This window comes from Equus asinus, chromosome 3, assembly GCF_041296235.1.
Source record: "Equus asinus isolate D_3611 breed Donkey chromosome 3, EquAss-T2T_v2, whole genome shotgun sequence".
Classification (NCBI taxonomy): Eukaryota; Metazoa; Chordata; class Mammalia; order Perissodactyla; family Equidae; genus Equus; species Equus asinus.
This window is the reverse complement of record NC_091792.1, coordinates 120,522,583-120,593,315: the sequence shown is the minus strand read 5'-3', so window position 1 is coordinate 120,593,315 and position 70,733 is coordinate 120,522,583. Positions and strand designations below refer to the sequence as shown.

The following is a 70,733-nucleotide window of genomic DNA, read 5'->3' as shown; positions in this document are numbered from 1 at the left end:
GCAAATATGATGAAATATCAGATTTGACAGAGCTTGGGTAATTAACAGGTATATAAGTGTTTTTGATAGTATCCTCTGTGGTTTGCTTTTCAATCTATATGTGGTAAAGTTTTTTTCTTTTTAAATCTCCAATCCATCACAGCCTGATATCTTTGTAAATACAATAAAAATGAATATCTAGAAAAATAAAATAAAAAAACCAAAGACATATAAAATATAGGCCCCCTAATTTTTATTATTAGATTCGACAGACATAAGGTGACTCTGTGAACGTTTCTAAATGCATTCTCTCAATCTCTGCACCCTTCTCACTGCTGACCAGAACAACAGTTGTGTGCACCACCAGCCATTCCTGGACCACGGTTTGCGTAGCATCGCGGTCCAGACTTTTTCATGCTTGACATATGACATTAAAAAATAAAATTAGGGGCCGGCCCAGTGGCACAGCGGTTAAAGTTCACACATTCTGCTTCTCGGCAGCCCAGGGTTCGCTGGTTTGGATCCTGGGTGCAGACATGGCACTGCTTGGCACGCCATGCTGTGCTAGGCGTCCCACATATATGTGGAGGAAGATGGGCACAAACGTTAGCTCAGGGCCAGGCTTCCTCAGCAAAAAAGAGAAGAACTGGCAGTAGTTAGCTTAGGGCTAATCTTCCTCAAAAAAAATTTAAAAAAATAAAATAAAAAATGAGATTAACAAATATAATAAAACAAGGGGCCCAACTCCTACTTTGAACAGTCACAAGTGTGCTCTTGAATTTGTGGGGGTCTGGGTGAGGGCTTCACATTACCTTTGCAGGCATTCATTCCACTGTCAAAACATCTCCCCAAAATGATGGTGTTTGGGGGCCGGTAAGGCTGCTCTGAACTTGACTTCCCGGAATCTAGGGAGGAAAGGTGGAAAGGAGAGAGAAGGTCAGGAGAATGAAATGGCAGCATGGCGGCAGACAGAGCCATTAGAAAGTCTCTTAGAAAACTGGAGAACTTCTGCGTGGGGAGGAAGTGGGCAAGTACTTGTAAAGGGATTACATGAGAGAAACTGCATCTGTGTTTCTGGAGCTTTCCTAGACGTGGCTGTGTCCTTTCCAGTCGTGTTTCCAGTTCCTGAGTCTGAGTCACTGGGTGAGTGCCGGCGGCCACTCTGAAAACCCGCCTTTGGCTCCGAGGTCTGCAGGCAGGCCAGCTCCCTGGGAGTCTTGTCTCCTGTCATCCGTGTGGAGATTCAACAGTCCCTGTTGTTTCTGGGACCCTTGTAAACAAAATCCCTGTGGAAAAGGAAAGATAAGGAACAGATGTGATCATCACAATCTGAAAAACAAAACAGAGCAAAACGAAAATCCAAGGGGACTGCAGTGGATTTCTCCACTGGCCAACGTGGATAGGACTCAAGTCAGGTTTCTGCCGAGTTGGACTTCTTGGCACAGGCACTCTGCGTGGGCAGTGAGCGGCCCCGGCTCAGGAGGAATGGGGCTCTCTTCAGCGTTTCCTTTGAAGGTATATGTTTTTAGAGCAGCCATTTCGATTTGAAAATGTGTCTGGTTAATGCCCTCTCCCCAGAGCCTCAAGCACCATTTCTTTGAGTGTGAGTTTCCCAGCAAAACATTTACTAGATTTTTTTTGTTTTTGAGTACATTTAACTTAGAATTTTCTATAATGGTTGCAAGTGTTTTGTTTTTTTTTTTTTAAATGAACTCTTTAGGGCAACCATGTGGAAAATATTATTTTTCATATTGCCTCTGCTAGAAGAGTTCAGATTGCATTTTTCTTCAGGCAAATGGTGTTAGCCTGCTACGGGGGCTGACAAGCCACCTTGAGAGGTGGCCCTGAGAATTTCCTGGAGGCCAGGGTGAACCCTGGACACAACTGCCAGGTGGTCTGAGAACAGGGTGTTCAGAAGCCAACTCTCAGCATGCTGCGTCTGGAATGGTTTCTCAACCCATTCCTCAGAGCAATGCTGCTTGTTCTACGAGACTGTTTTCTTTCCAATGTATGAACTGGGATTTTTGGCTGCATGTGCTCATTAAGAAAACCCATGTCACTTGTCACAAGTGTAAAAAGAACGTTTCAAATGTTCCTGGAAAACTTTCAGCTGGTTCACATCCATGCCTAGGTCCTTCCTACAATTTTCCCTATTGCTCCCCTCCCAAGATGTCGAGCAGAGTTATTTCTGAAGCAGAATGATTGCAATGTTTCAGCCAGGCCGACTGGCTGTGCGTAGGTAATGGATGAAGTCATTGAGGTGGATGACTAACCGACATTGTAAAGTTCTTTAGGGATGGGGCGGTGGGGGGGGGGGGGGGGGTTCCTGGGCTGAGTTTCTGTTAGTGTGGCCAGGAAATAAGATTTATAACAACCCATCAAGGATTTAATACCCTTTTGTGGACATGCTCCCAATGGAGCTTATTAAATACAGAGGCTTATTCTAAAGCAAAGAAACTTGGTGGGTGTAAAAGGAGAGGGGGAAAAAACCTAGCCTTTGTTTCCAAACATTTATTCAGGACAAGATTTTTCTTAATGAAACTCCATTCAGATGTTATTTTTTTCTGATGCTGTTTGAGCCTATTTACTCTAATTTCTAATTACAACAGAAAATGTCTGATGAGCTCCTTCTGCATTTGTAGCCAACAAGGCTACGAACACCCACAACTGAGGACTTTGAAACTGTTCCATGGTCTTTAGGATGTTTTTATCTGTTTTTGTCTCTTCCTTCTGTATTTATTTTGTGAAAGAAGCTTAGCACTGGTACTAAGGCAATGGCACAGAGGATACTAACCTGAGGGGATCAAGATGTATTAACTTGCATTAAAAATAACAGGACTCTGGGCCATCCCCGTGGCATAGTGATTATGTTTATGAGGTCCGCTTCGGTGGCCCAGGGTTTGCAGGTTTGGATCCTGGGTGCAGACTTACACACTGCTCATCAAGCTGTGCCATGGCAGTGTCCCACGTACAAAATATAGGAAGATTAGCAGAGAGCTCAGGGCCAATCTTCCTCACCAAAAAAAAAATAACATGACTCTTAAAAGAATGAAAAGACAAGCCACAGACTACGAGAAATCCTTTGCAAAACACATATTTCATAAAGGATTTGTATCCAAAATACACAAAGAAATTTTAAAACTTAGCAATAAAGAAACACATAATCCAATTTAAAAATGGGCACAAGATCTGAACAGACACCCACCAAGGAGGATAAGCAGATGAAATAAGCACATGAAAAGGTGCTTAACGTGGGGGCTGGCCCAGTGGTGCAGTGGTTAAGTTTGTGGACTTCTCTGGTTCAGATCCTGAGCACAGACCTACCCACTGCTTATCAAGCCATGCTGTGGTAGGCATCCCACATATAAAGAGAGGAAGATGGGCACAGATGTTAGCTCAGGGCCAATCTTCCTCAAAAAAAAAAAAAGAAAAGAAAAGAAAAGAAAGGAAGAAAAGAAAAGGTGCTCAACATCTATGCCATTAGGGAGTTGAAAATTAAAACAACAACAAGATACCACTATAAGCTTCTTGGAATGGTGAAAATCTAAAACACTGACAACACCAAATGCTAGTGAGGATGTGGAGCAACAGAAACTCTCCCTCACTGCTGGTGGGAACGAAAAATGGTGCAGCCACTTCGGAAGACCATTTGGCAGCTTCTTGTAAAACTAAACATGGTCTTACCATACGGTCCAGCAAACATGCTCCCGGGCGTTTACCCAAATGAAAACTTACATCCACACAGAAACCTGCACACAGATATTTATAGCAGCTTCATTCATAATTGCCCAAAATTGGAAACAACCAAGATATCTTTTGAGAGGCGAATGGATAAACAAACTGTGGTATATCACACAATGAAATATTATTCAGTGGTGAAAAGAAATGAGCTATCAACTCATGAAAAGACATGGGGGAAGCTTGAGAGTATATTTCTAAGTGAAAGTAGTCGGTCTATAAAGGCTACATACTTTATGATTTCAACTACTATATGACAGTCTGGTAAAGGGAAACTATGGAAACAGTAAAAAGATCAGTAGTTGCCAGGGGGTGGAGGAAGAAGGGAGAGATGAGTAGATGAAGCACAGAGGATTTTTAGGGCAGCGAAACTGTTCTGTATGACACCAAAATGGTGGATGCATGACAGCGTACATTTGCCAAAACTCGTAGCACTGTGTGACACAAAGAGTGAATCCTAATAAAAACTGTGGCCTTTATTAATAATAATATATCAATATTGGTTCATCAGTTATAACAAATGTACAACATTAATGCAAAATGTTAATGATAGGACAATCTTGTGCATATGTGGGAGGATTGCATGGGAGGTCTCTGTATTATCTGCTCAATTTTTCGGTAAAACCTAAAGCTGTTCTGAAAAGTAAAGTCTATTAATTAAAAAACAACAACAATAGGAGTCAAAACGGTCAGTTTTCATCACAAAGGAAAACTCTGTTCTGCTACATCTCATTTCCATGCTCATTCCTTGAGGGCCCTTGTCCATCTTGTTCACGACTATCCCCATGGCGCATAGTAGGTGCCCAATAAAGACAGCTGAATGAATACACTCACCAAGGTTTAGCCAATAAAACTCTCCTCCATCGTCTTTGTGTTCTGTTTGAACAGATAAACCTTGACCAAATGCAAACCACTGCAATAACAGTCAATAAGAATGGAATGTTCACTGTGTGTCAGGCATTTTTCTAGAGACTTGACATGCAGTAATTCATTTATTCCTCACAACAGCCTTATGAAATAGGTACTTGTCCTACAGGATGAGGAAACTGGGCCACAAAGAGTTTAAGTAATTGGCTCCAGGTTGTTGAACCAATAAATGATAGAGCCAGGATTTGAACCCAGCAAGTCTAGCTCCAGAGGTCACACTCTTTTGACAGCTCTGTTAAGATAGGAGCTGTGGGAATAAGGGGATGTATCAACAAATAATCTCCTCCCTTAAGGAGATTTCAATGCATGAGGACAGCTAGTCACGAAGACTGTAAACGATAATAGAGGCTGACCTCTCTCCTTTGGAATGTGCAGGCGGGCCCGGCCCTAACTGGCACACGTCAGGCTGAAGGTTTGTTCATCTATGTCCTGGGCTCAGTTTTCCCATTACACATCTTCACAGTCACATTCAAGAGCTACTGGCCATTCGACATTCAACAGTAAGCTACGGCCATTACCTACTAACGGCGTCTGCTGTGTTTGTCTCCTCCCGGTTAGACTCAGGCCTCTTGAGGTCAGGGATAACTTCTTTTACTTCTCTCTGTACCTGCATGGTAGATGGTTAATCAATACATTTGGATTCATTAACTGTTGGAAGAAGAAGCAGCAAGAGGATAAATTTAAGTCTAGTTTTCAATAAAAATTGAGCTCAAAAGTTATTGTGCATGTTTGCTTGTTTTTAAGGACTTTTGGTAGCAAATTTCCTCTTCATTTACATCTGATTAACTGTGATAGTCATCCTGTGTGATGTTAGCCATGTCTCTGATGACCTATTAGAGGGCAAATTGCTGAAGTAAACCATTAACATACAGGCAGAGAGGAGCTCATCTTTGGATCCCAGAGTTTATAGGTCAAGGGTCAGAAGTCACCAGACCTAGGGAGGGGGTCAGTCTTTAGGGAATTGGAAATCTGTGTTTTAACCTGATATGGTCACAGACTGTGTGACTGGGACAGATAATTTAACTTCTCTGAGCCTCAATTTCCCATCCATCACATGAAGCTAATTCTGCCCGTCCTGCCTACTGCACAGGGTTTTTCTAGCCACCGAGGTGCTGGTGAGTGAAAGATCAGGATATTATATAACCTGAAAAAGGGAAGGTGGTGGGAAATGATAGTGATGAAATATTTTGTGAATCATTTTATTATATTCTGCATCAGAGGCTTATTTTTCGAAACAGGGCAGCATAAAAACCCTTTTGTTTGCTGTTTTAGAATATGTAAGAGCTTCTAGAAGAGAGTTTTGATCATCTAGGTCAAGGACTGCTGACGGATGCTAAGTGAATGCTCTCTTTTCTCTCTTAATAAATTGCCCTCTGATGGGCTTGAAATATTCGCAATCATTCCACTGTTGTGGACTTGTACCGTTGTAGTGAGAACCGAGGGCACGCTTGCTCCTAACGGCAATGATTTTAATAGTATGTCTCCCACTGGGGGAAAATGTTTAAACAAGGACAGAATCAGCATCCCATAACTTTCCAACCAGTTGATCCGAGGCCAAAAAAATACCAACAGCAAATAAGTCTTGATAAATCACCCATTTCTATTTCATATTTGTTGACAGCCATTAGAGCAGTTTACCGTCACTGGCACGCAACAGAAACAACTACTAGATTACCCAAAACAATTTTTTCTCCAAGGAGGCTCAATGCATCTCTAACAGAATTTTAAAGATACACTTTGATGCCATCCTGACTGCTCTTACCTCTGGAACCAGAAATCAGCATATAAGGGAAAGCTTTGAGAGCTAGAGCAAGGATAAATCAGGAGGCATGAGAATGGGTGAAGCGAAGATAAGAGCCCCTTGCCAACTCATGCTTTCCACCATTACCTCCCATGGATACTGCTACTGGATCCTACCTGAAGGTATGAGGGCAACGGGGCAGAGAGCTCATCTATGAGCTCAACCATTACCATTCCCGCTTCCCATCCCCAGGGAAGAAGGAAGCAGAACACCCTTGACAGAAGCACCATAGGCAAGATCCACCAGCAGGTAGACTGCTGAGAACTGTCAGTCTCAAGGGACACTAGATCGGTCCTTTCCCCACTGCCTCCTCAGCAAGGAGGGGTGGCACCAAAGGTCACCAGAGAAGGAAGCCTTACAAGTAAGAAGTATTCCAATGTTGACAAATGCCCACTGTCACGAAATGAGCAGAAGCCCAGGTGGAGGTTGAGCTTACGTGTGTGTATGTGTGTTTCCAGTTTAAGCAGCGAGGCTTCAGAAAACCACTTTTCAGTTCTGAGGAGACACTTCAGCCCTTGGAAGACAGTTTGTCAGAGACAATTTAATTGTCTGAGCATGTGGACTCAGTGAGATGGGAGGGTAGGAAGTGACAGATGTTTTGGGGGAAGGAGGCGTTTCTGTGAGGTTGCAACTGCCTGACACCAAGCTCTGGGATCATTCTGCAGCCAGGACTATAGAGAGAGGGAAGAACTGCAGTGGGGACAGTGCCCAGGGCAGCAGCTGGAATAGGGGACCTGTCCAGGACCAAGTTCTGGGGGCCCTGACCCAGGCAAGACACCATTGCAGAATGGGCCACCATTCATCTTTGAGCCTTCGATTAGTTCCTTCAAGGCAGCCCAGACCCATGCTGGGCACTTGTGGCCTCAGAGACATTTAACGAGAAGGGGCAGGGGGCTGGAGAGGGTGGCAGCTGTTTGAGACCAGGTTACTCAATCTTTCCAGGTCTCATCTTCATCATTTGTAAAATAAAATAATAATAATTTCTACCTAATAACCTGTTGGGTAGGGGAAAGGTGAAATAAACAGCATGTGTAAAGCATTTAGCACGGTGTCTCACACACAGTAAGAGTTCCATAAAGGCTGGTTATTATTGTTTCACATGAGACTTATTCGCATATATGCAAGTCACTCCCATTTAATTCTAAGTCCCTTGGGGGCAGAGTCTGAGTTTATTCATCTTTGTCTTTTTTTAGGAACTGAGAGCTCCTTTAAGGTAGGGACCTTTTCCTATTCTTCTAGATTTTTCTTCCTAGCAAAGGGCTTGGCCCCTGGTAAACAATGTAGAAACTATGTTTGATGAATGAATGAATGAGTGAATGAACGAATGAAAACCATACTAAAGTGAAGAGAATGGAAACCTGAGAAAGGGGTGTGATTCTGGTGCCTGTTATTTTTGTTTGAAATTAATTCTCAGGTCTTCTTTGCTGAGATCTTGGCTGACATACATTTGCTGGGGTTGACTGGATTATATAATTGCTGTTTTCTGCCTCTAACTACTGTGATTATGACTCAAGTAGTGGATACATTTACGGTGCTATGTAAATAATAATTATTTTAATTATGGTTTGACCTGTACAATATATTCTAACAACATGGCTGACTGTGCATTTGTGTGTGTGCATTCTCGAGAGTGGTGGAGAAATCTCCTATTATGAAGGTACAAAGGAATCTCCCCTCAATGCACATGGTAATTTTAGAATTATAACGTGGAGAAGTACAATACCACTGTAATTATAGCAAGTTTGCAGAAAGAAATGGCTTTAAAGTAGTATAGAATCTAAGTGTATTATATTTAGATAATATAAAATGTAACTTTTTGACAATATTTTATTTTTGCCGGGAAAATGGGTAATGGTAATTTTTCAGGCTTCCTATAAGAGTATGAAAGTGCCTTGGAGAGTTAAGTGTGACTTAAGCAATAAAATTTGTGTAACATGCTTAGCCAAGTGCCTACCATGTAGTGAGTGCTCAGCAAGCATTCGGTGTCATCGCGCAGCAACAGCGTGTGTCTAAGTAAGCATCTGACGTAAAGGATGCACTCTATGCATTTTTAAAGTGACCTGCATGAGGAATTCAAATTTGGTCCACCTGGCACCTGGGTGACCCTTATCCATGACAGCAAATGTTATTTTTTGTACTTGAAATACACAAGGGACCATTTTAGACACTGGAGGGGGTGGGGAATAGTTGGAGCCTATGGGTAGGACACAAAGATGAACACCACGGAACCCGCTCCTAAGGAACTTACCATGAAGTGCAAGAGATAAGACACTCACAGAGCAATAATAGAACCCTCGCTGAGCTCTGACTACGTGCCAGCACTGTCCTAAGAGCTTTACTCACGCTAACTCATTTAGTCTTCATACAGAAGAGGAAACTGAGACACATGATGGTTAAGTAAGGTGTCACAGATAGTAAGCAGTAGATGAGATTCCAATCCTGGCTATGCGAGCCCAGAGTCGACACTCCTGACCTCTATGTTAAACTGCGCCTCTAAAGGTGTGCAAATAGCAGTAACACAAGTACAACCTGTAGGAAGGAGTACGAAAGCCCCTGTGGGAACATTCCAGGCAAGAGGTTAGGAAGGCTTCTCTGAAGACTGTCATTTGAGTTGAATTTTAAAAGACTGGGGGAAAGAATGCCAACCAAGAGAGAAGAGCTTCCTAGAGCCTTTGACTGACAGCACCTCCCCACCCCCGCAATCCAGTCTGGAGTAAACTCCTCCCCTGGGCTCCTACATCAACTAAAGCCCCCTATTGTAGCCCTTAGCACATTTGACTGCAATTGCCTGTTTACCTGGTTTTTTTCCCCCATTAAACATAAGCTCTTTGAGGCCAGAGCCCAGCCTGGACATCTTTGTATCCTGAGCACCCAGGAGACCCTCAAGGCTTTACTGATAGGATCTACCAGCAATTATTTTTTCCTGAAGTTAGATACTTTACCCAATAAAATGTCTACATTAAATTTCAAATACCACATGCTCTACGGAAATGCAGGTTTATATGGTGCTAAGATACATTGAACACACAGCTCATTATTTGAAACATACTTTTGTGGCTAAATCAGTAGGATTATTGGAACCAAAGTAAACCTTTTAAATGCACACGCCATGGAGGATGAATGCCTCCCAATTATCTGGAAAGTTAATATGGCATTTCAAATGAAAATGGCAATAAATCCGGCTCTTGTTCTCATTTGAATACTTGGTACTTTTCTATTCTGCTCACACACGGAGGATGCTTCCCCTCTCTAGTCCAGTAGGAAAGATATAGTAACGGTTGTCAGATGGGTGCTATTTGATGGAATAGACAATAGAAGGAAATCAGGTCAGCACAAGAGAGGCTGAACATATTTAAGAAAAGAACAAAATTACCAACTTACAATTAATGTATTCTCAAATTTCTTGCCAAGAACACTATTTCTCACATTATCAAATTCTGTCCCTATTGTTACTGAAATGTGAGAATATTTGAAGCATATTCTTTCTCACACTGAATTTACTGGCTTTAGGATCTGAGCTGATCCTTACCAATCTAAATAATGAGGTAAACTGAGGCAAGCCCAAATGACCAGAAATTGAGTTCATTCAGGAATAGCAGAAGAATTGCAGTTCCAGAAATGCACACTCTAGTAAGCTATAGGCGAGTCTGTAGGGGGTTTGGAGTGAGCTATATTTATGGGTAAAGAGTGCAAAGTCCAACCAGAGTGGAAGCGGTAAGTGTATTAGCTTGAGGGTGGGGAGAGACTCTTGGAGGATGTTCATCGGTCAGGAGATAAGTCTCGGTCTTCTGTAACTCAGGCATTTATGGGAACTCAGTTTCTCAGATCTTAAATTCCATTCTCCTGAGGGTGCACGCTGAGATTCTCCATTACATAACCTCCAGTTCCATTTTATTTTATTTTTTAAGATTGGCACCTGCGCTAACCACTGTTATTAATCTTTTCTTCTTCTTCTTCTCCCCAAAGCCCCCCAGTACATAGTTGTGTATTGTAGTTGTAGGTCCCTCTGGTTGTGCTATGTGGGACGCAGCCTCAGCATGGCTCGATGAGTGGTGCCATGTCCTTGTGAAATTAACCATTCAGCCACAGGGCCGGCCCCCTCCAGTTCCATTTTAAACTTTTTGTTTGTTTGAGGAAGATTATCCCTGAGCTAACATCTGCTGTCAATCCTCCTCTTTTTGGGGAGAAAGACTGGCCCTGAGTTCATATCCGTGCCCATCTTCCTCTACTTTATATGTGGGACACCTACCACAGCATGGCTTGCTAAGTGGTGCCATGTCTGCACCTGGGATTCAAACTGGCAAACCTCGGGCCGCTGAAGCAGAATGTGCACACTTAACCGCTGTGCCACTGGGCCGGCCCCTCCAGTTCCATTTTAGAATGAAATGCTTTCACATTCCTAAAGCCTAAACCACTCCCTAGGAATAATTTCACCCTTAGAAAAGGGCATGCCTTCTTGAAGACACGGGTGCTTCCTGGGGATATGAAGGGCTATTTGATTTTTTTTTTTTAAAGTATTTCCAGGAATACCCAAACCTTCCCCCAAGGACGAACTCCTTTCCCCCTTCTTTAGGAAACCTCTTTGGATTAACCCCAACTCTGATTTTTCCTGAGATTCCTTGCTCATGAACAAGCCCTGGGCTACTTGTCTGAGTGTTTCTGGTTCATCCCTCAGGCCCACTCCACGTCCACTTTTGGCCATGTTTTTTCTGCGCACCCAGGCATAGCCTCCTTCTTTCAGTGGATGTCAAAACTCCACACTCAAAGATAATATAAGCATTATTTTACTCATAGTCTGAAATAGACTGGATCCATTCACTTGTTCTTTCAATAAACATTTGATGAGTGCCCAGTACATGCCAAGCACTGTGTGCCAGGCACAGAAGCTAGAGAGGTTCCCTGTCTTCATGAACTTTATAGTTTAATGGGAGAGACCAACAGAAAGGAAATAGATAAATATGTAACCACAAACTGTGGGAGTGCTATGTGATTAGTTCTGTGAAGGGAAGAACGGGAGGGAGTGGTCAGGGGCCTCCTGAGGACAGACTCTACATCTGAGATCTGAAGGGTAGGAAGGAAGCTTGTGAAGAGGGTGAGAAAAAGAGTGGGATGGCTTGAAGTCTTCCAGGCTGAGGGAGAGCTGTGTGCAGGCCCAGAGTAGGAAAGAGATTGATAGAGTTGAAGAAGGAAAGGCCAGGGTAGAAAGAGGGAAAGAGAGTGATATGGGGGTGACACTGGAGAGGTAGGCATGGCCACATTTAAGAGTCAGTCTGGATTTTGTTTTAAATTCAATGAGAAGGCATTAAAGGTCATTTAGTAGGTAGTGACATTGATTAGATTTATGAAAGAGCACACTGCTCATAAGAATGGCTAAAATTAAAAAGACAGATAAACATCAAGAGTTGGCAAGGATACAAAACAAATGGAAAGCTCATACATTGCTAACGAGAGCATAAATTGGTACAAGGACTTGGGAAATTGGCAGTATCTACTAAAGTACCCACACCCCATGACCCAGCAGTTCCACTCTGAGGTATATTCCCAACAGAAATGCGTACATAGGGTCACCAAAAGTCAGGCATGAGATTGTTCATGGCAGTATTAGTCTTGATAGCTAAAAACTGGAAACTACTCAAGTATCCATCAACAGTAGAGAGGGTAAATAAATTGTGGTGAATTCATGCAATGGAATACTTCCCAGAAATGAGAATAAACAAACTACAACTACAAGCAAGAACATGGGTGAATTTCATTAACAGAATGTTGAGTGAAAGGAGCCAGACACAGAAGAGGACACACTGTATGATTCCATTTACATAAAGTTTTAAAGCAGCTTCAAACCAATCTCGGTGTTGGAAGCTGGGATGGAAGGGACACTCAGAAAGGGGGTAGGGTGGAAGGAGTGTGAGGGGATTTTTGAGATACCGTTGTGTTCATTTTATGGAAAATTGCTGTTATACATTTTATGTAAAATCACTGAGTTACACACTATGGTTTGTGTTCTTTTTGTATACATGTTATATTTCAATAACATATTTAACTTGCATAAAACATAAGAGTTTATATCTTAAAAAGAGTACCCTTTTGCTGCAAGGAGAATGGATTGATAAAAGGCACAAATAGATGTAGATAAGCAATTGGAAGGTGATTCCTGGTGAGAGGAATCTCTTGGGACTGAGTGGATGCCATGGAGACATAGAGGAATGGACAGAGTTGAGATACCCTTGGAAGGTAAAATAAAACAAATTCACTAATGGCCTCAATATGGGGCATAAGGGGGAATGAAGGACAAAGTAAACGCCTAGATTTGGGATTTGGGCAACTGGGTGCATGGTGGTGTCATTACCTGAGATGGGAGAGACTAGGGGAGAATCAAGTTTGGGTGAAAATCCATAGTTTGTGAATCAAGACTTCCTACCACCTCTCTAGCGCAAGGTTGATCCGGGGGAAAAGGAGAAGGTCAGTATGACTCAGGACTCCTAGGCCTTGCCGGTCCTGAAATGGCCTCTCTGGACAGAAGAAGGGGGAACATTTCCATTCACAATGAGATTTTCTCTTCCTAGGATTCCATAGTCTCTCTTTGAATTCCTTTTCACTCCCTTAGCTTTGAATTCTAACAAGCAAACTCCAGCCACCAGAAAGTCAGCACAGATAACCTTATATTCCTCTCTCTTGGCTAGGAAGTAGAAAATTCCCATCTCTTCCCCTTAGGTCATAGATAGAAGCAATTAAAGAAATCACTTTCACTCGGAAAAAAAGGAAAGAACTCCAATACCAATCAGAGAACACAAATGGGAAGGAAAAGTAAAAGAGTGTTTCCTGAGCGTTTTCTAGGTTCTGACCGAGACAACAGTCTGCTGCGAGAGCTGCATGCTGGAGCTGCTGGGTGCAGGTAGAGATGTCCAGGGCAATCCTAGAGAGGCAGTCAGGGACCCTTTATGGTGGGCTTTGTAGCTGTGCCAAGGATTCTGGAAGCTGATCTTATAGTCATTCGGGGACCATTGAAGAGCTTTAAGTGATGGTCAGATTTGCATTTTGGATGGACCACTCTGGCAGTATTGTGGAGAGTGATAAGAAGGGGAGAAGATTACAGTTGGGCAAAGCGGTGAGGAGGCTGTAACCATTCTGCAGGAGAGATACTGAGGACTTGAAATCAGGCCCTGGAGGCAAGAAGGAAGGAAAGGAAAATAAGGTGCCAAGGAAGATTTGGGAGGTCAATCTGGAGGTCTTAGGGACTAACAGATTCAGATGGGGAACGAGATGGGCTAGTCAAAAATAATGTCGAGATTGGAGGGACCATTGGAATTGTGATATCAATAACTGAGAGAATACAGGACAAGGAGCAGGTTTAGAGTAGCTTGAATTGGATCAATTGTATCCTGACCTGATGAAAGCCAAAATCCTGCTTCCCGAAAAAATCCTTATGGTTCAGGCCATATCTGAGCCCTATCCCCAGTCATGAAATCACCAACTGCCTGCATTTGTTCATATGCTAATGGTTTGTTTCCTAATGACTAGACTTTAAACTTTTGGAAAATAGATTTCTATCTCTTGTAATTTCTGTGATGTCTCTTCCTGGTCATCTAGCACTCAGCCTTGCACATAGAAGTATTCAATATGCCTTTTGAGTTTAGTGGCATTTATATAGTGTGAACCATAATAATAGAAAAAAGGCACAGGAGCAGAAAAACCTACCTCACTCAGATTAAAGGAGGAAAAGCACATTTTACTTCTGAGTTTCTTGATTAGCAATTCTATTCCCATTATGTCCACATGAATTATTTCTAATTGCAAAGAGCATAAGGATGGTTGTGGGGAGACCCTTGCTGGAAGCCAGGAGGGTCCCCGTTCTTTCTCTATCTGAGAATGACGCTTGGATACATCAGCAACCTCTCCCGTTCAGTTTCTGTGTCTTCAGGTGGTGATGAACCCCTACGCTTTCAGCCCGTGGCTGTGAAGGGCATCAGATAAGCTTGCATATTCAGAAATGCTTTTGGAAGGAATAAAATGGCTTGGGAGTATGGGGTCATCTAAAATGGGACAGAAAAACTGAAATTAAAGTGACCTGTACTTCCAGTGGTCTGTCTGGATTTTGAAAGTTCAAGATAATTGAAGCATTTATTTTCGCCCAACTTTCAGGTAATATGTAGATTCAGCGGACGTTTCTCCTCTGGATGGTATATGTGACTGCGATATAAGGATGAGCTATTTGTCGTGCAGCTTTAGAATGAAGCTTGCAACAGCCATGGAGAGGGCTGTGCATTTCAACCAGTCTTCTCGGCATATGACTGTGCTCAAAGACCCAGCACCCATCGCACAAGCTCTTCCTCTGTCATCCAGGTGAGGTGGGGGCAGGGAACTCTTGACTGGACAATTCCACTTTCTCAGGTTTTGTTGGTGGCTGGAGGGAAAGCAAACAGCACTCAGACAGGCCGATAAGATAACCACTATCTCAAGTGCGGAGCCTGCGGTTCTAAATTGTCTTTTATTTGGAAATACATCCAATCTCATTTAAATCCCAGGACAAAACTCAAATATTGAAGGGCATAGCTATAGACAATTCATTTATTAAGTGTGCAGAATAAATATATGACATGAATTTCTACCTGCAATAACAGACTAGTTTAGTAAGCTTGGTATTAGGTTAAACCATATGAATTGCTGACTTTCAACTGTTTTTGGACCTACAGAAACTGCAGTTACATATGGCAGAGTTGTCGAATCTAATCCACATTCTGTCACTGGCAAATTCAGGTGACCCACAGGAATCTTTGACAGAATTTCTCTTAGCCATTCTTTACTTTTTGTGTGTGTGATAGACTGGTGTGTCTCTAATTGTCTCAAGGGGTATTAAAATATATCCTAGATCAAATTTACTTTCACGTGTTTTTCAAATAAAATCATGCATTGCACCTTTATTTAGTAGAATATGGGTTAGTGGTAGAGAATTAAAAGTGAAGACCGGACGTCATCACAATCATGCTTGATTTCCACAAGGTTGGGAATAGGTATTAGATCTGAATGATCAAGATTCTTCTTAAAGATGCGTGCATGTGTCACTCAAATGTTGTGTCTGTTGTACCATGACTTAACCATAAAAACATGAGTCTTTTAGTTGGATAAATCACTGGTTCAATTGGCCTTAATGTTCTCGAGTGGACATAAAGGGGCCGACCCACAGTAATAACATTAGGTTTTCACAGGGCTGCCATGGAAAATTATTTGATGAGAAATATTTTCCATGATGCCTGCTGATTTTAGGGTGCGATTTTAGTGGGAGAGCCTCAGAACGTTAAATCTTGTAGCTCCACCATGCAGCACAGTCTGTCAAAATACTGTTTTTGTGGTAATAAAGGTAAAATTTACTACAACATTCCTTACCAGCAGCTAAGATTTTTGTTTTAATGTTTGGAATTCCAGCAATTGATGCAGACCGAACGTTATGAGGCACTGATAGTCGTTACAGGAGCCAATTTTGGCCATTTTAATTTGAGTCGAACTTAAGTTCAGGTCTTGAGTTCTCTCTTTGAAGTCCCTGGGGCCTGTTGGATTCAAATCTGCTCTAGAGGTTCCTGCAAAGCAGGGCAGCCGGTCCCAGGCCCTGATGGAGCGCATGGCCTCCCTCCCCACTCCGGCCTGGATGCCTTGGCTCCAGCCGGTCCCTCTGCCACGAACTCATCTCCCACCTTTCTCCCCTGGTTATTTCTACTCACTTTTCAAGTCTTAGTCTAGACACTGCCCCTGGAAGCCTTTCCCAACCTCTGAGGTTTGGTAAAGCACCCCAATTCTGTGCTTTCATGGCTTTATATTTGTACCTCTATGTTATCACTGACCTTTTTATGATGAAATTACCTGTCTACCCAGCACACAGCCTGACAGTTGATTGAGGCTGGAAACTGGCTGTAGTTTTAATTGCATCCTGCGCCCTCCTCCACTGCCCATCGCACTGACACACAAACCTTAGCGTTCTAAGGATGACTCCAGACACAGAGCTTCAAGTGGAACCTGAGGCTTGTTGAGAGCTGGACTGGAACTGAACCAGTTTCTAGGGGTGGCTGGGGAGTCTTAGGGAAGGGAGGGGCCCTGACCTGGTTCCTCTCCAGAACATTTGGGAACACTTGGCTTCGTTTCAGGCGCTAATTGTGGACTCGCCCACGGGGGACTTGGGTTCTGAGCTGGCCTCTCGCGCCCTCTAGTGGTTTAAAATCACAGCGGGGCAGAGATGCAACTCACCAGACAGGTCAGGTTTTCTCCAAGGAGGAACTGGCATTAATCATTTAGACATCCACCACTCAGTGAAGTAATTTCATAAATACTCTTAGGGAGAAATAAAATAATTAATCAAATGCACACACGGAAAGGAACTTGGAACATCTTGTGGTATCCTTGAAGAGCCTTGGGTTCCTTATTTTGTAGTGCAAACTCTAATAGGCTGTATGCACCCTGCGGACAATTGAAAATGCGCCTTAATCAAAAGCAGTTACTCTGTCATTGTCAGCCTGTGAAACATTAGCTCAGGACGCTGGATGACAGCACATGTTCCTCTTATCTCCTCAAGATGACTCCACCCCCCAGGATGACAGAAGAACTAGATTTGGGGATGTTGGGAGTTTCGGTTACATTCAAATTTCATGATAGCCAATCCCAGAGGACCTGAATTGTCCCTTTTGAACAAGGACAGTTCCTCAGTTGAGTGTGTTCCATCATTTCGTGATTCAGTATCAGAAAATTACAGTTACTTTCGGGCACTAAAAACTGTCATTTCCAGAAACAGGAGAGTGCATTTTGCTATCTTTGCAACTACCCAAGACATGCACTTCTTGTGGGACCTAACTTTCTGAATGACTCAAAAATAATAGCAGAATATAGCTACTTTCCTCAGAATTGTACACAGCTTTAAGTATCACCTCCTCTAGGAAGATTCCTCAAGGCCCTGGACCAGCTCTGGCTTCCCAGGACAGCCTCTCACAGCACCAGATGACAGCAGAGCACTTGTCACCCCAGCCATTTAATCTGGGTTTGTTTTCCGTCTGTCTCCCCCACCAGCAGCTAAGCCCCCTAGTGCAGTGGTCTTGTTTGTTTCTCCACCACAGCTTCCCAGAGTCTAGCACACAGCCTGGCAATGGGTGCTGAATAAACATTGTCGACTGCCTGACACACCCTGTGGGGTAGATGCTGAGGGGGCAGGCCACAGAGGGAAGTTGCTTTTGACTCATTTTAGAGCTATGAGGGACCCCTTCATTCAAATTATGAGCAGAAGAATTGTACGATTACAGACCCAGTAATAGCTGGGTTGGAGAGTTAAGATTAGCACCCAGATACCAACGCACATCTGTAGCTGCATTAGAGCTGAGGGAGGAGAAACTCAGAGTTCTCTCGTGAAGTTCCTGACTCAATCAGGAATCATCATCTCCTCGCCTCATGGGGCTGCATTTTCCGGCCAAGGGCTGGGGGGAAGTTGGCCTAAACTCCGTGGATGGTTTATCAGCTGGATGGTTTTATTACTTTAAAATGTGGCTGTGAAGTTTACCTTTCTGAAGGTTTTTAAATTTTCTTTTTTAAGCATTAAAAATTAAACAGGAAGGTAAATACGTTGAGGATCTGGTAACAGCAAAGAGAGAAGGCCAGAAGTGTGTGGACGATAAATATAATGAAGGGTAAGAACAAGAACATACTGAAGAAAGAAAATATGAGACCAGGAGGAAGGATATGGAAAAGAGAACTAATGTGCACTTTCTTTTCTCTCCTTCAGATTTCCTTTTGTGTCACGGACTATCCAAAGACAAATTAAGTCGAACGAGCAGCATGTCTGAATCGAGGGTTGTAAAACACACACACACTCAGAATCCCACAGGAACATCGTAAATGTGAGCACGTCAGTAGAGAGACATCCAGTCTCGGTAGGCTTAATGGGGATGTCACACAGCTGTGTATGTGTTTTCAGCCCTGCTGTCCCCAGACAGTTTTCATTTGTGAGCGAGGGTGGTTGTGTTTGTAGTTAGAACGAGCAAACTCTTTTTCACTTTATGAGTTAGAATCAAGCTTGGCTGTAAGTAACAGAAAAATTCAAAATAAGAGGCTTAAGGAGATAGAGTTTTATTTCTCCTACATTTTCAAGAAGATAGTAAGTAGTTTATCAGCATTTGTTTGGAGCTTCACGGGTTAGGAATCTTCTGTTTTTTTGCACCATCGTGCATGGTTTTCATTTTCAAGGTTACCTCACAGTCTCAGATGGCTGCTGAAGCTCCAGTCATACATCTGCTTTCCATCCAGCAAAAAGATTGAGAAGGATGTGCCCTTTACTATTAAGGACACTTCTTGGTAATTGGACCCACAACTTCCGCTTACATCCCATTGGCCAGAACTTTCCTTCATGACCACATCTAGCTGCAAGAAAGACTATGAAAGGAAGATTTTGTCCTAGGAAGCAAAAAAATCAGAGGCTCAATTACAGAGAAGGAAAGTAGAAGGATTACTGGAGGACAGTATGCAATCTTTGTCACTGGAATCATACATATTGTCCCTGAATGTGAGCCCTGCCTCAGTCTCTCCAGGGCATGGTGAGGGTTGGGAGCGGGGATAGAGAGCTAGTACTGAGTATCCTTGAGACCAGGATGTGGCTTCACCCCTGCTTGGGTCCCTGGGTGATCTGAAATCCAAATGTGGATACAAATGCATATTCGAGAGTATGAATAAGGGAAAAAATAATCTAGTATTATAATATAATCAGATAATCATATAATAATTAAAGTTCTCATGTTTTCATAGAACGTTCATAATCACTCATAAAGACTCATAAAGTCATCAGATATGTCTGGCCACAATTTATACTGCTGAATTTAGATGTTAAGTGTAGACAGCTCTTTAAATTCAACCAACTCCCATTGTGTGGATTCAGAGACAATAGCTGAATATGTAGGAGATAAAGCTCCTGGCTCTTCTTTCTCAGCATCTTCTCTGCCCGCAGGAAATGCTGGAGTTACCCAAGATTCTGTTCTGGATTTTCTCCTCATTTTAATCCTCCTCTTCCTGAGCTTTTCCAAATGTATCATGTTTAAGACTGTGCTCATCAATTTCTTTCCCAAATCTATTCCTATTGTTTCTCAACTGACTAAATGGCATCAGCTAGGGCCCAAGCCACGGACCCTACTCTCCCTCACAGCTCACAGTCAATCAGGAGTGCTGTGCAGTCTACTTCCTTCTCTCTGATTCTCTCGCTTTCTCCAAACCCCCTCCCATCAGCCCGGGGCCAGGGAAGCATCCTCTCTTGCTAGATTACAGCAGTAGCTCCCTGCCTCCTGGAACCATCCAGACTGATCTTGCCTAGAATTCAACTCTGCTCTAGTCCTGCCCCTCCTTAAACCAGTCTTAGTCCTTCCACAGAATTCAGTCCAGACCCTTACATGGCCTGCAAGACCTCCATGATCTGGCCTCCTTCTTGCTTCTGCCCATCTGGACCTTTCCAGGTTCCAGCCATTTCAGACTTTTTTCACTTCTTCTGATGACCTCGTGCTCTCTCTCACCTCCAAGCCCATGCTCGTGAGATTTTTCCCCAACTAGATTCTTATTCCTCTTAGGTTTGCAGAGATGTCCCTTCCCTCTGAGAGGTCCTCTCTGATCCCCAGGTTGGGGTTAGGCTCCTCCGCTGTGCTCTGTCATCACTCTGTACCTCTAACACTTGCTGATAGCACTATAGGAAACTTTATGATTGATTGATCGTTCGCTCAACCAATCTATAAACCCTGTGCAGGCAGTACTGCATGCTTGGCACTTGGCACAGAGTCTTGGGCGTGTGAGGCTCAGTAAGTATTTATTGTCTGGAACTGGATCAAGACAAGCTCCTTCCTGCCCAGCCTGGAGGTCCCAGTTGTGCACATTTCGGAGGGTTGGGGGAGGTCCTGTGGCCCACGATTCAAGACTTTGCCTGGTCTGCCTTCTCCAGCGATCTTCATCACAGTCTCATGAAGAAATGAGTGCAGTCTGGACGGGTGCTCCCTCAGTACTCAGCAGTGAGACTGCAATGGGGGAAACCTTGGTGGTTAGCTGAGAGCGAGAGTCTTCTGGCAAGTTCCTTGAAGTCAAAGACCACATCCATTCTGCCTACTACTGTTCCCTAATACCAAGTACTGAGCCAGACTCAAGGCAGATGCTCCACGAATGTTTCTAGAATCAATGAATCAACTCTCCAAAGCTGAGGAGAAACTCTGGCCCCTGCCCTAAGTTTTTGATGAATTAAAAAATGGAGGCAGAAACTCTTCCAAAACCAAGGTTGGGGGCAAGTCTGTGTGGAGGAAGGTGGCTGTGTGTGAGATGTATGGGACACCTTGCCCTATCAAGGGCATCCTCTCGAAGTCAGGGCGTCTGGTGCACAACCCCAGTGAGACACTCGCAGGGTTCCCTCGCTGGTCCTCGCCCTAGGTTCTCCGAGGCTGAGGCCCTCCTTCCTGGCTTCCTTACAGCCCCCCTGGGTAGTGATGCCAGACCTGTCTTCTGATTTCCATTGCTTTCTCCGATCCTTCCTGCCTGGGGTTCATTTTTTGGGAGGGCCTGAGACATTGAGGGTAATAGCTGGAAACCAAGATGCACCCCATGCACCGTTAATTGACAATATGAAAGAGAAAACTAGACTGGCCTTCACGCGGCTCTTGAGGCCAATTCAAGGGAGCTGGGGATGAGTGTGACAGTGATTGTGCCTGTGGAAAAGCCTGAAGAAGGAAGAGAAAGTGAACATTTATTCAGCTCCTTCCTGGGCTTCATATACATAATCTCATTTAATCTTCACGATCCAGGGACATAATGTAGACATTTGTACAGATGAGGAAACTGAGGCTCAGAGACAGGGCCTGTCTTGACGAGGTCACACAGTAACTGGAACCAGGACATGGTCAGGCAGACCCAGGCAGTGCTGTAGGCAAATTGCTTAACGCCTCTGACTTGGTTTGCTCATCTGTTAAATGGGAGTAATCACGCACAACCCACAGGGTTGTCTCGGGGATTACATAAGATGATATCCTGATTAAATAATGTGGCTCATATTCAGGCTTACGTGCTGTAGTTAACGTAATTGTGGAACCCAGCTTCCGCTGGCTTTCCACTCCACAACACCTTTCTGCTGGAAGCTTTGCTTTCTTTCTTTTTTTTTTTTGACATCACAGGGCCCTGCTGTACTCCTGGGACTTCCAGAGGACAAGGCCCTTTCTTCAGTCAGGCTGACCTAAACAGAGCAAGCCCTCCCTCCCCTCCCAAGCCACAGCTGTGTGTTGGAAAGCGGGATGGCTGAGGCCCCTAATAGAGAGCAGACCTCCAATCTCGTCATTCCCTCCCCCTCCCCTCACATGGGTTTTCAAATTAAAAGTAACTAAAAGCTAAGGCCTAAAGAGAAGGAGGGGAGTAGGAGGCACAGAAATATCCCCAGACCGAGGAAGCAGTGCAGTCTTGCTCTCTCTCTCTCTTTCTCTCTCTCCCCCCCTCTGTTGGAAAAGGGCATTAAAAAATCCAGACCCTGAGGAGGTCCACCTGGACCACATCTTTGCCAGCTCTGAGAGGTGGAGGCCCACCCGGGCTGGGCTGGGCCACAAAACAGGGCTCACAATCTCTGGTCCTCTGTCAGGTCAGTGAGCAGTCTGCGGGGTTAGAAACCCTTGGAGCGGGTGCAGCTGGTCACCAGTCACAGGGGACTACTTTCCACTTCTCTCTGGAGACGCATCTCTGGAGAGAGAGCCTCAAAGAACCCAGAGTAGACGCAGCACCCTTAGATTCATCCAGCAACAGGGAGGAAGAGGAGGTGTTCTAGGAGTCCTGGAGAGAGAACTGTCACCCTAAGGTACCCACGCGGGTCCGAATGGACCCTTCTGGAGAAGGTTTTCTCCTCCTTTTCCAAGACTTGGGCCTCTTTGCATCCTGAGCGTGCGAAGAGGCTTGAGCCTCTTCCAAACCTCAGCTGGGGCAGAGCCGAGGCAAGGGCGGAGTCCTCGCCGGTCTCCGCACGGGGACCCCAGGTCTGTGCGCCACATCCACAAGCGTCCTCCGAGCCTTCCCCACGAAGGTCCCTTCGCGGGGCGCAGGGAGGGGACTCCTGCAGGCGCGGTCAGGAACTGAAGGGGGTGGGGGAAAGGGCAGTAGCGCCGTTTTCTTTTGCAGACCACCAAAAGGCCCTTCATTTTCAAATCAGGAAGCTAGAAATGCGCCCCCACCCCATCAACTTCTCGCAAGTTTGTTTACATGTGATTTTCACAACTAACGGCTTTGATAACTGCTACAACCATAAGTCTTCTAAAGCAAAAAACCTTCTGAATTCTCCGAGGAAAGTAGAATTAGGGGGTGGTGCTGGAGAGCAGGGGAGGAGTAGAGAAGAAACAAAAAGCCAACTCAGCGGGAACGCCCACCGAAGCCGAAGGTGTGACGCCCGGAGCGGCAGAAGCGGTTACGGAGGAGTGGGGGCCAAGGAGCCAGCCCAAGGAGCCAGGCCGCGCGGCGGGGCAGGGGCAGACTTTGTTTGTTTGTTTCAGACCGTTTTGATTCGGTTGTAACAAATTTGCGGGGCCCTCTTTTGGATGGCTGGCTCTACACATCCCTTTATACCCTTGCACCCAATTTTATGTCTCCTGCGGGTCTAGACGCGCGAGGCCACGCCAGAACCGCCGCTTTCCCCAAACGGCCCGGCCCATCCCAATTCCGGAGTTGGACTTCCTTCCCAGAGGGTTGCAGCCGCCCAGACTCCCGGTTTGGGGAGAAAACTCTCATTCTTAACCCCGTGACGATCCCTCAAGGAAAAACATAAGAGGTTGAAAAACTCAAAACCCGAGTGCAGACTGGGATGCTCGCACAGCTGCCCAGGCCGGCAAAGGTCGCTCCTCGGGGCGCACAGGGCAGCCTGGTCCCCCGCAGTGCCCCGGGCAGGAGCCGAGGAAGACGAGAAAAGACCAGGCGGCGCTTCTCGCCCGCTGCTGCTCCGGGACCACCCAGGACCCCGAGCGTCGGGGGAGCAATCTGGAAGGATCTTAGAACAACACGGGAAGAGCGCGGCTCGGCCCGGCCCACCTCCCCCCGACGCCCGGGCTGACTGATGCGCGCAGACCCGACCGCTCTGGAAGCCGGGGACCAGCGGAGGAGGGCGGACAGCACGATTCAAACCCGCCTATGAGCAGCGGGAGGGGCGGGTGGGTGGGGGCGGCGGGGGGCAGGACTCGTTTTAAGGAACGAACCGCCTCTTTTCTAGGGCCTCCAGCCCCGAGGTTGCTCCTGACCACTGGGTTTATTTTGCTTTTGCACGGGAGGCAGATGTTGACCTCTCTCCATCTTTGCTCTGCCCAGACTCGGAGAAATCTTCCCCAACCATTTGCTTCCCTACGCCACCCCCCACCGGTGCGCTTTCCCGGGAGTCAGCTCCCCAGGCCTTTAAACCTACTGGAATGTCACACATGGAAACCTTTAGCAAATGTTTGTTAATGATCATAACAAAGGCATCATTCAAATTAGGCAGGTAATTACTACCAGAAGGACAACTGGGTGCTCCCTGGCTCATCCATTCCCTCTGCTTTAAACTCGCGAGGAGTTAGGGCCCGAAGACACCCCTGCCCAGCCAGCTCTTCGGGCCCCTTTAAGTGTCTCTGAAATGAACTGTGAAGTTACCATTTGTGGGGGGGTGCGCTGGGGCCTTGCGTTCGGGAGATCCCAGCGCGACCCGGCTGGCCTTTTCCCTGCAGGAAAGCAGGTCTTCCTGGGTAGGCTCCCTGCCTCGCCTCCTACCCTCTTGGGTACTTGGTATAAAAACTTAGGTCTCACTTGTCTTTATTAACAGCATGAAAGCCAGCATCCGCTTTTTCCTATTATTCCGCATTCTGATTTTTTGGGGGGGTCTTTAGTCCCCGTTCATTATCTACAAACATTACGGTATCCTGTTAGCATTCCGAACAAGGGGCTGTTCATATATTTGCCTTCCATGATTTCCTGAAGGAACATGTGGAAGTAATAGTGAGCAGTGCAGTCGCCCGAACTGAAGATGCACGAGAAGCGGCGCGCAGAAGGGCTGGGGGAATGGGGCCCCTGGCCCAGCCCCAGGCGTCTTCCCAAGCCTGACACCCCAGGAGTCCGTCCCAGTTAAGGACAGCATCCCTCGGAGTACTTCTCTGTGACGCTCCCCTGCCGGCTATCCCGTGTCCACCCTTCGGATGACGGAGAAGGTGAAGGCTGTCCGACGTTCAAGTCTCGAGCTGGCCGCCCTGGCCATTCTGAGAGTGTGGGGGGTGGGGGTAGGGATAAAGGATGGCCCCCTCCATCCAACAAGAGAATTCAAAATTGGAGAAGGCGGGGAAGGTGAACGCGCTCCCCTCCCCCGCCCTCGCTCAGAAGCCCCACTCCGCCCAGGTCTCGTTCCTGGAGCATCAGCGCCCCCTTTCCTTCGTGAGCAGGATCGCTCTCTCCCGGCGCTGTCTGTGGCCCGGCGCCTGGGACACAGGGTTTGGGGTTCCGCTCTCAACCCCAGGGCAGTGGCAGGGTCTGACCCACGCAGCGCGAAGGAGCGCGGGGAGGGTCAGCGTGCACCCTCCCCCTGAACGCGGAGGTGTCAGGCTTGTGGTAGACGATTCCCCAAACGCCCGAGCCTGAGCCTTTTTGTGTGCGTGACAGAAGCCAGGGCAACCTCGCCCAGATAACCCCGAAAACAAAGGCACAACAAGATAAGTGGCTCCAAGGGAGTAAAGGTCGTTCTGTCGGAGGATGTCCCAAACTTACGCAGACCCTCAATTCTTTTACCCTCTTTCAAAACCTTTACAAAACAAAACCCCCCATCATCTTCATATTGGACTCAACAGTTTGCCTAATCCCATTAAAGGATTAGAAACTACACGGCACTTTTCCCTAAAAAAACCCAGGTTCAAAACGACACCACCGCTTGGAGACCTCTCCCGAAGGCCCCACTTCTAGTTGGGCTAGGAATTTCTACAGAAGGGACACTTTTCAATTCCACATTTGTATTCTCTCTGGGCATTAACTGCAATTTTACGTGTTCTTTTTTTTTTTTCCTTTCGAAGAGAATACATAGCAATATAGCAGCGTAGGAAAATATCCTCCATATCAAGAGGCAAACTCATTCTGGAAATGATGGGCAGCTTGTAGTTTCCCCAACCTCTTTCCCGGCAGAGCATCAACACCGCCCCCTTCCACCACCCCCACCCCATCTGGTCTGCTTCTCCCCGCCCCCCAGTTGTTGTCGAAGTCTGGGGGTTGGGGCTGGACCCCCTGATTGCGTAAGAGCAAAAAGCGAAGGCGCAATCTGGAGGCTGGGAGATTCAGAGCGCACAGAGTTCGAGGGAAACTTTTATTTTGAAGAGGCCAAGGGGGGGGGGCTTCATTTCCTGACAGCTATTTACTTAGAGCAAATGATTAGTTTTAGAAGGATGGACTATAACATTGAATCAATTACAAAAAGCGGTTTTTGAGCCCATTACAGTTGGAGCTAGAGGGAGAGAAACAGAGGAGGGGACTCCAGGAGAGGACTGGAGGCCGTGGACACACTTTTTACTCCATATGTAGGATTTTCATTGCGAATTGACAGAGAAGGAGAAGGTAAGGGAGGAGAAAAAATGATTTTTGCTTCTAAGACAAGTCCCTGATCAGGCCCTCTGGGCTGGAAGTGAAGTAACTTCACTCAAACTTTGGGCGATGAGAAAAAAAAAATTGGAATTGAATTCTAGCAGTGTGTCTAGAGAGTAATTTATTTTGAATAAACTTCACTTGGAGGGAAGATAACCATAGAGTTCGAAAGTCTAGGGATTTTAAAAAAACACATTTTCCAGACCTATTTTTAAAAGCAGTGTTTTTCTAACAACTCTATGGCCTCCCAAAGAAATTGTTCAGGCTTACATTTTTGAGGTTTCTTTTAGGGTTGGGGGTGGTATTCGTGTATACTGGGACCAGCACCAAGTAATGCTGGGAGTGGGGGCAGAGGTGTTTGCCCTCTTCTTGGCAGTGGGTCCTGGAAGGCGACAGGTTTTTAATGAGTATTTTCATTCCTCGCCCGCGGTTTGGCGGGACAGCGCTGCAGCCGCTGGTGTGGAGCGCGGCTGGATGACCGGGGGAGGTGGGGAGAGAGGAGCATCGAGTGGGGCGCGGAGGGGGTTGCGGGGAGAGGAGGCGTGAAAGGCTCGGCTGGAGACGGCTGGACCTTGGGTGCCCGCCGGGTGCACATGGCGCCGGCCGAGGGCGCGTAATTACTGGACGGCGCTGCGCCGGGTGCGAGCTGGGGCCAGACGCAGCACAACCGTGGCGGCTGCAAGATAAGCAGACGCGGCGCGGACTTGGGGAGCTCCCTAGTGGTTTGTGGGATCGGGGAAGTGCGAGGGAGAGCGGGCGCCGGCCCCGCAGTGCGCTCGGGTTGCGCGCCCCAGCGCGGGGGCGACGGCGGCGCGGGCGGGCGGGCAGGCAGGCGGTCTGGAGTAATGACAAACACATTTGGCCTCGAGTAAAGAAGTCATCGTCGCCTCGCATTCCAGCAACTGGGATTTGAGGAATTTCGAACTGCGCTCCAAGGGGCCCTCATTGTGCGCTGTGGTCCCCACCCCCACCCGTCTCGGAGCGCCCCCTTCCTCGGTGAAATCATTTCTGCAAAGCCCCGGGGCTCTGCTACTGCCCAGCCCCGGCCGCAGGACGGAAGGAAGGAAGGTCGCCAGAAAAGTGCTGAACTTCTAGGGGAAGTTAAGGACGACTCGAAACGGAGAAACTTGGTTCCCAGGTGAGAAAGAAAGGTGGAGAGAACCTCCCACACTTCCTCCCTCCAGGCACCCGAGCCCTGGACCCGCCTCGCGTGCCCCTTTCCGCGCGGGGATGCGTGGCACTCGCCGCCTGCGCTCGCCCTGCCTGCTTCATCCTCTCCAGTGCCCCCTTTCTCTATTCCACTCCCTGTGTCGGCCTCCCTGCCCGCTCCCTAGCCGTCTCCTCGCGCCCCTCCTTCCTCCGCCGTCTATCCCCATGGAAATCGGCTTTTACACGTGAGATTAACTTCTCCCGGCAGCGCCAGGGGAGCGGGCGGCGTCCTCTTGGCTCGGAAACTACTGGGATCAGCGGTTCTGTTCGGAAAGGGTCGCGGCCAGCTCTAAGCGAGAGGGAGTGTGGCCCGACCCGAGTGCGGCTGCCCGAGGGGGCCAGGAGCCCCGGCCGCCTGGCCAGGTGTGCGGAGCTGCCAGTGGCCTGGCCTCGCGTCTCTGCTGGGAAGGAATTGCTGGGCTGTCTGTCCGTCCGCTGTCGGTGTCTCCCGCAACCAGAGCGCCGGTCCTGCACTTTGCTCCAGCCCTGGCTAAGACCTCAGGATGTGCAGAAAGAATGCCTGGAAGGACTTGCCACTCACTCCTCCGAGGGTGAGAGGCAAACCTGGGCTGGAGAGGTGGTGTGGATGGCCCTTACCAGGTGCCGACTGCCCCGCGCCAGCCGAGCTGCCTGGAAAAGCCCGGGGCTGGGCAGTGTGGGAAATGGCTTTTTGGCTCCGCAGCCGAATTGCTCAACATTTTGGACCGACTCGCTTCGCCTCTGTCGCTGCCGACCAGAACCAGACAGTCTTTTAGAGCAGAGAGAGCCATCCAGGGCAAACGGGGCACGACAGTCAGCCGCGAAGCTCATCAGACTAACAACTCAGAGCCCAGCGAGACCCCCGGGCGGCTGGAGGGGAGGAAGGGGCGTCCCCGGCGTGCGCACCCCATCCGCTGCCGCGCTGGCTCGGGTTTTTACGTCCACCACACTCCTCCAAACCCCGTCTGACCCGCCCTGTTTTGCGTCCCTTTCCTCTTTTCCTTCACCCTCGGCTTCCTTCTTTCCACAATCCTCACGACACAGGGGGCCCTTCCTCCGCTCCCCGACAAGCGAGGGCCCGACAAGCCTCGCTTTGACGATGCCCTGGTCAGTCCCTGCTTGCACAGTCTTGCTTTTGGTTTGACTCAAGTGTAGCTGGGCTCCAGGATTGGAGTCCCGAGAGCGAAGGGGAAGGCAGAAAGAGGAGGTGGGGGGAGGCACCAGGAGGGAGCCCGTAGCTGACCCTCGGCCCTTGCACCAGACTTTAGACAGACCAAGAGGGACCCGAAGCAGAGCCCCGGCTCCTGGCCCCAGGTCCACTTTCCTCCCGGGGCGCGGGCTGGGAGGGGTGTAGGGGGAGGGGCATCGGGCCGGGCTTTCCAGCTGCAAACGCGTCTGGCGCCGAGGCGGGCCCGTTTTGTGCCTCCTGGGGACCGGCCGTGGGCGGCGCGCAGCGCCGAGACGCGTTCTGGGGACGTGGTGGCCAGCGTCTTCCTGCAGATCCCAGCGGGTGGGACTCCCTCTGGCCTCCGGGGAGCTGCGACAGGGTTACATGTTGCTGATGGAAAAGTGGCAATTCTGGGGGAAAAGCTAAAAGCCTGCTCGGTGACCTAAAGGTGCGGCTCTCGGCGTCCCTCGCGTCCAGCCTCGCGGGGTCCGCGCGCAGCATCAGCCGTCGGGGCTAGAGTTGGGGGAGGTCTTGAGGGCGCGCCCCCCGCGTGGGATGCAGGGTCGGGGCAAATTGCTTTTCCCCACCGCGCGGGCTCTGCCGGTGCTTGTCTTTTGCTGAAGTGGCTCGGCGGCATTTCCTTTTGTTTTAAACTGAACAGTGAGCCAGGGATCAGTTGGAAATGTAGATTGGAGGGGATAAAGAGGACCTCGGACTTGGGGCGCTTCCTTCCCTGCCTGCCGCAGTTTTCCGCTTCCCCGTGAAAAGGGGGCGAAGGGCGCAGGCAGGCGCTAGTGGGCGCTGGGCAGCCACGGCAGAGGCGAGCGTCGGGCAAGCGGGGGGCACCGGGGATGCGGGGTTCTTAAAGCCGAAGGGGCGCCGTCTCGGCTCGCCCGGGCCTTCTCCGCTAGCAGCTGCCCGCGGCTGTGTCGCTTTCGGGCCCATAGGAGGCGCTGGCGCGCGACTGTAACCCTAAACCCCCCCGGCCCCTCTCCCTCCACCCTGCCCGGCCCCTCTCAGGTCTCAGCTGAAAACAATACAAACGCCGAGCGTCGCGCCTGGGGCGCAGCGGCCGCTGCAGCTCTGAGGCCAGGACCGCGGCGGGCAGGGGCGCGTGAACCCCGGAACGGGCGGTCGTCGCCACCACCGCGGAGGGGACCGAACCGCCGGGGGCGTGGAGGCGGCGGGAGGGGGAGCGGCCCGCGCCGTGTTCGTGGGGGTGTGGCGGGGCAGGAGGCCGGACGGGGCAGCGCGGAACCTCCCCGGCGGAGGTGGGCGAGCGGCGGTCCCGGCTGCGCTGTCGGGGACCCGGAGGCTGAGCGGCAGGCAGGCGAGCCAGCGAGCGAGCCGGGTAAGATGCGCGGGGCGGCCGCGCCCTCTAGCGGGCTCCCGGGGCGCGGTCCCCTCTCCGCCAGCCTCGGGCGGTCGGCGCCGCTGAGGAGCGCAGCGCAGAGACCTGGGGGGCTCAGAGCCACTCACCTGGGTCACCTTCCCCTCTTCGGGAGACCTCGAATAGACGCCTCGCAGGCACTGTGTGGGCCCAAGGGGCGCTGGGTGGGCGAGAGGGGGGCGGAGGTCCCCGGGTTTGGGGATGAGAGAGGGGGTGTCATAACCATTAGATGTGGGAGAAGCGGAGGAGGCGGAGGTTGGAGGGTCCCGGGCGCTGTCGGAGGAGGAGTGGCCGACTTTTGTTTCCAAGCCCCTCGCACGTTCTCCTGCGGCGCAGGCGGCCTCTTGCTGTTTGTTTGTTTACGACCCTGCCTTATTGTGCAACGGGAACAGTCGTTTCCAATCAGCCCGCGGTTCTCGGGCTGCGCAGCCGTCGCGGCCCCCGCCGGGCGGGTTTACGAGGGGTGACAATGGTGTGCGAACAGATTGGGCAGCGCGGCCGGGCAGCGGCGTCGCGGCCCCCACCCGGCGCGGCCCAGGTGGTCTCCCTCCTCCGAGTGGGCGGAAGCTCCGAGAGGGGCAGAACCCTGAGCCCCCCCAGCCTCCTCTTGAGCGGCTTTTCCTGCTAACCTGCGGCCTGGAATGGCAGCGTCGCTTTCCTGGCTCCCGAGGCCCCGCTGCCCCAGCGGATCCGCTCCCAGAGAAGATGGTGATGGTGATGGCGATGGTGTCTGTCCCTCACCGAATTCTCCTGGGGCCCCGCGGAGAGAGAGTTAAGCATTTTCGGCAGCAGTTTCCCTATTCCTGCTTCCATTCTGCGAGCTTTGAACTGAGGTCACCACGAAGCCTAAAAGTACAATCCAAGAAAGGAAGAGATTGGAAGTTAAGATTTGGGACATAAATTTTTAGCACAGAACTTCTGCGGCGTTGCGTCCCCGCAAACTCTGGGTCCCAGGTCCTCAGGCCAACACTGCCATCTGCTGGTCATACCTGAGAACTGCAACGACCCTCTGCGGGGAATGGGTCGTGGCGTCAGGAAGATGCGGTTTTTCGCCAGCTAGGACCAAGTGACAGATGTTGACTGGTGTTCTTTTCCTATGAAGCTGCGAGAATCATTTATTTTTGTGGACTTTCGTGTAGTCTTTCGCGTTAGTTGTTAATCCTTTGCATTTATGTAATGAGCAAAGCGCTGATCTACCACATCCGATTATTTCTGAGGGTACTTGCATTTCCCTTTATGACTGAAGTCCCAGTGTCAGGGGCTTGGTGATCTGGAACTCAAGTCTACTAAAAGCTGCTGCACCTAAGGTTGTCCCATTAGGAGCCACACCAGTTTGGTGACAATTAAAAGAAGTGTCACTTTAGTCTCCCATGGTTAAATATCTGGTGCGGGGAGAGCAGAAGGGTTTATGAGCTCAGATTGTCCCATAAAATGCTCCCGTGTAAAAATACTCCAGCCCCCACCCATCACTGGAATGTCTAATGGAGCTCAGGGAGCTCAAAATAACAGAACAGGCTCTGGTGGGGTGCAGATCCTGTAAACACAGCCTCGGTGAAGTTGCCACCAGTGTAGACCAGCATTTGGATCCCCTGGGCTGAAGTTACGAGACTGAGGAGAACATTTGTCACAGGGAAAAAAACAGGATATGTAATTTTCACAGTTAGAATTAACTTAGGAGAGCTGAAATTAACTGACCCTCGGAAATCTGAATCCTGGAGTCATCAGTGGCTTTGGGACTGTGAGAGAGTCTCGTGTGGCCTTTAATCATGCCAGGGTGGGGTGAAATTCAATATTCAGTGGCTGTGCAGCAGGATGCATTGTGCGGTTGGTGATCGGGGAGCTGGCTCTCTGGGTTCATGCGAAGAATGTTGTGCTCTTACATCTGGAAATTGCTCTCGTGTCGCTTGCTCTCTGTTTACTGTCTAGCATGTTGTCTTCGATGATAGAGTCACGATTAATGGCTCTTCACTTCTGTTTGCAGGCACAGAGATGGCAACCTGTTAGTGGCTGCAAACAGATTTGTTTCTCTGTTTATGTGACTGTATCTTGTGGTTCAACTTAAAGTAGTCCTGATAGCTACGCCAGGCCGTCACGGAATCCGAGTTCAGATCTGCTTCTCCACTGTGCAAGTGATGCAGAGCAAGTCGAATGGCCTCTGGGGCCTGACTTTCTCAGTAGGTAGAAGTTGAAGTAGCCACTCTGAGGTCCCTCTCATCTGAAACATCTTAGGAGGCTGCAGAAAAAAGAGTCTGTATGAAAACCAATAGCTGCAGTTTCTGAAGCACTTGCCATGAAGCTATGTAATGTAGTCTTTACAACATTGTGGTGAGGCAGGCCAGGACGTCAGGCGTTATTGGTCCTGATTTACAGAAGAAGAGACTGAGGTTCAGAGAGGTGGACTTGTCAGATATGAGATCAGAGCCCAGTCCGATGCCATGTTCATCATATCTTTTGAGAGAAGGACAAGAGAATGGGGGACAGAACCACAAGTCACTTGCCTGAGGGTGGACGTGGCAGAGATCTCTTCCCCCTTTGTGTCTCTGACTTGTGGCAATGCTTTCTGAGTTGTGATTATAGAGGAAGTCCAACACAGATTGGCATGAGAGAAATGATGATTTTTTTTTAGAAAGCTTTGGATGAAGTCCATCGTTCCTCCGTGCAAAGTGGTTTGTTCTTGCTGACTCATGAAGTGCCGTGTGTCTCTGAATTTGTAACCTCAGTGACTTATATTTGCACATCTGATTTTTGGATAAGCTCCAGGATTGGGGTTCCTGATTAAGGATGAGCTTTTACTCCTAGAGGAGAAAAGAGCTGGGAAATAGCAAGACGGACTCCTAAGAGTCTCTCTACAGGGCTAGTCGGCAGGGAAGCCTCTCTTCTCTCCCATTGTTTTCCATCACCTCCCTGTAGGGCAACACTGCAATTATTCACCAGTAAATTGTCAGAGTTACAGATGAGTAATGACGTGGAACTTCACAAATACGCCTGGATTGCTAGCCAGGGAACCACTCTTATCAGAGAAGGGAGTTTGAAATCTTGAGCAAACACATGCTGATTCTCAGTATTCGCACCATTATCGCTCGCTCTGAGGCCCTGTTTTCATTGCCCACTTTGGATGTCAGTAAATAATCCTTGCTGGCAGTGGGTCCACCATATCTGGATGCACAGAAGGAAATCTGGTGGGGCCCAGCCAGGGCAGAAAACACCTCAGAGCCGGCCCTGTAAGAGCAGCGAGCCCCTCTCTCGAGCTTGGGAACGCTTTAGAGACGTTGTGTTGGCAAACCCTGCTGAAGAAATAAGGGATATAAATGTGATAAAACCCCAGCCATCGAGCTGGCTCTGGAGGGTTCCTTTGAAGTTCGCTAAGTGGATTATCGGTGGGAGGCTGATATTTATATGTACAAACACACAGGCCCTTACTGCTAATTGTGGTAAATCAGGCTGGCCAGCCTGGCTCTGGGGCCTGCTGTGCCCGTCACCACAGCGGTGGGGACACCCTGCATCCCGGGCACATGCCAGGATCTGCAGAAGCCGCCAGCCAGCCAGCATTGTGCAAAATACATTTGCGTTCACAGCACTGCAATTGTGCTCCTCTCACTATGCTGAGCAGAGAAGGAAAACAGGGCCCCAATTTGCATTAGGAAATAGTTTGGCGGGGGGGACAGGGGAGCACACACACAAGGCTGAAACACTGACCTTCTCTTGAGAGAGACCATATGGTGGATTGGAGAGAGCAATGGCTTTTGCCTCACACAGACTTCGAGTTAGAATCCTGGCTTAACCACCAGCTGTGTGACTTTGGGTCATTTGCTAAACCTCTCTGAGCCTCAACTGGCATTTCTTAAAATCAAATATGTCACAGTTTTATTATTAATAAACATGGCATACACGTGAAAACTTTGGCTTAGTAAATATTGGTTTCTCATTCCTGTCTTGGAGAAAACAGAATTATCATTGTGTCCTGTCCAACCCACCCGCTGCCTGGTTACCAGCATTCCATCTTACACTCTGCCTTTCTTCCTCCTCCGTGTTCCTGGTAGAATTCATTGAAGCGGAAAGCTGATTTCTGCAAGCAGGGCGCCTTGCCACCTGAAAGCGACATTACGTGATCAGGCTCCACCAGGAACTAGTGGGCTGTTATCTACTGGATCCTCTCCAACCAAAAAAAAAAAAAAAGGGAAAAAAATGAGGGCTAAACACAGGCACACATTAAATTCCTCCCTTTTTGTTTTGTTTTTTCGACAGTTTACTCAAGAATCATGTACACACAACTTAGTTTCCAAAGTCAGAGAGGGAACACGTTAAGTCTCACGAACTCATTCCATTGCATGAGTTGGGCCTTTGAACAACTCAGGGATCCAGTACGTCCAGGCCAATGCTTACGTGATTTTTTATGGGTTATCTTAAAGCTTGTGCCCCTGCCTGGGCCCCTCAGTGGGGCCTCTTCAATTAAAACTTGGGTGCTGGGCGGCCCCAACACCCACAAGCCGCTTTACAGTTCCTTTTCCTTGACTTCGGTAAGATGAGTTTATCAGTGACCTCAGTGGGCCTTTGCAGTCTGCCATTGAATGGGAGCCTGTGGTCTCCCTTTGGAAACTCAGGAATGGAGTCACACTTTCCTCTTCCCTGTCCTCTCCCTTCTTCACTTTCTCTACTGCTCTTCCTTCCATGCCTGTGCCCTGGGCTTTCCGGCCTTGGCCTCGATTAACCAGATTGTGAATGCAGCAGGTCCTAGGAGAAAGTGGCTAGGAGTCCAGGCCTGAGCCTGGGATGGGCCTACAGATCACAGAGTGACATCCTTTAAGTGACCTTCATCAGTGGGACTTGCAAAAACTTTAGATTAAAATGGCTCTTAAATATTAAGATGTTTGTTGCATGGTGCCAGCCCGGTGGTGTAGTGGTTAAGTTCGTGTACTTCGGCAGCCCAGGGTTTGTAGGTTCAGATCCCGAGAGTGGACCTAGCACTGCTCTCAATTCAAGCTGTGGTGGCATCCCACATAAAATAGAGGAAGCCTGGCATGGCTGTTAGCTCAGCAACAGTCTTCTGTAAGCAAAAAGAGGAGGATTGGCAACAGATGTTAGCTCAGGGCCAATCTTCCTCACCAAAAAAAAGAGATATTTGTTGTAGCCAAGCATCTTTTCCAAAGGTTGTAGAAGATGTGACCTTCATGTACTTTCTGTAGCAAGACGCGAAGCAAATGACAACACATTTTGAGCAAAAACAGCTCAAGTTTGGAAGTTGAGTAAATACATATGTTTATTTGTTTTTCACATTCTTAATTTAAATGGTTTAAAAGGAACAATCCTTCTGTACTCTTGGACACATTCCAGGACAATAAAGTGAGACTTTGGAATTTGCAAGCTGCATGCAATCAAAAAGGGTTTCAGCTTCAGATGGCTCCTGTCATGATCTTGGGGGCTATTCAGGGCATCTGATTCTTTCTTCTTAGGCATCTTACTGTTTTAACTATGAATCTTAAACTGGGATTTTTTTTTTTTTTGAAGTTCATAGCTAAAGATTTTTTTTTAAATTGAGTTCATAATAGTTTACATCAATGTGAAATTTCACTTGTACATTATTTCTTGTCTCTCACCGCATAGGTGCTCCCTTCGCCTCCTGTGCCCATGCCCCACTCCCCCTCCCCTGGTAACCACTGAACTGTTTTCTTTGTCCATGTGTTTGTTAAACCGGTATGTTTTGGACTACAGTGATGCTATCAACATTCCCATAGTGCAAGCACCCAGAGGACTAGGCTCCCAGGTGTTTTACTGGCTAACACTGTTTCTTTTTGACTTTTGACTTTTGCAGTTTTCCAGAACTATGGGGACTTGCCATCGGGCACTCCTGGTCTTAGGCTGTCTCCTCACAGGTATGGGTCCCAGTCCTGTCTGAACTTGTTGTCCTGGGGGAAGCCTGATCTTCTAAGTTCTGTGTTCGGGGGGCATATACTGCATATACCATCCAAAAGAGTGAAGAGAAGTAGACAATTATAGGCTATTATCTAAAGTGACCACAATCCTTCAGTTCCCTTTGCACTAATTCCATTTCAAAAAGAATGCTTTCTAGGGGCCAGCCCCATGGCCAAGTAGTTAAGTTCGTGCGCTCCGCTGCAGCGGCCCAGTGTTTCGCTGGTTCAGGTCCTGGGTGCGGACATGGCACAGCTCATCAAGCCATGCTGAGGCAGCCCTCCCCATGCCACAACTGGAAGGACCCACAGCGAAGAATATACAACCATGTACCGGGGGGCTTTGGGGAGAAAAAGAAAAAAAAAAAAAAAAGAATGCTTTCCAGTGGCAGTTTTAGTAGATACATAATCCTGGCATTGGAATGTTGTTCGAAATAATAGTCTAAATTCACCCACTACCCTCTTCCGCTGTCTAGGACTTGGGTTTCCAGTAGAGGTGGGTCAGAGAAATTCAAGAATGTCCAAAGGAAATAAATCATGGAGAATTCTTTTCTAGGAACTCATACCTGTCTTGTCATACCTGTCTTAAATGGAAGATGCTTAAATTGCTGAAAAATCTGAGAGCCACCTGTTCCCTTGGAATCTGACTGGTAGAATGTTTGACTCCTGGGGGAATATTACTCTCTCTCTTCTACCAGGCGGAGGCCACTGGGGCCATTTGTTGAGCTACTTACTGGGCATTGCAGACGTTACCATGAAACCAATGTTTTTCTAGTCTGAGGAGTTAACTTAAGCCTGTTAGTGTCTGCAGGTCTTATCCACATGGCTACGGTAGAATTGAGCGAGGTCAGTGATTTAGTAGTTCTAAACCCCGCTAAATATACCCCATCTACAAGATGATCGTGACCCAGATGCGCTCACAACTTGTCTCTTAACACGCTGCAGGAAGCACAGTGGGCACACGCTGAAGTCGGGTGGGATTCCCACATTGGGCTCTGGGGGAGATTAGAAACCGTAAATGAATAATTAATGAAGTCCCGATATCTGTTCTGTCGGTTTTACAGGCAGGGGAAGCCACACTGCAATTTTCGGTTCTAAGATGAACTTTCAGGTTTCCACTCTAGGGTTTTAGTTATTCTTACTTTTGAATGAAAATCCACAGCGTGCAGCTTGGGTTTCTGGAAGTCATTAGAGAGAAGGCATGCCAGGGCGTCGTAAGAAAGGGAAGATGTGTAATTCCTGAGCACAAATCTGCTTTGTGCTTTGTTCGGTCTGCCTCCCTGCCCCTGTTCTCAGCCCATTTCTAGCTGAGGGAGATCTCTGCAGGGAATGTGGACAGTAAAGAAGCCATGTGGACTTGAGCTTATGCTGTCTTGGGATATTTTATGGTCACCCATAAGAGTCTAAAATCTGGAATTGGAATTAAACGCCTTCCATCCATTTGAACGTTTGGAGGGGTGGCTCTCGGGGGCTTGGGCGGGGGGTGCTGTTGAGGCCTCTGGAGCCTTTGCTGCCCTCAGCAGATGCGGTGGCTGTTATAATGGGGGGCCTTTCATGGGCTTCCAGGCTAACGGATTTTTGCGTAGAAATGGCCATTGTTCGTATAAGCTGCTGCTGTCGCTTCCCTCAGTTCTCTGGGTGAGCCCGTCCCTTCTGGCGGCATCCTATTCAGAGTGTGTTTCCTTTTACAGGGCCCAGCCTAAGCTTCTGCCAGCTTTCATTACCCTCCATCCTCCCAAATGAAGATGAAAAGGTTGTGCAGCTGAACTCATCCTTTTCTCTGAGATGCTTTGGGGAGAGCGAAGTGAGCTGGCAGTACCCCATGTCTGAAGAAGAGAACCCTAACGTGGAAATCAGAAACGAGGAAAACAACAGTGGCCTTTTTGTGACGGTGCTGGAAGTGGTCAGTGCCTCAGCAGCCCACACGGGATTGTACACTTGCTATTACAACCACACGCAGACAGAAGAAAGCGAGATCGAAGGCAGGCGCATTTACATCTATGTGCCAGGTGAGCTGGCGGCGTCCCCTGGACCAAGCTCCTTGTTGTCCTGTCTCTGCTGTTAACTGTGTTAAAGTTTTTTAAAGATATAAAAATAATAAATACTTATTGGAGAAAAATCTGAAAAATTCAGCAGAAGACACAAAATTAATTCCAGATCATTTATATTGTCATTATCAAGAAATTCACTATTAACATTTTGGGACTGTATTAAGTTTTGAAAATCATTTTCATTATGGCCTGTCTTTTATTGGCATTGTGCAAAAAATCTGAAATGCGCTAATTTCTGTTCAGTTCAGTCAAGTTCAACAAATACTTCCTGTGCATTTACTGTGTGTCAGGCACTGCTAAGTGGTGGGGACATAAAAATTCATTAGGTAGGCCCTCTCTTGGAGTTGCTTATAGTTCATTATAATGGCTTCTAAATAACCATGCTGTTTTTCAGAGTTCGATAAGACATATATTTACTCCTGATGAATTGGAAGGGATTTTTTTGTTTTGTTTTAATTAAAAGTTAGGGGGAAGTCCCATACTAATGATGTTGTCTCCTTTCTTCTGAGAAGCAGATGCCAAGATAGGAGTAAGATGGGGTTAGACGTGCAAGGGTTTTATTAGGGGAGAGGCTTAGGAGAGAAAATGGGAGGGACCCAGCAGAGGCTGGGAGACCCATCTGAATGCGTGGTATGTATGATCATGAGTGAAGGAGAGCAGGAAGGAGAGCTGGCACATGAGGCCTAGAGCTCTGTGTAAAGAAGGCCTGGGAATCATCCAGCCTAAGGAGCCCCCGTTCCCCACTGTCATTGGCTGGAAGCATCCCTGGAGGGCGTGGCCTTGGGTTGTGATGGATTTCAGAGCCGCCCCTGGAGTTGGAGGGATGTGTGGTGTTTCTCATAGCCCACCTCACATTCCCTGTGTGCTCTTTTGTAATGATCTGTCTCTGTCTCTGTACCTGTATCTCTATCTGTATCTGTATATATTGGCTTCTACCAGGGACAGTTGTTAAAAGAAGGCCCATGATGTTATTTAAACATTGCGTAGACAGTGCATGGTGGTGGGGAAGACTTGCATTTTGAAGGAAGCCCTGGCTGATGTGTTATGGATTTCAAACTCTCTATTTTAACCTGAAATGAACTCGCAGCTTTATTTGCTGGAAGCTTTGCTAACAGAGTTCAAGAATTTGGAACTTGAAACACAAATTCAAGTAATGACAATTTTAGTATGTGGATAGATGAATTAAAGCGAGCTACAGCTAGAGGACTTGGTTTAAAACAAATAAACATATACAAACCATTCACAACTGTCTCCATGCTTGTTGTCTTGGCAGAGATGGAGGAAGGGGATTTCTGAAGTGGGTCTTCCTGCCTCTCCGCCTTTTCTTTTGAAGCTTTTCTCATTGGGTCCTCGTCTTGCTAGACCCTCCTTGCTTTCATGACACTGATCTAGATGAACCTTTCTTCCTAACAATAAAGAGTTTTTTTTCAAAAGGGTGGATATTTAGAATGTCACCTCAACTTCATTCACACATCAATGTCCCCCTGCTGTGAAGAAAATGGTAGGAACGTGGGTTTGTTGAGGTGCATGAGTCTTGGAGTTTGGATCCTCCAAGATTGTCGGAAAATTCTTGTTCCTCCCTCCCCCCAGCACAGACACCATCCGAGCAGGCCCTGCACTGTTGTCACACAGTCCGTCTTTCTATTTGCAAGAATGGAGAGGGAGGGGCCCTTTCTGAAACTGACGCTTAAGACTGTCAGTATTTCTTACCAGAGTAGCTTAAGGAGCTGGTTTTCTTTTGAAAAGGAAATTCTCAGAAAATTATAAATTTTATTTATTACTTGAGAGATTATTTTTCAGTAGCTAGGTTTCTGTACTACTTTTCAATAACACTGACTATAGGCCATAGGAATTTTAGAAAGAAGTATTTCATAATTTAAACATTATGAATTTTTCTCTCTTTTTGAACAGAGTTGCTTATTTTATTGGCCATTTTTTGTTTTTAATAATTGTTTAAATGTTGATTTCAGTTCCTGGCTAATATTTATATTTATCATCAGTATTTTTTATTAGGGTGCAGGCAATTTGGTATTGTTCATACTTTAAATTACCTTCCAGCTGTGATAATGACTAATGTCAGTGGAGTGATGCCGCTGGATACATGTGTGAAGGTAAAATTCATACCTAATGTGATCAGTGACAGTGGGCTAATTTTTCTGCATATATTCGTAGAGGTGAAATTAATGCCTCATATGTTTTTCTTTCTCTTTTAAACCACAGACCCTGATGTGGCCTTCGTACCTCTAGGAATGACAGACTATTTAGTCATCGTGGAGGATGATGATTCTGCCATCATCCCTTGTCGCACGACTGATCCTGAGACTCCAGTGACCTTACTCAGCAGTGATGGGGTGGTACTCGCCTCCTACGACAGCAGACAGGGCTTTAACGGAACCTTCAGCGTTGGGCCCTACATCTGCGAGGCCACCGTCAAAGGGAAGAAGTTTCGGACCATCCCATTTAATGTTTATGCTTTAAAAGGTACTTGCACCCTTTCCCTCCTTCTTTAAATAAGAGTTACAAGCAAAGTAATCAGATGCAGGTAGGATTTTTTTTTAATCGTAGTCCCTGGTGATGGAGACCCTGAACCTTTGGGGATTCCAGACCCCACCTGTACCATGCACTGTTGGGCTGCCCTCTGTGGCAACAGTAATATGAAGCTTAGCATGACGAAAGGCAAACGCTTTCTCACCCCTGTAAGATTTCGTGTTTCATCAGTTGACTTCAAAATACTGTAAGGAATTCTTTTCTTGCATAAGCCTCTTATTGTTTTACTCACATTCCTGACTACAGAGGCCCTAAAAACAAACACACACCTGTGGAGGTTGGACGCCTTGTTTAACTTCAGTAACTTAAGAAAACTGATTTCGATTTGAAGAAAAGCTTGTAGTTGTAGACTTCTTCCCTTTGATGTGAGCGGTTAATGTGAATGAGAAAATATAATCTGTGTTTAGGTCAGCAGATTTTTTGAACAGTTCCATGAAGGTATGGCAGCAGCCGAGTATGCCCTTAACTCTCATTAAGGGTTTCTTTATGCCAGGCACTGTGCTAGGTTCTAGAAAAGTGCTGAGAATAACTGAGGAGCAGAGTGGGAGAGAAGAGGAGAATAAATGACGGGGGAGGAGCAGAGTACCTGGAGGAGTGATGGTCTCGAAAGGTTCGTTGATTAAATGAACAAATATGTCGGTAAGGTGATTGCGAACAAAGATAGCCATAATCAACCCAAATACTCAGGAGTGTGGTGTTCTGTTTAATTGGAATTTATTTTTACTGTTATTATTTTTTTGTGTGTGTATGTTATCTTGTATTGTAACTAAATGCCAAATTATGTATGCCAACACAAAATCAAGGCTTCTGAGATTTTCAAAATTTGATCTTGATCAAAGTGGTTTGCAAATTATTTTTCAGTAGTTTTCTTTAAAAAAAAACAAAAACAAAAAGCTGAACCTGTAAGATCCTAACTATACTATGGATATTTAGGTCCTTGTGTTTGTTCTTTGCTTAATAGCAACATCAGAACTTGATCTAGAGATGGAAGCTCTTAAGACTGTGTATAAGTCGGGGGAAACGATTGTGGTCACCTGCGCCGTCTTTAACAACGAGGTGGTTGACCTTCAGTGGACTTACCCTGGAGAAGTGGTAGGTACCCTCAAGTCTCCTTGTGGCATGGAGTGGAGCACAGCAGGGTTCAAAAGACCAGCCACTGATGGGCGCATCACCGAGCTTCCCATCTCTACAAGAAGCACATTTGACTAGATGACTTTATGGCCCTTTGAGCAGTGGGAGAGTTTGCGGTGACAAAAGCTGGACCAGGACCTTCAGAATGCATGAACATTGTATACTGAGCCTTCTTTTTCATAAGTCAGAAAGAAATAGGAAGGGTCTATGGCCACAAGATAACAACAAAAAAAATTAGAAAACCAAAAAACTAATGGGTTTTAAAATTTTCTGATTGCTGAGAGTCATTAGTTCTCATTCTTTTGGCTCCCATGCCTTTGGGTTTTGAGGCATTTGATAATGTTGATTGCCTGCCCCCCTTCCATTTCTGCTTCGTTGTCACCCAGGACACTTCTGCCTCCTCCCTTCCTGGTCTTTCTTTGCATGGCTCACGTTCAGTGAATCATTCAGCAAAGACTGAGTGATGTTTGCTAAATCCCAAGCACTCTGCTAGAAGCTGGCCCGTGCACAGAAGGAGGAAGAAGATGGGAGGAGTGGAGATGGAATTGGGGAAAGGGGGCCACATGGCATCTCTGGTCACTGGGGATTTACACTGGGGATTTCTCATTCATTCTGATGCATTATGGTAGGTATATAAAAGAACCAAGTGTGAAAGGCTGTGATGGACCAATGCAGAAGTGATTCACAATGCTTAATACAGCAGCCTCAGGGGGAACAAAAACCATATATATATATTTTTCTCTTCACTCCTGATTTGTAAATAACAGCTCCCTGCTCTTTTTGGCATTTGATGGCTTTTCTTCTTTTATCTGTTTCTCTCCCACATACTTTTGCTGCCTCTTTCTTTCTCTCTGGGGCATCTAATTGGAAGTTGGGCATTTTCAAATATTGCCTTATGAGCCTCATTCATAGTCCAATATATGTACGTTTCCCTGAAATATGAAGCTATTTGATTTTTTTGTTTATACTCGATTGCTTTTAATCCTTAAAACATAAACATTTCTTTTTACTTATTTATTTATTTTTTCCTTTGCTGAGGAAGATTCGCCCTGAGCTAATATCTGCTGCCAATCTTCCTCTTTTTGTATGTGAGCTGCTGCCATAGCATGGCCACCGACAGACGAGTGGTGTAGGTCTGCGCCCAGAAACTGAACCTGGGCCGCTGGAGTGGAGTGCGCTGAACTTAACCACTAGGCCACTGGGGCTGGTCCTTCATTCACTGAAGATCAATTTTTTTACCCCCAAACCAAAGTACATGCTATTTGGCCCAAAAGTCTATAATCAAAGGATCATTTTATATAACACATTTTTTTGTCTAATAATAAAAGTAATGCAGGTTTATTGTTGTAACTTTATAAAGTTTAGAGAAACAGAGGAAAAGCCATTTCCCAGAGCATCACTGTTAATATTTTAGAGAGATAAATCCTTTAAATACTTTGTATATATAGATAAATGTAATAATTAATAGGTATCATACTGTAAATAGTACTTTGTTATATCCTTTTTCCTTTGGCAGTATTGCACAAACCCTTTGCTATGTTATTAAACATCCTTTTAAAACATTTTCTAAGGAACTGGCTTAAAAAAATTTTTTTTTTATTAGACTTTGTTTTTTAGAGCAGTTTCAGGTTCACAGCAGAATTGAGCGGAAGGTACAGGGATTTCCCGTTAGCCCCTGCCCTCCTGCATGGACAGCCTCCCCCATTAGCAACATCCCCACAGGTGGTACGTTTGTTGCCATCGAGGAACCTGGAGTGGTTCATCGTCGTCACCCACGGTCCATAGTTTAACGAGGGTCACTCTTCAGAGCCAGCTTTTTAAAGTCGCTTTTCCTCCCTTCTGCTGTAGAAAGGCAAAGGCATCACAATGCTGGAGGAAATCAAGGTCCCGTCCATCAAATTGGTGTACACCCTGAGCGTCCCCGAGGCCACGGTGAAAGACAGTGGAGATTACGAATGTGCCGCCCGCCAGGCCACCAGGGAGGTCAAAGAAATGAAGAAAGTCACCATTTCTGTCCATGGTACAGTCTGCTTTCTGAAATGTCAGTTGTCCGTACTGCTCGGGATCCGCTGTGCGGGAATCATTATTTAATGGAAACTCTTCCCTGTGCAGAGAAAGGTTTCATTGAAATCAAACCCAACTTCAGCCGGCTGGAAGCCGTTGACCTGCATGAGGTCAAACATTTTGTGGTGGATGTGCAGGCCTACCCGCCTCCTAGGATATCCTGGCTGAAGGACAACCTGACTCTGATCGAAAATCTCACTGAGATCACCACTGACATAGAAAAGATCCAGGAAATAAGGTAAAGAAACAGCGTTCCCTAGTCTGCCTTTTCTTTTTATTGTTTATCCCTAGATAGACTGTGGTTCGTGTGTGTCTTACATCCCAACCCAAGAGTCAGACTAGAAAACTGAGCATCTGAGAAAGGAGATACTTCAAATCAAGCACCTTTCATGATAACATTGCAGTGTGGTAATAGTATGTTGGTAAGTAGTTAACGATGAAATAAGAAGAAAGAAGAAGTGAAAATCTCTGCTCCCAGTGAAAGACAGGTTCCTGGATCCAGCCAGGGGTGGAGGAAAGAAAGTAAAATCTGGACCCACTTGGATTGAATATATATATTCCGTGATAGCCATCATCCATATTGCAAGTAGACATGCATGGCGATTCCACTGGCAAGTCAATTATCACATGAACCCACTTAAAAGAAAACTTCATTGGCTTAACTTGAAACATTTGCGCTAGTGAGGCCTCCACAGGAAATAAGAGTGGCGTCTGGTTAAATTTGGTTAGGAGAGAACGTACAGTGAGTAGCTGGGACCCCTGCCCTTTTAGTGGACGGTAGGCTGCTCTCATCTCTTAACTAGTGCTGGAGTTCTGGGTCAGTTCCCCTCAGCCTCAGTTTCCTCATCTATAACGTAGGGTTAATCACACCTATGTCCTTCAAGGCAGGGGTTTGGGTCAGATGCCGTTCTGAGGACTCTTGAAGTTTTGAGCTCTGATTAGAATCCAAGAGCAGAAGGGACATCTTGAAGGGCCCGGCTAATCCAGCCCTGCGTCCTTGACAGACAGCATCCCTGAGAGACAAAAGCCAGTCCTCTATGTCAAGGCTTCAGGGAAGAGGAGACAGAACCTCTCTCGTCAGTTCACTTCACCTCAGGATTTGCTTTCTTCTTTCTGAACTAAATTCCACGTGTCATTGAGAAGCGGCGTCTGAGAAAATGGAATTTTACAACCTCTGTAGAACAGTGATAGAAAAAGAAGTGGAATACAGAAGCTGGAGGGCTTTCTGATGACGCGAAATGAAGGTGCACTGAGGTGGGTTGTGCCGAACTTTCCACCAGGCTGTGAGGCCAGAGAGGAGCAGGGTGATCCTGGCACAGTCCACTCTTCAAACACTTGTGTGAGCGCTGTCGGCAAGCTATAATCATTAGTAACGACAGCACAAGGCTCGCCAAGTGAGTGGTTCAGGAGGGCGGCCTGTGAAGTGTTTCGAGTCCCTCCAGCAGATAGTCCTCTAGCTCCCATTATGGGCCGGGGAACAGAAGGATGACCACAATGGCTCGGGGATGTGGCTTCCTGGAGTGTAGAACTAGTGGATCCTCCGGCTTTCTTGGCTGAACGAGTGTAGAAAATGAACGCCAGAGGATCGTGTTAATAATCAGCACCTGGTGTGCCTGAGGAACTGCAGTCCTGAAGCCGGTCAGTGTGGGGCAGCCGGACAAGACCAGCCCAGCATGCTCTCCTCCCAGGTCCTAGTGCCTGGTGTCTTGGGCTAGAAGACTGCGTTTGCCGGGCACTTTTGAGCCTATGAAATGCTTTCACATGTGTAATTTCACTTAGTTAATTCTCAGGATGACTGTGTGCTATGCATGCTGTTATCCAATGCTACAAATAAGGAAACTGAGGCACGGAGAGTTTCACTGGTGCCCAAGGTTCTCTCACTTCGTGCCCAGGGCTCCTCCTCTCCACTCCAGCTTCTTTTCCACACTGTGATGTTTCATAAAGAAGGACAATGGAATGGACAAATATTTCGGTGATGCGCACACACACACATAGACACACACATGTGTGGCCAAATGTCATTGTCAATACGTATAAGAAATCTTTTGCGGAAACTTCCCTTTAATAAAGTATGAAGAAATATACTTTTCTAATTTATTTTTTTTCACTAGCTTATGGAATCCCGTGCTTTAAAAACATATACAGAAGGTACATTTTCAGAAGCCTCACTCCATTCCTGTCCCCGTCTGTCCAGGTCACCTCTCCTCCTCACCCACAGGGAAATACTTCCATTGGTTTCATTAGGTTCTTATGAAACCTTCCAGAATTTCTTTAAGCGAATACAAGCAGGTAGAAATGTTATATCCTGGTGGTCTTTCCATATCAATACACAGACAGTGTCCTTGTTCTTTCTTCCAATGATGTTCCATTGTTTGGCTGGACCATCTAAATGATGGATATTTAGGGGAAGCAAGTATTTTTTAAAAAGATAAAAATCAAGGGTTTAAAAAAATGGCAAGTTAGGATGTGTTTATTCCCATTCAGGAGCCAGGCCTGACCACCGCTGATTGTTCCTGTAACCCCCTAAGTCATTGCTCATCTGAAAATGTCTGGTCTTCTGTTTAAGTGTCTACAACCCGGACCTTCACCATGTAGAAAGTGACATATCAAAAATCCCAGAAAAGCGATGATACAGACAAGAAAAAAAGATATTTTTATTTTTTACAAAACTAAAGTTTAAGTTGAATATGGTAATTGCTTAAACGTTTGGAATTTATTTGGCTACTACTTGCTGAAACAAAGTTCTCTTCTCTTCAGGTACCGAAGCAAATTAAAGCTGATCCGTGCAAAGGAAGAAGACAGTGGTCATTATACTATTGTAGTTCAAAATGAAGATGATGTAAAGAGCTATACCTTTGAACTCTTAACTCAAGGTATGTGAGGGCGGTATTAAGATACTGCTAGCTCAGTGAGTGAGTGTCTCCCAAGGAAAGCCTGGCACTTTTCTCCCAGGTCATTGGAGGGAAAAGCAACACTTTTCATGAGAAGCAGAGACTGGAGATGTCACAGGTCAGGGATAACTTTGTTGGACTTGTGAATTCGCATGATTCTGGGAGGTTCCAGGCTACTCTAGAATAGTCTGACTGGGAATTCCTAGGCTCCAACAACTTCCTTACCATCTGCTTCTCAGTCTGGCACCTTTATTTCTGGGAAGAGTGAAATGATGCTTTTTGGTCCAGATGAGTTTAGATTGTTCCAGAGAGTTTTGGGCTTTTTGCTTAGCTTCTCTTGAAGACGTTCATTGCACAATGGCCTTACTAGAAGGGAGTGCCCAAGTCTGTTTACACTCAGGGTCAGCACCTATTTGCTGAGTACCTGCCACGTGCCAGGTACTGTCTCAGGTGGGCTCATTTGACCCTCACAGTAAATCTGTGATATAGGGATTAGTGTATTTCTAACTTATTTGATGATGGATTAAAAAACATCTTTAAAACCTAATAATATCCCACAGATGCACTGTGGTAAATGATGCTGTAGATTACACTTTAGCTGAATCTGTTAGTTGAATCCCAAGCCATAATATAATTAAGAGTCTCCCTGCTTTTCAAGCCAAATAACCACAGGGGCTGTTTGCTTTCCTACTCCAGATTTGAAACACCACAGGGCACAGATCCCAAAACACTGAAGCTGTGAAAATGCTCTTAACCAAATGGGTCTGTCCAAACTGGAGTGTGATTATGCGCCCAACTCATTTCAGCTGTCTCTCGGGTGGTTACTTGATTTGTGGGTTCGAGTGCCACGTAAGGCAGTTCTGAGCTCATATTCCACTTTGTAGTTCCTGGAAGGGTGGGGACACGGACCACTCAATTCCGACTTCTTTCCACCTCTTGCAGTTCCCTCATCTATTCTGGACTTGGTCGACGACCACCATGGCTCTACCGGGGGTCAGACTGTGAGATGCACAGCTGAAGGGACCCCTCTTCCTGACATTGAGTGGATGATTTGCAAGGATATTAAGAAGTATGGAAACCAGATGTTCCTTTTTCATTTGTGGTCAGAATGTTTCTTCCTTGACGCAAAGCACCTCAAATGCATTTTGTTTCTTTTACTGGCCCTTTTTTGTTTTTGTAATTCTTATTTGGCCTAAGTCTCACAAACTACAAGATAGGGTTCCGAACATGGACCTTGTGTGTGTGTGTGCCTGCACACGTGTACTTGTGTGTACATGAATACTTGTAAGGAGAAGGTCCATGACTTTTATCAGATTTTCAAAGGGTCTCTAATCTGAAAAGAAGATGAACTTAAAAAACTGCTGCTGTAAGGGGATTTCTACTACCCCGGCCCACATTTTCACCTCCCATTTCTTATATGGTGAACTTTGTTTGCTGGCTAGAATGGCATGTGAACATAAATGAAAATACTGCCCATGTGACTGCTCACTACCTCATTTGCCTACCTGCTTTATTGGTGGCAGTTAACTCATCAGTTCCTCCTTTGTCTCCCATTCCTCAACCTTCTCAAATGGGCACATGAGCGACGTGTTCTCACTTCCGCCCATGGCAACTGTGTTCAGAATCCTCGATTGCTTCCCCCAAAGGCTGAGACTCCTAGACCTACCCCCTCCGAGGGCTAAGGGACCGGACTTGGATCTTGACTGGAGTCGGAATCTAGGTCTCATAGCTCAGTCAGGGGATTGCTCCAACCCAAGTGACACCTTAGGGGCTCTTCAGAGTGTGGGTGGAGAGAAGGGAGGGCCCCAAGACTTTTTGAAGGGGTGGGAAACTGGGATAAACATTCTTGAAATTGAGCTGTTCAGTTTGCTTATGGTTCAAGGCTTAGGATTGGTAGTTCCATTAGATTGAACTTGTTTATCTCTGCCTCACCTTCATAAACAGTTAATTTTCCAGTTATCTACCTGTAGGTTATTCTCTCCTGGGTGTGTGCAAACTAGTTTTAATGTTAATATGCACATAAAATAAGAAAATCAACCTGTAGCATCCCCAAACGTAGACGAGGTCAGAACTGCTTGCTGTCCTAGATCATTCTCACTGCCCCACTCGCCTCCATTACTCCCATTAATTGGCTCTATATTTATGTCCTTTTTCTCTCCAGATGTAATAATGAAACTTCGTGGACGATTTTGGCTAACAACATCTCAAACATCATCACGGAGGTCCACCCCCGAGACAGGAGTACTGTGGAGGGCCGAGTGACGTTTGCCAAAGTGGAGGAGACCATTGCCGTTCGGTGTCTGGCTAAGAATCTCCTTGGGGCTGAGAACCGAGAGCTGAAGCTGGTGGCTCCCAGTGAGTTGCTCCTCAGTCATCAGCTGAGCCCTTTCTTCCTCAGGCAGGACTTTGAATCCTAGATAGGGTCCGATAGGAATGAAGGTCCCAAGGCAGAAATTCAGCTTTGAGTACTCTTGAAGGGCCTCCTCTGGGCACCTGTGTGGGAGCCCTTTCTTTCAGATTCAGATTCAAAACTGCATCTTGCAGAGGCCCCTGGGTACTTTGCTTGTCCAACAGTGTAGCTACCCAGTCTCTTAGTGTGAGCATGTGGGGGGAGAATGAGGAAGGAGGATCTTCTGCCTTGTTGCTCCTTGCAACAGTTGAGACAGGTTGAATTCTTAAAATAAATAAATAAATAATGAAGCTGAAACAATGTAAACAAAATGCAGCCTTTCAAAATAAACTGAAGTTTTGGAACTTCCAGGAGCTCTCAATCTTGTTTATCAGTCTTTGTATTCCAATTCACATTCTGTCTGGGAGATTAATGTTGGAGCACCTTTGGAAAAAGTATTGTGTTCCCAATGGAATTTTGTCCCTTTCTCATCTAAGGGAAGAGTTGCAGTGATTTCATGGGTGTGGATAATTGAGAGATGGTATTGCCCGTCCCTAAAATGCACCAGGCAGCCCTCATGCTTCGCCCCATCTCTTAGTGAGAGATTTCTGGCCCAGAAACAGCCACCCTGCCTTCCTGCCCTCCTGCGTGTTCATGCGAATTCTCCACTGTGCCTCTCTCTCGTCCTCTAGCTCTACGTTCTGAACTCACAGTGGCAGCTGCGGTCCTGGTGCTGTTGGTGATTGTGATCATCTCACTTATTGTCCTGGTTGTCATTTGGAAGCAGGTAGATATTTTCTGAAAGAACTAAAAATCTTTGAAACCAATAAGAACGAGAAGAATAGCAACGTAATTCAGTGCTTAGCACAGAGAAGGAGCTCAGTAATTGTATGTTGAGTGAGTGTTGTTGGATCCTACTGTATCCAGTGGCTTTGCTGCTGCAGTTAAGCTCTGGTGCATTGCAAGTTTGGGGATTCACCAGTTCCCTGTCCTGGTCGTTTATAGAAACCGAGGTACGAAATTCGTTGGAGGGTCATTGAATCAATCAGCCCTGATGGACATGAATATATTTATGTGGACCCGATGCAGCTGCCTTATGACTCGAGATGGGAGTTTCCAAGAGATGGCCTCGTGCTTGGTAAGCTCCTCCCGGGTGGTCTCGCAAGGCTCCCTTTTGATTTGTACACAACTTTACTCTATAGGCCTGGGGAGGAACAGGGACCTGAGCTGGTGATGAGTGAGAGCGAGGGAATAGAAATTGGCTTCCAGAAATACTTTTCTGTCTTGAAAATGAGTTCACTGAATCACTGCAATGATTTTTTTTTTTAATCTCATTCTATAGCAAGTTATAGTTAAAGAAAATTTTACAAAGGGAGAAGAGAATTTGAGGCGGGCTGCCACTTCCAATTTGCTTTGGAAATGACACAAATTGAAAAGGAGGTGAATTTCTGTGACTGAAAAGAACAGATGAGAAATGCATGAGGATAACCACAAAATATATTTTTATCCAGTACATTCTGAAGATGTATGATACTTCTTTAGAATATATATGTTTAGAATATAGAATATAAAAATATAGGTGCATTTTAAAGCAAAAACACGTAAAAATAATCAAGCCAACTTATGACACGCTTTTCAAATATTTCAATCTTGGGCTGAGACCAAGTACATAAACTTTAGTCCAGGGGATTTTTTTCTTTTTTAAATCACATCCTGAATGAATGGAGACAGGACAAAGACAAATGAAAGTTAGAGCTATGAATATTCTAACGGTATGTACTTTGCAGGATGCCAAAGGCGGTTTTTAATTATCCGCTTGTCTCATTCCAAAAACAGCAAGGTTAGGTCTTGTAGAGAGTTACTTAAACTGAAATCAAACAAGAAACCCGAGCTGCTCCCAATTTCAAATACTTATACCTGGGAACTAAGCTTTCTTTATTATATTTTGCCCCGATTTACCAAAAGGAATGAGGCGCTTAGGGAAGTTAAAAAGCAATAAAATATGGGGAAAAAAAGGGCAACATCCCTAATCTGCCAAGAGGCATTTCTGTGTCTTGCTGCTCCTGTGTATTCGCAGGTTGCTATGGAAGCAACTCCTTTCCAGGTACGGTTTCCAGCAGTGCAGACAGGCAGTCAGAGGCAGTGTTGGCTGTTCGTGTCCCCTGTGAGCTGAGTCTGCCCTTGACTTGGCTCTCCATGGTGAGACTGACCACTATGGGAAATGTTCCTTTAGACTGTTAGCTTTTTGAGAATGGCGGCCACAGCTTCCATTTCTTTTTGTCTCTCCCAACATGTAGCAAAGGGCTGTGCTTCCAGGGCGTGTTGAGTCTTTGCTGTTTCTGCTCTCCCTGACAAATAGACAGTGAGGACACCAGCTGGAAGTTTATTTCATCACTCCTTGGAATCAGGGATATCTCGAATACTGAAGTATTTCCAGTGGATAAGGATTTACTGATGCAAAAGATGCCCCTGTTTGCATGTGGAAAACAGAAGGGTAGAGACCCAGGGGGTTTGGGCAAGAGCCACAGAAAGCAAGTACAAGGAGCCCACGGTCTAGCTCAGCACGCGAACTGGTAGACAGAGTGCTCACACCGGGGAGGGCTGCACCCTCCTTTCCCCCCCGTCTGTTTTCCTTTCCCTTGCAAATGTTATTTGACAAAAGCAATTATACTAATTTCCTTCCCTGTGGGCTCAATTCTGGTTTTGACATGATGACTTGGAGGAATCATTATGCTTACACCGTACAGGAAAAACACCGCCCAGCTGTGCACCCCCGATGCTGGTAAATAAAGCTGCTGAGACGCCTGACTTCTGTGTATGTTAATGGTTCTGGTTGCCCACAGGTCGTATCCTGGGATCTGGTGCGTTTGGGAAAGTGGTCGAAGGAACCGCTTATGGATTAAGCCGGTCCCAACCTGTCATGAAAGTAGCTGTGAAGATGCTAAAACGTAAGTGCCCCTTCCTGGGGATTTTTTGAACATGGAGCTATTAAGTGAATTGCTCAAAATCACACAGCCAGTAAATGCCAAATTTAACTAGATCTTGCTTCTCTTGAGTCTAGGTTTTATGTGTATTTAGACTCTTTCATCCATTAGGTTTATGTAGCTTGTTCTTGTTGCCTGTATGTTGGAAAATCAAGAATTGTTATTTGTAGTGATGTCTTTTTATCCTAAAGACTAGAGATTAGTCGTGAGAGTAACTATCTGTTTCTCTTTTAGACTCTTTTCAAATAGAATGATAATCCAGTCACAGGATTAGCCAGGTTTTGGCTTTTTCTAGGAAGTAGGTAGCTCAGTTGAGCTGATATGTGATTTATTTCTTCAACAGCCACAGCCAGATCTAGTGAAAAACAAGCTCTCATGTCGGAACTGAAGATAATGACTCACCTGGGGCCGCATTTAAACATTGTGAACTTGCTGGGAGCCTGTACCAAGTCAGGTAGGCTTATTGACCTGGGAGTGAGGGTTGCCTGTGGTTGTGAAAACTGCTGAACCAGGCTTTTTAAACCCCTGCTCTCTACCTCTAAAGATGCCAGCAAATAGAAGTCCCTTGAATGGAGTTGACTGGATTCCACTGAACTGATGGAAGCTCATTGTTTTTGAGCAACATCTCTTGCCACTGCAAACAAAGCCATTCATGGCTTTTCTCTTCTTCATTTTCATACTCATCTCCTAACGGGTTTTGGTCTCCACAGGCCCAATTTACATCATCACGGAGTACTGCTTCTATGGGGATTTGGTCAACTATTTGCATAAGAATAGGGACAGCTTCCTGAGCCGCCACCCAGAGAAGCCAAAGAAAGAGCTGGACATCTTTGGATTGACCCCTGCTGATGAAAGCACACGGAGGTGGGTGCAGAGCGATGTTGCTGTGAATCGTGGTCTTACGAACCTCACCAGTGAGGAGAACGCTTGTCCTGAGAGAGGCCACACCTGCAGATTCGGTGCCAGGATGTAGCAAGACTTAGAGTCCAGTTACCCTGCCCCTTCATCCCTGAGATACATGATGCCTGCTGGCGTTTGGACTGGGCTGTCACTCGGGGAGCCTTGCTGATAGGTTTGAATGAGAGCGAGAGTTGGAATCATTCTGGGAGCCATTCTGCTGTTGATGTGTGGTTCACTTAGGACCTATAAAATGCAGCTCTGACCAGGGATGCCTCAGAGCTTGTATCTTGTGAGAAAGTGTCTGAGCATCTCTAAGCTTGATATGCTGGTCCTTGCTGAACCTGGGCCTGTAAATTAAGCCAATGATAGTGATCCCCACTGTAGAAACCTGTCAGTGGCTATAAAGATCTCTGTAGATAGGAAGTTCTGTAACATCAGAAAGTCCAATGAGTTCCTTCATATTAAGTTACTTGATGGCCACCAAATGGGTGCTAAATGGGTGCTAAATTTATTGAGTAGCAGGAATTGTCTGCCCAGGCTGCATGTCACGTAGCACAGGTTCATGGCCTGTGAATTGAAAAACAGAAAGAATAAAGATGGACTTAATGTAATGTAATTTTCAAACTTTAAATGTAATAGACATAAAATTTTATAAGCCTCTGGGAGCCCCACTGTCTTGGATTTGGCTCTTCAGGATGTCTATGCTCCTGCTGAAGATGTGCAGGACACTGACACTGAAAGCAAACAGGTAAATAAATAATAATAATGTTAGGCAGCTAACATTTGTGGCACCCCTGTGCCAGGTACCATTCCAAATATCCCCCGAGTCTTTCCCATCTTTGTAAATGGGATTCATTCTACATCCTCAGAGAGTGCTTCCTTAGCCCCCAGATTGGGTCGTTTTCCTTGTCTGCTGTCAAAACCTTTCTTCCTTCACAGCACACCTGAGTTGAGATGCTTGTTGATTAGTGCTCATCTCCCCAGCAAGCCTACCCCACGTGAAGGGTGTGGGTTGGTTTTGCTTTTGCTCACCCCTGTTGCCCCGCACACTGTAGGCACCTGGTCATCATCTGCTGGATGTTGAATGACTACTCCAGAGGGGGACCCCTGGTAAGGGTTCTTTTTCTGTTTTTACAGTTATGTTATTTTATCTTTTGAAAACAATGGTGACTACATGGACATGAAGCAAGCTGATACCACACAGTATGTCCCCATGCTGGAGAGGAAAGAGGTTTCTAAATATTCGGACATCCAGAGGTCGCTGTATGATCGCCCAGCCTCATATAAGAAGAAAGCTATGTTAGGTAAAAGTCTGTGCTCGCTCTTTGGGTGTTGTGATCTTCCAGTGGTTTACTATGATGTGTAAAATACTCAGAAGAAAGTGAGAAGCGTGGTAAGTACAACTACCAGTCTGCATGGTCCCTAAAGGCAGGTCTGCACAACCAAGTCTGTGACATGTTTTCACAGGTTTGTAGCCTGTGTGTTGAAAAGAAGAAAAAGAAGAAAGAGACTTCATATAATGAATTTTTCAGACTATAATGTAGTCATTGTAAAGAATTAGTTATTCTGATAGAATGATCTTTCTTTCTTTTTTGGTGTTAACGTTATGTTTTTCTTTAGTTAATGAGAGTGTGGTGATAATTGGTGTTTTTTCCCTCGGTGCCCTTATTTGGCAAAATTAAGATTTGGCAATCTTATATTGGTTCCTAATATTATTTTTTAAATTTAGTTTTATATCTCTGATATCTATGAGTTCAATAGACCCCGCTTTTAGCTTTGCCAGTATCCAATTTGTGATAGAAACTGGAAAGCAGATGATTTGAGGTTTTATTTTCTGACAGGGGCATTGAGTGTTTCTACTGGATGTTGTTTGAAGGAAGATCCATCTGTTTGCAAAGCAGATGAGCATGTGGCAGGGTTGAATTGATTGATAAACTCCGGGGAGCCTAGCTGATGCCCAGACCAGATGGACTGTCCCACATCTGCTGGGAGGTGGCCCCTCCAGGGTTCTAGCCTCATCACAGGCTTGGAGGGGGAACGGGAGGGTGCCTACTAATGAGTCTGATGTTGACTTGTCCCTGCTCTTGTATTATTGGGTGTGAGCCCTCCCTTTGGTCACTGCAAAAAAATGTTGAGCTGCTATAGAAATTTTGGAAATCACTAATGCGCTCTGAATGCTTTCAAGGTTCTTAAGTGAAAGGTACAATCCATTAAAAAAAAGAATGTGCTTGTTTTGCAAAGCTCAGTACGCATTAATATTTTCCACTGCTGCAGTTCCAAGTTCCACGCACTTCCCATTGCCAAGTGGGTAAGCTTCCAGGCCCTTTTTAAAGATTAGCCAATGAGAGTTGTCGGAACCAGTGCTTCCTCTCCCCTCCCGTGTTGTTAAAAATAGTTTACATTGCTTCCCAGGCTGGACCTGGCTCCGGACTGCAGGGGAAGCTGATTCATGCACAGCCCAGGCCTGCTGGCAGGCAGACTGCTGCTTTCTGGCCTTCCCCTCACTGGCTGGAAAAATGTGAATGGCTGCAGCTACTCTTGACTTGCCTGAAAATTTTCAAAAAGAACTGAGAACTGCTGGCCTGGGTTGCCTTCTTCCTCGAAAACCCTGGGACCCTTCCAGATGGGACTAACCGGGGAAAGTGGACACATTAGAAACAAAGGGAACTAAACACAAAGTCATTGGCACTGATCTTTAAGATTGCTACCTCAGGTCTGACTGGTGGGTGATTTTATTCACAAAATAAGTCAGCTACGAGGAAGGTGGCTTTAAAAAGAAAAAAAGCAATTCCTGGAAGCTACTTTTTCAAAGGGCCCTCATGTACATTCATCATGGAAGATTTTAGTGTGTGTGTGTAGTTTAAAGGTGGCTGAAGTGATTTGCTAACTAAAAAATTTGGAAGGCAAACAACAAAATATGTGTGAGACCCCGGTAGGTTGGTTCTTATGGAGATATATGTTTTTTAACCAGATATGTGTTTCTGCTGATACATTTCTTTTTTAAGATGGAACCTTTGCATAGTTTAGATACCCACCTGTGTGGTCTAGAAATTGTATAAAAAATAATTTAGATATGTTTTTTGGACAAGCCTCAGTAGCCTGACAAGTGGCCCAGCCCTACGAGAGTGTCACAGGGGGTGATGTTTCATGGGATTCACTGGGACCAACACACTTAATTCCTTTTCTGCAGACTCAGAAGTCAAAAACCTCCTTTCGGATGATAACTCAGAAGGCCTAACTTTGCTGGATTTGTTGAGCTTCACTTATCAAGTTGCCCGAGGAATGGAGTTTTTGGCTTCAAAGAATGTAAGTGTGTTCAAGATCTTAGATCTGGGCCACACATCTCAGAGTGAGGTTTGCGTGGAAGGTAAATCTTGGAAGACCAGTAGCAACGGCTGCTTCTCTCTTTACTCTTCTCCAAAGCAGAGCAGGGAGGTGGACATCCTCTGGTGTCTACTTTTCTCCAGAGCTTTCTCCCTCTTGGGAGTGGTTGGGATGAGAGCCTGGGGGAGGTGAGCTCTTTGTACCAGGACAGCCTCACTGAGGTGTGCCAGGCAGCTCCGTGTGCTATCACGAAGTGGCCCCCGGCAGGGGTGATGCTGTCTGGAGGCAGGTAGATTGACCCTGACATTGTTTCTTCTCTTTCTGGGCAGTGTGTCCACCGGGACCTGGCTGCTCGCAACGTCCTCCTGGCACAAGGGAAAATTGTGAAGATCTGTGACTTTGGCCTGGCCAGAGACATCATGCATGATTCCAACTACGTGTCCAAAGGCAGCGTATGTGCTCTCTCCCCTCATTTGGCATTGTCACGCTCCCTCGCTCGAATCTCTGAAGTCAGGTGTTGCTTCTAGCCACTTGGTGCCCATATTTTTAACATCGAGTCCATGAGACTCATGAATGGGCTTCAGGGGGTCAGTGTGAAGCACAGACTCTGTGGCCAGACTGCCTGGGTGTGAGCACCAGCTCCAGCTCTCACCAGTGTGGGATTTGTGGCAAGTTACTTAACCATTCTGTGCCTCGGTTTCCCTATTTGTAGCTGGGAAGTGATAACAGTACCTATCTCCTGGGTTGCCATGGGATAATAAATCAGTGAAATCATGTAAAATGCTTAGGACAGTGCCTGGCACGAAAAGCACCCAATAAGTGTTGACTATTAATATGTAAATTGTTTGGTGTGTGTCCATACGTGCATTTCCAAGGAGGGCATCTCTAATTTACCGAATTTTCAAAAGGTGTCTCTGACCTCTAAAAATGTTAAAAACATTTGAGTTAATATATCTTGGAAGCATAATTTCCTTAAAGATAGCCATTCTTCCTTATACCTGAGCCTTTCTCCCCACCTCTTCCACCTCTAGGCAGATAAAGTCACTTGGGCTACATCTGCCCTCTTTTGGTACCATTCTAACCACCCCACTGCACTGGTCCTGAGACACCTATGGGGTTGCTGCATCTGCCTAGAGAAGGATGCTGACCTGTGTCCATGCTCTGTGTGTTTCATGTACTGTGTGGCCATGACCTGTAGCTTCAGGCACTCTGAACAAACCAATGGACTTTGGTGGTGCCAATTTCTCACCCGTCCGTAAAGGTTATGAATCTCCGTTATCTCCTTAGCCATCTCAGAGGACCGAAGGCGCAGCTCCTTTATGTGTCTGCTTCAGTTTACTGTTTCCACTGAAGGTTGGACCAGCCTCGCAAAAGAGGCTGCAGAATTATCATACTGTCGCGCTCTTTGTAGTGGTAGGAAATGACCACTTCTTAAAGTTCAAAAACGTAATTGACTTTCAGATCACTGGATCTGTTTCTTAGTTTTATTCTTAGGAACACCTGAAAAGAGAGGACAGGTCCATTCAGGGCTCACACTTTTGGGTCGAAATTCAGGGTTAGATATTTTTGGATGTTATTCCTTTGGAGGACATAGAGGCAACATCGCCCATTCATCACTCGTCAGATATTTATCGGGCACCCACTAGGATGCCAGGCCCTCCTCTGCATGCTGAGAGTACAGCGGTGAACAACACACACAGGAGACGCTTGTGTGGGGCAAGGCTATCACTGCAAGTTGTTACTAGGCCTGAGAGAACCCCGTCCCACTTCTGCTGCTGTGGATCCTGGTGTGTCCGCTGGGTTTAATGTCCTCCCTCCCTCCCCGCAGACCTTTCTCCCTGTGAAGTGGATGGCTCCTGAGAGCATCTTCGACAACCTCTACACCACGCTGAGTGACGTCTGGTCTTACGGCATTCTGCTCTGGGAGATCTTTTCTCTTGGTATGGGCCTGACATCTCTGCTTGTCTGGGTTGTTCTGGAAGAGCACTGGAAGGGAAACACTGTGTTTTTCCAAGCTCCAGGAATGTAAACAATGTGAAAATACCCGGTGTGACGCAAGTGTGCTGCAGCCGATTTATGTCACACATTGTACACTCGTGATGTCTGGGGTGTGCCCATGCGGACTGAGATGGGGGTCTTGGGGGGCTGTGCCCTCACCCCTAGCCTTTGCCCTCCCTCTCCTTTGGGCTATGCTAGAGTGACTTTCTCCCACTGGAAATGCTCCTGTTGACATCCACACACCAGCTGCTCTTTCATCTTGGACTTTGGGTTAATGGGTTCACCAGTGCAGAGCTGCCCACCCCCTCACCTTATGGTGATCACGCTCACGTGAAACTAGTGTGGGGAAGAAAAGGGCGTGACTCTCCTTCCTGGTCATCATTTTGGAGGAGAGAAAGCTCCCATTCATTCATTCATTCATTCAGTCAGTCAGTCACCAGGTACTAAACAACACAGGTGCCCCATGCTGCCAGGCGAGGGCCCGAAGAGAGGGGTGAATTAGGACCCCGACCTGCAGACAGTTCATCTGGGGAGATGAGACTTACATACTTAGTGATACACTGTGTGGTCCTAATTTAAAATTGTAGCGGGAGTCCAGAGGAAGGAGAAAGGAGTCCTGGACTAGCTTTGGAAGGCTTTAGAGAGGAAACTAAACTTGACTCGGCTTTGACCATAAAAATGTGAACTATTTCATGAATTTACTGTCATCCTGATGTGATAGTGAAGGTCCTCCCTGCCTGGTCTCCTTTTTCTGTCCTAGCTCTCTCTCCATGGATGTCACGTGGGTCAGCCCAGTGCGTGCCTTCACTGAGTCTCACACTCCCTTAAGAGCAGAGAATTATCTAGACATTTCAGACCCCAACTTTGACTTTTGCTTTAATTGTTTGAGCATTTCTGGTGAAAATGACTCTTTTGGCCTCTGATTCAGAATTTCTCTTGCTTTTCTCTTTTGGTTTGTATGTGTAGATCCAATTGTCAGAAACATTGAAAAACGCTTCTATCTTTTTCTAAAGATGTAGAATTTTTGCCTAGGGTGCCTGGTCTTGACCAACTTAGAAGTCCTGGTTAAATTTAAGATCTGGGCAGGCTGTGAAATCAAGAGGATGATAACACTTAGTTTCCAAGAAAAAATCACTACTTCAGGGTGGGGATCCACAAACGTTTTCTAAAGGTGCTGTATGACCCCAAGTGTTTCCATGGTGTCCCACACACGTTAATCCTGGGGGTTTTCTTCTTTGGCTTCCAGGTGGCACACCCTACCCTGGCATGATGGTGGATTCTACTTTCTACAATAAGATCAAGAGTGGGTACCGGATGGCCAAGCCTGACCATGCCACCAGTGAAGTGTGAGCCCCTCCCCATCCCGTGGGGCTTATGGTTATGCCCAGTGGGTCTGTGGTAGTTGGGGGTGGGGGTCCCCTGACGCTCCTCCCTGCACCCACTCTGAGTTGTGCTCTTCTCCAGCTATGAGATCATGGTGAAGTGCTGGAACAGTGAGCCGGAGAAGAGGCCCTCCTTTTACCACCTGAGTGAGATCGTGGAGAATCTGCTGCCTGGACAATATAAAAAGGTTTGTCTGGGCCTCTTAAGATGGGTGGAAAGGAATGGACAAAGAGAGAAGATAGTAGCTGGTAGTTAAGCCAGTGAGAAGCATTGTTCAACACTGTTTTAAAAGAACATTTTCAAAGGAGGATAAAGATTGTGTGATCCAGTGGCCGGGCTTCACGGAGGGCCCCGCGGGCCCCTGGTAGTGATGATGAATGAAAACCTTCCCCTGCCCGCAGGGCTCCCGTTTCATCTGAAGTGTGCAACACCTGGAAGCACTTTAGTCTCCAGATGTTTGAGTATCTGAAGCGACTGTGCAGTTGGAAGTCTCAGGGCATCCACAGCCATTAAATCTCTAATTTGAATGCCCTTAAATCCGTGCAAAATTGGCTTTTACCAGCTGACTGGAAGGAACAACCTCAGCTGTTATCTGTGGCTCCAGCTGGTTTTTTTGTGGAATAGGAAGCATTGTTCAAAGGAAACAAATGTAATTTCATGGAACCAAGCAGGATATGTTAATGAATGAAACAACTTCCTGTGGAGATGCTGAGAAGGAAGCCCAGATGCACTTGTATAATAAACTCAACTTCTTAGATTCAGGTTCTTCACTGTGTAGACATTTCATCCTTATTGCTTCTCTTTCTTCTCAAGGAGGAACAGGGCTAGGAGGTTGCACGCTGAAGTGGAAGTTAAATACTTTTGTCCGTTGATTATCTCACTGCCCATTACAAGTCCATATGTGAGGCAGTGAGGAGGCAGGAGGAAATTAACTGTAGGTCAGTCACAGATACTCTGGTTGGTGAAGATGTGTTGATGGGAAGAGACTAGAACTATTGTTGGAAATGCAGACCTTTTTAGATCAAAGGTCTCTAAGTTTTGAGTTCGATTTCTCCAATGTTTAAGGATCAGGAAGGCTTCAGGTGTGCTGTTCCCAGTGGAAGTCCTTGTCATCTCTTATCGGGGCCCATCCAAGCCCTGGAGAGATGGTGTGATGGGGGCCGGAGGGTCGGTGCTAGTCCCAGAGCAGGGAGTGTGTATGTATGGGGCACAGCTGTAGCTACTGACTTGGAGAAGGGGCTCTTGGTATCTTAAGATCTACCAGCAGGAGATCTCTGCCTTTGGTGGTCCTTTTTTCATGTTCCACATCTCTAGGAACAGTTGACATCTGACACACCCTCAGGTGTCTAAATCCCATATCTGTGAGGTAGTTTGGAAACACAGACAGTTAAAAAATAGTAAGTTCTGAGCATCTGTATTCTTTTTTGCAGTTTGGTCAATAATACTTGATTAACTATGTGACATGAATGTTTGCAGAGTTATGAAAAGATTCACCTGGACTTCCTGAAGAGCGATCATCCCGCCGTGGCACGCATGCGCGTGGACTCTGACAACGCCTACATTGGCGTCACCTACAAAAATGAGGAAGACAAGCTGAAGGACTGGGAGGGTGGCCTCGACGAGCAGAGGTTGAGTGCGGACAGTGGCTACATCATCCCTCTGCCGGACATCGACCCTGTTCCGGAGGAGGAAGACCTGGGCAAGAGGAACAGACACAGGTAGGTGTGGGCACAACCTCAGCTTCCCATGGTGCTCACCTGTGCCTCCCCCAGCACCCCAAAGGAGAGGGGCCATGGCTGCAGACAATGAGGCTCCCCTGGTGATGGATCTGTTCTAGGGGAGTGGGCAGACCAATCCCCAAGGGGTCAGTTCAGTTTTGAAAATGCTTCCCAGATGATTCTATTATGTGCCCCCTGGGCCTGAGGGAGGTGTAGGGTGGGGAGGGACATGCTTCCCTGGTGAAGAATCTTTGACCTCAGATAAGTCCTCAGATAATTTGATCAAACTGACAGAGCAGCTGTGGTTGAGATAATAGAAGCCTCTCTTGCTGTTTTCTTAGTCAGTCATCAAACTGAGGAGAAAGTTGAGAGAGAGGCTGGACCGGGCTATTTGATGCTACCTCAGTGGTTCTTCACCTTAGCTGCAAGCTGGAATCACCTGGGGAGATTTAAAAACTACTGATCTACAAACTTTACCCAGACCCACGAATTAGAATCTCGGGGAGTGGGGCCCAAGCGCTCCCTGGCTGATTTGTTCTTTCTTTCTTTTTAACTTTGTATTGTGGAAGTTTTCTAACATGCACAATTCAAGAAGTATAGTGAACTGTCAGGCAATGTGTCACTCAGTTTCAGTGTTTATGAATTCATGGCTGATCTGCATGCATGATCACATCTACTCCTCCTCCCCTGCCTGCTCTAGATTATTTTGAAGCAATCCTAGACGTCATATCCTTTCATCCATGGACATTCCAGTGTATATCTCTAAAAGATAAGGGCTCTATTTTAAAAATAGCTACAGTTAAAAAGTTATTAAAAATATCTACAATACCATTATCTCACCCTCAAAAATGACAATAAATCATTAAAAGCATCAGATATCCAGTCAGTGTTCAAGTTTCCATGATTCTCTCACAAATATTATTTTACATTTGGTTTCTTCTATTCAAGACCCAAATAAGAGTCACATGTTGCATTTGGTTGATAGGTCTCTCTAAGTTCGTCATGCCTCTTTTTTGCCCTCTTACGTGTTATTTGTGAAGAACCCAGAGTGTCTGCCTCTAGAATTCCCACATTCAGAATTTTGCTGGTTGCATCTCGTAGTGTGGTTTATCACATGCTTCTGTCTCCTGTATTTGTCGTAAACTGGTAGTTGGTCTAGAGGCTTGATCTGACTCAGTTTGGATTTTTGGCAGGCGTGCTTCAGAGATGGTGTTGTGTACTTCCATCAGGAGGTCCCTACTCTTTGGTTGTCTTTTTGTGACATTGACAATCACTGGTGATCATTATCTAGATGTGTTAATTTATTACCCAGGTATTGCTAATGCACAGCCAAGACTAGAACCATTGGTTTACGTGGTCCAGATGGAGACCATGCCCCAATTCCCTGCTCTCTGCATAGCCTTTAAACAGAGGCAGGAGAAGGTGATAGGTTTAAGGTCCCCGGTTCAAGGTCCAGGTTCAAGGTCCAAGTTGCTTATGAGTCTCTTGTTTTCCCTCTTTGTCTAGGATGTTGTTTTCTCTTCTTCTTCAGTTGTTCAGTTGACTACATACAATTATTTAGGCACGTTGCATTATTATTTTGGAGGCTTAGAGCTGTGACCTCTCTCAACCAATTTAGGTGTAAGGTATAGACAGCCTTTATTTGTATGCACCAGGTAATTTTAAAAGTACAAGGATTTTTTTGTTTTTGTTTTTTGGGGATGTGTTATAAGATTTGGAGATAGGGCAAAGTGGCCTGTATGACTTACCTATCTAATTATCCTTTGCTCAGGACAGTTTATAAAATATGCTTATATTCCTTATGCAACAGTCTTTCTCCAAGTTTGGGGATCTGTGGTAGAACTGCATGGGGATGGGAGAAGGCTGAGCAGTGGTCTCCGAGCGCTCAAGCCCACATCTGCCATCCATTTGGTTTCTTTGTATTTGTGCGCTCTGAATAATATTTCAGTTGTGAAAAAGAGTTCTGCTTCTAAATAAAGTTAGAAAGTCACATTGGGATAAATAACATAAGAAGGGTCCTCAGAACTTTTCTAGGGGTACACAAGGCTGGAGTGCAGAATTTGATACATCTTCCACAGAGAGAACAATTTTAGTTGATAGGTAGTTGTTGTATTAGAGGAAGAGAACTCCTGAAAGGGTGGTACGTCTGATTTTTGACTTGTAAAAGGTATGTCCCAAACGACTACACCAGGTCAGGGGGGACTGTGGCCCCGACAGGCGGGCTGAGCATGGTGAGTGTCGTAGCTTGGGCTGCTGCCATAACACAAGACCACAGACTGGGGGCACTAAATGATAGAAAATTATTGTCTCACAGTTCTGGAAGCTGGAAGCCCAAGATCAAGGGGTTGGCAGGTTTGGTTTCTCTAGTGCCTCTGTCCTGGCTTGCAGATGGCCGCCTCCGTGCTGTGTCCTCACACGGCTTTTTTCTGTGTGTGCATCCCTGGTGTCTCTTCCTCTTCTTATAAAGATATCAGTCCTATGGGATTAGGGACCCGTTTTAGTGACTTCATTTAACCTTAATTACCTCCTTAATGGCCATATCTCTGAATATAGTCCCATTGGAGTTTAGGGCCTCAGCTTATGAATTTGGGGGTGGGGGCACAGTTCAGCTCATAAAAGTGAGGGGAAGCCCGGAGCTGGGATGCTCTGGGTCTAGGCAGGCTAGGAGGAGTCGGCATGGTGGTCCAGAGGAGCCCTCTCCTCAGCCTCAGGTTGCTTGGTCTTGGGAGAGGACTAGGCGTGAGGAAGGCGGGGCCTTGCTGTAGAGGGCTTGGTGGTGCCAGGTCAGAACCTATCAGAAGCCAAGCTCCAGGCTACAAGGTGGGCACTGTGGCTCAGGAACCAGAAGTAGGCCCAGTCATCAGCTGTAGGACCCACTGCGAATCCTGACAAGCAGCAAGGATGATCTGGTGCTCGTCTCGGTGGAAGTCAGCTTCTTCTGTACCCACACCCCTGTCTTTTCTCTATGAGATGGACTGACAGAGAGAGAAGTATGCCAGGCCCAGGAGGTGAGTGCCAGGGGGACTGACTCTACTGTAGGACTCAGCTGTAGAACTCGCCCCCAAGGAGAGGACCAGCAGTTCAAATCACAGCATCCAAGGAAGTGTCATAAACGCAGGTCCTAGCTGGGTTGGGGTCAATATCCAATGGTTGACTCAGGCCTCCAGCCATTGGCCAGGACCCCAAGAACCAGGTCTGGCCTCCTGGGGAGAGGGGCTCTTAGGACTAGACAGTTCTCAAGAGGAGCCAAGGGGCCGGCCCTGTGGCCAAGTGGTTAAGTCGAGTGCTCCACTTTGGCGGCCCAGCATTTTGCTGGTTCGGATCCTGGGCACGGACATGGCACCGCTCATCAGGTCACACTGAGGTGGCATCCCACATGCCACAACTAGAAGGACCCACAACTAAAATATACAACTATGTACTTGGGGGGCGATTTGGGGAGAAAAATCAGAAAAAAAAAAAGAGGAGCCAAGTGGACTAGGGTTCACAAGGAGGCTCCATGACCAGGGTGTAAGTCAGGGGTAGAGTGGAATACAAACCAGGAACTGAGGCAAAAGCTCCATCACAGGGAAGGGCCGAGTCTGTGGGGTTGTGAAGGGAAACCTCAGTTCAGTAGCCCTGTAGGTTCTAAGAGCTCTCTGAGCCACAGGGGCCTTGGGGTGGGTGGCAGCAGGCTGTTTCCTGTAGGCTTCTACTTGGCCGGGTTCAGTCCTCTGCTTGGAAACTGAATGGAGAGGAGGAGAGAAAGGCTGAGGAATCAGGCCTGGCCTGATAGGCAGGAAACAACTGCAAGGGCTGAGAGCCCCTGTTTGGTCTGTGGGCACAAGATTCCTTCCTCTGGCTGGCCAGCCAACAGTGTAGTTTATGTGCTATGTATATAGCCCAGTGCTACAGCCTCATAGTGAGGAGGAGAAGCATAGTCCTGCCTGTCAGCAGATGATGCTCTGCTTGGAGCAAAAAGATATACATAAAAATGTAGCACTCGAGCCAGCCCTGGTGGCCTAGTGGCTAAGTTCAGTGTGCTCCGCTTTGGTGGCCCAGGTTCGGTTCCCGAGTGCAGAACCACACCACATGTCTGTCAGTAGCCGTGCTGTGGTGGCAGCTCACATAGAAGAACTAGAAGGACCTACAAATAGAATATACAACTATATACTGGGGCTTTGGGGAGAAGGAAAAGAGAGAGGAAGTTTGGCAAGAAATGTTAGCTTGAATGTTTCTCAGCAAAAAAAAAAAATGTATCAGTACAAGGCAAGATAACAATAAGACAGTAGGAGTTCAGAGAAGGTAGAAGACACAGGGAGTTGTGACAGGCTAGAGACTTTCGGGAAGATTATGTTCCAAAAATTTTTGTGAAAAATTTTAAATATTGAGAAAAATTGAGAGAATACATCTACCATGTAGATTGAGCAGTTGTCACATTTGCTGTAAGATATAATAGGTGTATCACTCACACACACACGCTCTCATACTTTTTTTTCCTTACTAAATCATTTGAAACTCCAGCACACATTTTGTTGGAATAAGGATACTCCCCTCCATAACCATAATAGCATGATCACACGTAAGCAAATGAACAACTATCCCCTGACATCATCTAATATCCAGGCCCTATTTAAATTCAGGTAAGAGTTTGAATAATAATAGCTAACATTTATTGAGCTCTTATTATGTTCTAGGCGCTGTGCTCAGTGCTTTATGGTTCTTACCTTATTGAATCACCCTGACAGACAGGAAAATTGTCAAGCATTACTGTCATTCCATTTTATAGAGTTCATGGGGTTCAGTGACTTGTGTGAAGTCCCACAGCTAGTAAGTGGTGGACCATTTCAGACCTAAGGCTTTCTGACTCTAGAACGCACCTTTGCAGCCACTAGTCTAGTAAGTAAGGAGTCTTCACATGCCCTTTTGATCGGGCATTCCTGATTTTCTCTCCCATTAGGATTCAGTAGGGAAAGTAGAGATTGTTGCAGCCTGTTAGCAACTTCGATGAAAAATTTGGCAGAAGAGAAGGAAAGCTGAAGTGTGGAGATGACCTGTGGATCTGGGTTTTCCATGTGGACCTCTGCAGTGCAACGGATGATGAGTAGCTGTCTGACTTGGTGGCAGAATCTTGCCCAACTAAGTAGACTGAATTTGAAAGCCAAAGGATCTTACAGGAAGAGCTCCTTTGCCTTTGGGGGGCCACCTTAGAAACGCCACCGTGGTCTAGTTGGTCTGTGCGTGGGCCATAAGCTTTCCTATTCTCTCCCTCCTCCAGCTCGCAGACCTCTGAAGAGAGTGCCATCGAGACAGGTTCCAGCAGTTCTACCTTCATTAAGAGAGAGGATGAGACCATTGAGGACATCGACATGATGGACGACATTGGCATAGACTCCTCAGACCTGGTGGAGGACAGCTTCCTGTAACTGGCAGATTCAGGGGGTACCTTCCACCTCTGGAGCCACCTTGGATCCTTTCACGAAAACCACTTTACTGCAGTGCAGAGTTTCAGAGGAGGACTTGGATGACGTGTAAAGAGAAGTTCCCAGCCAAGGGCCTCAGGGAGCCTTCTAAATACGAATGGATGAGATATTTTGGAGTGAACTTTTTCAGCACTGTCTCTTGGCGGTGCTTTAGTAGCATCTCAGCGGTGTGTGAAGTTTGGAAGTAGACGGACAAGGAAATAATAGGCCGTGGAAGACGAACTTTGTGTTTCAAGGGCATTGGTAAGATTCCAACATACACATTTTTTACTGCAACAAAACTCCAGCATTGTAATTATGTAAATAACTCTAACCAAGGGCGTGTTTAGATTTGTATTAACTGTCTTCTCTGGACTTCTGAAAGACCACTCAACCCATCCATGTACTTCCCGCTTGAAACCTGGTGTCAGCTGCTGTTGAAATTTTTTATGAAGTGCATGCAAAACCACTTTTGAACCTTAAAAGGTACTGGTACTATAGCATTTTCCTTTTTTTTTAGTGTTAAAGGATAAAAGATAACAATTAACCGAACTCATTTGATAGATTTGGGTCATTTAGAAGCCCAGCAACTCATTTTTATTCTATAATCTATGTTTATAATAATACTACTGTTATCAGTAATGCTAAATGTATAATATGTAACACGTTTTCCCTACAGAGAAAGCACAATTTTTAAAAATCCTTACTAAGTAGGTGACAAGTTTGACAGTTTTTGACATTTATATTAAATAACATATGTTTCTCTATAAAATATGGTAATAGCTTTAGTGGATTAAATTTAGTTGAACATAGAGAACAAAGTAAAAGTAGTGTCTTCCAGGAAGTCAGAATTTTTAACTGTGTACTGAGTAGGTTCCCTAGTCCCTTGTACTAAACAATCAACTGCCCTCTGAAGTAATGGGATTCGAAAAGCAAACCAACCCCCTAAATCCTAAACGTTCTCAATAGAAAGGCAGGCCTATGCCTAACAGGACTTCTCATGTTGTTACCAATGGAAAATATGGTCATCAGCAGAAAGACTGGATTTGCAGAGGTTTTTTCATGCCTAGTGAGAACTTTGGTGGGCCCCAACATACATAGTTTTTAAATTCTACAAGCCCTACAAGAGTTGGAAGGATGCCCTGCACATCAGCTGCCTTCCTTCATCTCTTACCCCAAAGAGGAGTAGTTTGAAACCCTGAGACTATAAAGGCATTGTTTAGTGGAGGCTGTGTGTGCGTGAGCCTGGATCCTTGGTTCCCAAATGTAACTGGCAACCAGATTCCCCAGATCCTAGGTCCCCATCCCAAAGATTCCGAATCATTAGGTCTGGTGGGGAGCAGAAACCTATGTTTTTATAAACTCCCTGCCTGTTCTGATCAGCCAGGTTTGGGAAACACCAGCTTGGGTTACAGGAAGTTGCCATGGGAAAAAAATAATTTGAAATGTGGAACTGGGCTGGAAGTCAACCATATAGGAAACCTACCATTTGAATCCTTGGCGCTGGGTCAGTGACATTTAACGCTATCTATCTAGCAATTGCTACCCTTAATTGAACTTTCCAGTCTTAGCTGAGGCTGGGAAAGCTAAATCTTGGTTTGGCAGGCCTTCTAAAAGTAAAGACACTGCTTCTCTCTGAATGGGGGAACTGAACTTGCCCTCCTCCCCCGGAAAAGGCATGAACACAAAGGATGCACTTCTGTGTGCTGAGTCTCTGTGTAACCAGGTCAATCTTTGGGTGAAACAAATTTAAAAGTTTTACTGAAATTTTGGTGTTAATGGGAGGACAAATTGTTGCATCCATCTAAACTGTCACGCTGGTTGGTGTGAGCTCATTGGCATTCTTTGCAGTATGGCTTAAAATTGCTGACACCATATGAATGAAACATGGGCATGATTACTGCAATCACTGTATGTGCTCCTGGCAGGTGATGCTCTGGAAGATGGAGAAGCAATAACAAGGTACTTGACTACCTACTGGTGTAATCTCAATGCAAGCCCCGAATTTCTTATCCATGTTTTTCATAGTAAGTGTGAAGACTGAGCCAGATTGGCCAATTAAAAAAGAAAACCTGACTAGGTTCTGTAGAACCAATTAGACTTGAAATACATATGTGTTTCTAGAATCACAGCTCGAGTATTCTATTTACCACTCACTCTCCCATGTACAGCCTTCTTTTCTTGGTGCTTTGCATTTTGATGTTCTTTTGAGTCTTGTGTGACATCATGAGGCTGGATGAAAATTCTCAGACCAGCAGGTTCCAGTCCTAATGAATGCCCCCACCTGAGTTTGTATGTGACTGCATTTTTTTTTTTTTTTTGGGAGGTGAGGAAGATTGGCCCTGAGCCGACATCTGTGCCAATCTTCCTCTGTTTTGTATGTGGGATGCCACCACAGCATGGCTTGCTGAGTGGTGTGTAGGTCCACGCCCAGGATCCGAACCAGCGAACCTTGGGCAAAGCAGAGCATGCAAACTTAACCACTATGCCACCAGCTGGCCCCTGCATTTTTTTTTAAACAGTGTTTTCAGTGCATCACAGATTCGTTTCATTTTTGGCCTCCTGCAAAGCCCCCGGATGAAAATTTGCCAATCCTTCCTGCTTTCTATTTTTATGAAGACAATCAAAGCTGGCCTGAGAAACCCAATTTGTGACTTTTTAAATGATCAATGATGTCCTTAAAAATGTGGTCTGCCAATCTGTACAAAGTGGTCCTATTTTTGTGAAGAGGGACGTAAGATAAAATGATGTTATACATCAATGTGTATATATGTATTTCTATATAGACTTGGAGAATACTGCCAAAACGTTTATGACAAGCTGTATCACTGCCTTTGTTTATATTTTTTTAACTGTGATATTCCCCACAGGCACATTAACTGTTGCACTTTTGAATGTCCAAAATTTATATTTTAGAAATAATAAAGAGAAAACTACGTAAGTGTTCCCAAAACAGTGGTGTGGTAAATGTGTGAGAAGAACTAACTTGATAGGAAGGGTCTACGATACAAAATGTATTACAAATACTCCTGTTCGTGTTTTTGTTTTAAAACGTGTAAATGAAGATCTTTATATTTCAATAAATGAGATATATATATATAATTTAAAGTTATGCTAAGGTTCCAGGATTTTTGTCTTTAGTTGGATCGTATAGATTAAAGCAATCCTATTCAATTAATTTTGTTAGCAGCATTCCAGGAGGACTCTGTCTTATTTATTTGAGCTAGTTCGTTTTCAGACCCAGCATTTGACTTAAAGGATGACTGGCTCTTGGCTCATCTTTGATCCTATCATTTAGTTTGTTTGTTATAATAGCGTTTTATTGTGTGGTGTTTTTCTCCCCTTCAGAAGACATACGAGACTGCATTTACTCTGGACAGCACTCAAACATTGTAGAAGTTCCTAAAATAAAAGGTTAAACGCCTTTTCCACCATCTCTTCTTCTTTGCTGCCCCTGTCCCATTTCCCAGAGGCTGCACTGCAGCATTTAGTGTGTGTTCTTTTATCCTTTCGGCCCCCTCTCTGTGCATCCGCTTATATGCATATACACACATCTCTATTTTTACTTCATATTTTACCTAAATGGGATTGTACTTTATGTAATGCTTTGTAATGTACTTTTTCTTTTCTTTTTTTAAAATATTTTTTGGGGAGGAAGGGTGAGGAAGATTGGCTCTAAGCCAACATCTGTTCCCAATCTTCCTCTTTTTGCTTGAGGATGATTGTCCCTGAGCTGACGTCTTTGCCAATCTCCCTCTATTTTGTACGTGGGATGCCACCACAGCATGACTTGCTCAGGGGAGTATAGGTCTGCTCCCAGAATCCGAACCTGTGAACCCCAGGCTGCTGAAGCAGAGCATACGAACTTAACCACTATGCTACCAGGCCAGCCCCTAGACTTTATTTTTTAGATCAGTTTTAGTTTCGCAGCAAGATTGAGTGGAAGGTACAGAGATTTCCCATCTATCCTCTGCCCCTACACATGTACAGCCTCCCCCATTATCACCATCCCCTGCAGAGTGGTACGTCTGTTATAACTGATGAACCTACGAGGACACATCGTTATCACCAGAGTCCACAGTGCTCTTTTCTTTTAATGCTATGTTTTAGAGATCTCTGTGAGAAGTATATATGGATAGACCTCCCTTCCTTTTCATCAGCTGTGTATTCTCTCATTATGTTAGTGTACTATAATTTATGGAATCACGTTCCTATAGATGCA

The 70,733-nt window shown here is 46.2% G+C and overlaps 2 protein-coding genes across 5 annotated transcripts; one reads left to right on the top strand and one right to left on the bottom strand.

Annotated features, from left to right (window-relative positions):
• The first annotated feature begins 25,700 nt into the window (after positions 1–25,700).
• PDGFRA (platelet derived growth factor receptor alpha) lies at positions 25,701–69,623 on the top strand. 4 transcript variants are annotated; one of them, XM_070505869.1, is made up of 24 exons: positions 25,701–26,011; positions 26,938–27,176; positions 35,594–35,654; positions 37,382–37,699; positions 39,962–40,222; positions 41,250–41,380; positions 43,268–43,439; positions 43,532–43,721; positions 46,241–46,356; positions 47,317–47,443; positions 48,536–48,729; positions 49,456–49,550; positions 49,769–49,901; positions 51,607–51,711; positions 52,091–52,201; positions 52,458–52,611; positions 53,785–53,951; positions 55,838–55,953; positions 56,301–56,423; positions 57,800–57,911; positions 59,216–59,315; positions 59,434–59,539; positions 60,829–61,070; positions 66,328–69,623. In XM_070505869.1, the coding sequence occupies exons 3-24, from the start codon at positions 35,606–35,608 to the stop codon at positions 66,473–66,475; spliced, it is 3,270 nt and encodes a 1,089-aa protein (XP_070361970.1). In that variant the 5' UTR covers positions 25,701–26,011; positions 26,938–27,176; positions 35,594–35,605; the 3' UTR covers positions 66,476–69,623. The 4 variants fall into 4 exon arrangements, with proteins under 4 accessions (XP_070361970.1, XP_014708996.1, XP_070361971.1 ...); XM_014853510.3 differs by lacking the exon at positions 26,938–27,176 and having other exon boundaries at positions 25,728–26,011; XM_070505870.1 differs by lacking the exons at positions 25,701–26,011; positions 26,938–27,176 and adding an exon at positions 28,719–28,842.
• LOC139044946 (uncharacterized) lies at positions 29,418–30,597 on the bottom strand. The gene is made up of 2 exons (XM_070506547.1): positions 30,414–30,597; positions 29,418–30,109 (listed from the first exon to the last, which is right to left on the bottom strand). Exons 1-2 carry the CDS (start codon positions 30,595–30,597, stop codon positions 29,418–29,420), a joined length of 876 nt encoding a protein of 291 aa, XP_070362648.1.
• Positions 69,624–70,733: the final 1,110 nt, after the last annotated feature.

Bases quoted from the DNA above. Each gene is read 5' to 3' on its own strand.
- LOC139044946 (XM_070506547.1), bottom strand. From the start codon at position 30,597: ATGGAAGCAGGAATAGGGAAACTGCTGCCGAAAATGCTTAACTCTCTC. The intron at 30,110-30,413 runs GTTAGCAGGAAA...CCTGCGCCGCAG, and splicing joins GCTGCCATTCCAGGCCGCAG to GAGAACGTGCGAGGGGCTTG.
- PDGFRA (XM_070505869.1), top strand. From the start codon at position 35,606: ATGGGGACTTGCCATCGGGCACTCCTGGTCTTAGGCTGTCTCCTCACA. The intron at 40,223-41,249 runs GTACTTGCACCC...TTTGCTTAATAG, and splicing joins TAATGTTTATGCTTTAAAAG to CAACATCAGAACTTGATCTA. The intron at 49,551-49,768 runs GTAGATATTTTC...GGTCGTTTATAG, and splicing joins TGGTTGTCATTTGGAAGCAG to AAACCGAGGTACGAAATTCG.